The following is a 72,089-nucleotide window of genomic DNA, read 5'->3' on the forward strand; positions in this document are numbered from 1 at the left end:
AATTTTAAGTTTTACTGCTGATACTCATAGTGTATCATCTACAAATTCTTTAATTAAAATCATTTTTATCATATTAACATAATCGAATAAATTTAGATAAAATCATATGATAAAAATTAGACTAATGTATAGCGTAATCCCGGGATGGATGGTCATTTGAGTAAGATTACCAATCACTGATTCCGAAAATACATACCAGAAGTTCGAGATACAGTACACTAGTCAGTGAGAGTGGTACAAGTGTAGTGGAAGGTGTATATTGCGACCTGTTCCGAGAAACCTTCCTGATAAGAGTAAAATAAATGTTTTGTTTGTTTTGTAACTCCCTGATAGATGACCATAGTTATTTAGTGTAAATAAATGGTGTTTACACAATTTTAAAACTGAATCTGAAAATAGTCTTACATAAGTCATTTGTCCTTTTGGATGTGTCACAGAATCACGCTCAAACCGCGACGTGTTCATAAATATGTTTCTCACAGGTGTGATGACACTGTGGTCATTACACCGTGCTGTTTGGATTAGATGGGCAATGCGATAATTTTCTATTAATGCTTTTTGTTGACATGCATGTATTCTTTTTTTACTTACAAATGCGTGCTTAATAAACTTCAATAATCCCAACATATGTTAAGAATAAAAATAAATTTTTCAGATTTAACAAAAACAATATCATTTATTTCAAATTTAAAAGACTGTAGCCGTCCATCTTGGAGTTACGATATATTAGAATTCGACTGAAGAAATTAACTTTAATTTGATATTTACGATAGATCTTAAAAGTCCCCTTTTCTATCTACTAATTTAATTACAATATAATGGTTTACTTTCCATAATATTTACTAAAAAGAAAGTGAAATCAGTTAGTCTGTTATTGCTAAAGAAATATGTCTATCATTTTGTGTGGAAGGGTATACGGATCACGTTATCCCAATACATCACGTGAGATAAGACAAGAAGCATGTCGAATCTCTAACAACAATTGTCGTTGATCTCTGATATACCACATGATTTATATGTAGAATCGGGGAAGAAATCAAATTCTAACTTTTCAACTCACTTCTTTAACATAATCTATAGATAATAGACAATAACATCCTAATATTAGATCTGAAATTTAATTACTAGTATTGAATAATATACAGTACATTTTAGTTTTAAAATTATATTTAAATGAAAATTAATTAAAATTACAGTAGTGTTTGTTTATTCACTCTGCTTACGATAAATTGCGAAAACTTAAATTTTTATTTAAAAAGCATAAGAAAAAAATGTTTTAAAACAATTTAAAAATTAGCTTAAGATAACAATTTTTCTTCTGATACAGTTAGGATAACTACTTTTAACTCTGAAAAAGTAGAAATTACGTGACTTATAACTTAATGTACAGTTCTTTCAACATGTCTTTTCATCGAAAACGAAAGAAAGAAAAATCAAATTACTCAATGAGAAAAATTATGAAAGGTTAGAACGTTTTCGAATTATAAAACAATGTAATTAAAAATTCATAATTTATTTCTTTTAATCAAATATTATTACATTGAAAGAGCATTAGATAAGAACAAACACAAAAGTTCATATCTGAAATAAGAAGAAAAAGTCATCTAATTATCAGTTTTTTATTTATTTTTTTTATTTTTTTAGTTATTACCTTTTCGATCTTTTCTGTAGATAATACTTAAATATTACATAAATTTTCTTTATTTCAACATTTAGATCAATTTTTATTTCTAATATTTTTTCATATTTTATAGTTTATTCAATATAAAGGAAGTTTTCTTTTTTAAGAGAAAAAATATATATTTTGATGCCATGGAGACGAAATTTCTGTAATCCGAAAACAGAAAACATTTCAGGCTTAAAATAATACTCCATCAAATGAAGTGATTTCTACTTTATAAAGCAGAAAAATTGCAATACATCTTAGCTATAAAATCTTACAATGTTTTTCATGTTCTTATAAAAATTCCCGGTATAAATTTATATAAGTATTTCATACTAAAGTATTTTTTTCGAGTAGTAATCGATATGTAAATCATCTTCTATGAAACGAATACGGATTATAAACTGCGCTGCATTGTTCAGAAAACTTCTGAAATTCATTTTTAGAAACAAAATTGCTTAATTCTATTCATCTGAGTTTAATTTTGTCATTGAAAATGTCGTTGATGTCTCAATAACATGTAGAAGCTGTAATTACCTCAGTGATAACTGATAACAGAATTATAATGCTCATACTACCACTGTTATCTCAATCTCATCAGCATTATTCAATAAAATTGCCAGTCCACCCTCATCAAAATCTTCAAGACTTTTATCTTATTCGTTTAATAAAATTTGATAAAATTTTGATATTGTTAAGGTAAATGGTCATTTATTTTTATATGACTTAAATTAACCACACCATAATAAATAATATTAATTATTCACTTACGCTATAATTTATTCTTAAGTAATTCTAAACGAATTTATACCTGTAAAAAGTATTATATAAAGGAAGTGGTTAAACTAATTAAGTTTTCTTTAATAATTAACGTATAGTTTTAATAAGCAGACAGAAGTAATTTATTATACACTCCAGCTGAAAATAAAATTCAAGTAGCTGAAGAGAACAAGAGAGGTTACATGTAATCTCTCAAAATTAACAATTATGTGAACTATAACATTACGAAGTTTGGCATATGTTCGAGATAAACGTTGTTAATTAATAAAATCAATTAATTTGCAACGGTTTAAAAATTCAAGAAAATAAAAACTAATCATTCAAAATATTAATAAAATTCTCTTATCAGATTTGTTTGCTGTACGAAAATAAATGTTTACTGTTATCAAAATTCTGTTATAAAAAGCCAAAATTCAGAAAAAACTAACAGAAAACTTTAACTTTCTTCAAGTTAACACTTCTATTTATATTCCAATCACATTTCTACCCAGCAATTGAGATTAATGCTAAATGATAATTAGTTTATTAGTAAACATGTTAAAAAAATATAATAAAAATATAAGTAAATAACAAAATATTTTTATATTTCTAATGAAGTATCGTATAGAAAAAGTAATTAGAATTTTAATTCTTTATAACTTACATAAGAAATTGTCACAGGAACTATTACAAAACTATAATTTATGATCTTTATAACAATAACAAAATCAAAATGTAAATAGCAAATGATGTATTTACTCGCTTTGAATTGGAAACAAACTGATTAATGTATCTCTTATAAAATTTCCTGTTCCGTATGAGAATTTACTAATTTTATTATTACTTAAACTACTATCATTGTGTAATATAAATCATATTTCCATAATTAGTCTGATTGATCTCTAAGTCTGTATTCTAATCATACCAATTATGTGGATATCGACAGAAGATATACATATATCCATATCTCTACACATATACGCTGTGTATTAAATAAAAAATATACAATATTTTTATATTTCTCTACTAATGTTAAAGTTTATTATCAATATATACTTATTTCTTAAACGAGTGAGGAAGCATTAGCATAAATATTGAATTTATTTACGTGTACGAAATGCGTTTGTTATTCCTACTTCTGTCATGCTATACTGCCTAGTATATACATGCCTGCTGGAAAAAAATGATTGATTTTATGATAAATTTTAACTTGACTCTTTAACTTATAACAATTATTGTTTAAACATCTGTTGCTGTTTAAACAATAAATTCATCACTTGTAATAAATATTTAATTAAGAGCAAAATATTATATACCCTATTCCGGTTCTTTTATCTTTATTAATTAATTATAAATAATTATTTTTATTTTATATAAAACTACAGATTTTTAACACCATGTTATCATTTAAATAACGCTCTTAAAATTATATAACATTATATTATAAAATAATTATATTTATTCGTCAGATCTCGGTTAATAATTCATTAAATAATTAACGATATTACCCATAACTTGATTTTCATACTTGAATTTTTTTTGCACTATTTTGCACCTTTTTTTTGTTCGGAAAGATGCATAAAATAAATGAATCTTTCTTTAACTTGGCTTTTTGGTTCGACACATTCTCTTAAGACAAAAACTATTTAACACATAACGAACTGTAAAATCTCTACAACTGTGCACAGCTTTTGTAATTGTACTTTCCTCCGATTATTTCGAATTCGATGCGATGACATTTACATACGATCGACTTTAATATTTAACTATTTACAATAGAATTTAAGTAAATCTATTTAAAATTGACATTTTGCTTGCGTCTTTTTTTGTGTGTATATGTGTGTGTGTGTGTGCGTATGTGTCTGCAACTTTTAATTAAAATTGATCCTTTAATTCTTCTTTTTCCGATTTTCTGTTAAAAATAACGACAATAAAACGAATTAATTTGATGTTTTTACAGTTTTATTCCAATAAGAAACGATCCAATGTCGACCCACATTTGTTTTTTTTCAATAACTGAAAAAAAAATTTTCTGCTTCTTTAAAGGAATTTCCTTTCTGACTCCATTAAATTCAAGCTCAGCTTACCCGAAAATTTTCTTTAAAATATAATTTCGATAAAAATTGTAAAGGCATTTTTAGAACTGAAAATTTTATTTAAATCAGTAAAATTATTATTATTATTAATTCAATTTTGGTATGTTTAAATTTCATTATTAAAACAGTTAAATTTATTTAAAGTTTAACATATTTTTGAAAGAATAAAATTTTCTGGGACATTATTTAAATTAGCTAAATAAGTTGCAGCTTAGGGCCTCGCGTTATAAATTTATAATTTAGGGCTTCATATTTTTACATATATTATCATTTTATGGAGGGAAAAGGACTTGATATATGTTATAATTGAGGGCCCTAACAAATCTAAGTCTAATACAAAAACGTAAATGAATTGTTTAAATTCCATTTAATTAAAATTATAATTTTATTTCGGAATAAATTAAATATAAATTTAAGAAAACGAATTATAAAAGTCGTATTATATTATATTTATGATATTTTCTGAAATTTTGTTATTCATGACTATAAAAAAAATTTTTAAATCAAGATTTAAGATCTTACAAAAAGTATAACATCCATTATAACGTTGAATATATCTAGCGTGAAAAATATCTATGAAGTACAGTATAGTGAAAATAGTAAATGTTGAAAATAATCTCTACTGAAGTATGGAGTTAAAAAATATAAGACTCAAGTACAGTAGGTGAGGCACATTCCTAGGGGGCCCCAAAATTTAAAAAAATAAAAAATTTTGCCACTACAACTGTATATCATAATTTATAAATTATTCTATAACTACAATTAAATGTTATTAGTTTACGATGTCGTAAAATTATGTAGCGGAGGCCCCAATCATCTGTGTCTAGGGGACCAGAAAGTTTTAATCCGCCGCTGTATAATGCCTTAAAATAATTTCATGCATATAAAAATAAAAAATTTAAAACAAGTATTCCAATTTAATTAAAATCAATATCGAGTTGTCTTCAGTAATTTAATTAATCTAAGTTTATTAAAAACAAAGAAAAGATATATTTTATTTACGAAAAAGTAAATAATAAAATTAAGTAAACTTTATAAAAACACCTTTAATTGTTTAATTTAATTTACAATTATATTTTATAACCTTAATTATTTATTTAAATAATTAAAGTATATTTATAAATTTATAATATATACATGTAAATTTATTTGATAAATTGCAACATAGAGATAATTTTTCATCATCTTTGAATATTCGATATCTCGTTTATTTTTCTTTATATATAAAATAAAATCTTGAAATATATATACTGTATATATAAGCTATAGCTTTATTTACTAAAAAAATAGTTTTAAATTTAATTTTTAATATTTTTCAAATCTTATTTATTTTTCTTGTTTGTTTCTTAAAAATATACGTTTTATAATATTTATTTTTAAATAAACATTCTTGATTCTATAAATTATTTTGATAAAATTAGTAACTATAATTATCTTCGTTACAGTCGAGCACAATAAATTATCGTGATACGCTTGATTTCATAACTGTACTTTAAAAATGAATCATGTGAACTTACCTTTAATAAAATCGACAGCCTGTTCTAGTCCATAAGTATCTTTATCACAGTCGTCAAGCACGTAAGCTCCCAGAGTGATATTAGGTAGGAAATCTTTCTGACTATTCACCCAATCGATGGTGTAAAGCATGCACTCCAACGCCTGAATTCCTCCTTGGGGCATAATGGGGCCACACGTTAATAAATCTTCTCTCTCGTGCACCATCATCAATCCCCCTAACACTATGTCACCTTCTATCTCCGCAACTCTCTTAATAGGCCATGATATATTTAGATTATGTCTGGATTGCGTCCATTTAGTCACCACACAATTTCCCACAACACAAAAGAAAAGTAACGCGTATATGGATTCGTATGTTAAGATATTCATCCCATTTCCCGTTAACCTGAGCAGATGAAAGCATTTCTGATGCCAGCCAAACACTGTTTGATAACGCCCAGCGTACTTAGCTTTATATAGTCGATAGTCCAATAGCCTTTCTGGATTTCCACGTGATCGTTCGTGATTGGTTGACCTTGAATTTGAATGTAAGCATTATATATATGGAAGAAAAGTATACATTTTTTATTTGTGAAGATTAATGAATAACTCGATTTAATCTATATTAAGTACAGAATAATAACAAAAAAATTATTTATATTTAACTTCTAATATATTATAATCTTCGTATCAAATAATTAATAAAATTTTTTTCTTATTTCATTTTCTCCTTATTGATTTAACATAAATTCTATTTTAAAACATATTAAGACTTATACAAGAAATCTATAAAATTTATTTATTGTTAATTTAAATATCATCCATAATTATTTTCTCAGTGGTTTTTTTTTAATTTTATAATTACATTTTATTAAATAATAAATGTTTATTTTAAGAAAATTTGAGAATTTAATTTTGTTTGACATTTTAACGAAATTCCTAACTCGGAATATAAATGTTAATTATAATTTTTATCAATTTTTCCACATTAGTATAATTTTCTTGACTCTTTTCTTCTTCTTCCTCTTCTTCTTAAATTGAATTAATCGTATCATTTATAAAAATCACAAATTATCGTCTGTAATGAATTACAAACATAATTAAAAATTAATTTGCTTGTAATTTTTAATTATTAAAAAATTTTAGCTCATTATTCTAATCTCTAATTACCTAATTTTATATCCCCATAATTAAGTGAGAAATTTTTATATAATTATTTTTTATTCGATTTTAGAAAATTTTCTTAGTAAATAAAATATAATCGTTTTTTTTAAATTTAGTTTTATATGTAAAAGTGTCTCACCTTACATTATAAGACGTTGAAAAAATTCTCAAACATATTCATAAATAAGGAGAAATAAAAATGTATTGAGGCAATATAATTTTCATTCATGATAAAATTTCTTTTCGAAATAAAGTAGAAAAATATTCAAATTATTCCGTTTCATCATTATAAATATACTAAAAAGTTTACAATTCCTTAGAATTTTTCTCGTATAATATAATTAAAAATTTGTAGTAATTTTCAATAATAAAATTTACTGCGAATTTTTACAACAATATATAAAAACTAAGAACTTTTTTAAAAATACAATTTGGAATAAATGTGGTTTAAAAATGGATTATATTCGCGAATAAACAGAAAAATATGCATAAAAATGCATAATTTACTTTTTATATATATTTATATTATTCTAAATACACAAAAAAGTATTTCATATAAATACAATGAATACAATTTACGTCTTCTCAAAACATCGTTAGAATCTTCTCCAACGTATGTAATTAAGACAAATGTCGCCATCTGTTGAGAGCTAAAGAAGGATTTTATTATATTGGTTTAAATTTTTAATAAAATGCTTTTCTTGTTTTATTAAATTAATGTAATATAAGAATCATAAAATATAATCCTTTACTTTTTTAAAATAAAATTTGAGATGATGATATCTTCTAGAAACATTTTTTACACAATGCAGAAACATTGAACTAGTCTATACTGTATATTAAAGGTATCGATCTTTTCTGTAAGTAGTTCTCTCTTTCAGACGTATAGAATTGCTAAAATGTTTTTTCTAGAATTTTTTTTTACAAATATTAGAGATAAATTTCAGAATTTTATTAAATAGCAATATATAAAGAACAATTTGTAATTCAAAATAAATGACAAGACTGTTTTATTCGTGAAAATACTACTTAAAATTGCATTAAATCTTGTAAAATATTTAATATAAAATTCTGGAATACACTTTTTAAAACTTATATTATAAAATTGATAAAACTATCTTTATAATTTTCTTTTTAAAAAGATTTGAAGATTTTAAATCTGGTAAAAATACACGAATAAAAAAATTGGGTAAAATATTAAGTTTTATGCTATTCTTCTGTAAAACTTATGCAAAAGTAGCATAAGCGTTTTGCAATTATTTACATATTTTGCATTCATTACGATTATTCACTGGGTACCAGTGGCAGAGTGGATAAAACTACTACAATACTAGTAGTTTGTAGCGGTTTCCTGCCTTATCAACAGACTAACCACGTAGAATTTTTCGGGTTTTCTTCACACCTAAATAGAAGCCAGTATCCCATAGAAAGTCCTCTCGGAAGGCATCTCCCCTCACAAATTGTCCGCGTGTCGCGTTGCCGTATCCAAACAACAACAGCTCTCTACCAACGGGCTGCTACGTGGATTCTTCTGGATTTTTTTTAACTATGTAACATCTGAATAGTGGTTAATATCCCATACGAAGTTCTCCCTGAGGCATCCATTGTGTTCGTTGCTTTATCCCAATCCTCTAAATGAAAGTTTTTATCATTGAAATTGGCATTTATTACTTTCATAAAATTTTAATATACAAACTCATTTATACAATAAAACTATTTTTAAAATTCCGAAACATTACAAAATGTGATTTACGCACTTCCAAATGATGAAGCTCGTAATATATTTTTATTTTAGTATATTTAAAATTAAATTATTTAATTAATAAATCGCTATAATTTCAGTATATAAATTTCTCAAAGTAATTTTAAACATCAAATCTCTCAACTTCGTTTATTTAATGTTAAATACAAAATTTTACAATGTTATGTATGTAATAAAAAATAAAAATAAAAATTTTTAAAAATAAAAAGTAAATAAAAAATATATGAAAAAGAGAAATAAGAAAAAGGAATTGTTTCAGAGTGGATCAAAAACACGGTATTTTGTTGTTTTTTTTTTTTTGTATGAACAAAAGTATTTTGTAAAAAAATTGGCAATTAAATGGTATTTTAAAAAATATATTTCAATATTTTCAACATAAAATAATGATTTCTTTAGTAATAATTTAATAATAAAAATATACTATTAGCAAAAATATAACGTGAATTCGTTAAATATTTCTTTTCTAAGTCGGTTTAAATTTTATCAGAAATTTGAGATGTATTTTTTGCACTTTTCAGAAGAACTTTGCACTTTCTAGAATGAAACTTTATGTTAGTAAGATATATTTAATGGAGATAACCCAAATTTTATTTGTTTCTTCTGGTGTTAAATTTAATTCTGGTCCTGTTTTGAGATCCCCTTTGTCTTTTCAAGATATTTAAGTTGAGAATATGTATAAGGGTGTATGAGGCAGACCATCGACGAATGATGAGTGTACTGTACGCAATCAATAGTTTTGCAAGAAAACTATTTTGATCAAGTGGATTTGGAATTGTTCCAGAGTGAATCTCCTAATTGCTCTCAGATATTGTTCTCTGGTATTAGAGTCTGGAAAAAGTAAGTCTAAAACTTGTAATTTATATAATCTTTTTTCTTTAAAAAAAAAATATACTGTAATAGATTCGGCGCAGTTAATTATTCATTGAAATCTCTGTGTAATTTAATTGTTGATATTTTTTAAAAGCTATAAGAACGATTAATTTTTATGCGATTTGTTATAACTGATCAGAAAAGAGAAGCTGAATCGGTAAAGCAGATTCCGGAAAATTATAAAAGTTAACTAGATTTTGAAGTTGATAAAATTAATAGGATTGATGAAATAAGTCAATGGAAGATAATCTGCCAAGGAGGAATGCCTCCCGGGAGACTGTCGATGGGAAATTTGTCCTTATTTAGTTGTTAGATACGAGAAAAATAGAAAACTCCATGCAACCTCCACAACAGTGCGACCAACTAACAGTGTTCAGTGGTTTTATCCATTCGGTTACTGCTGAGTGCGATAAAATTAATAATTACTAATTTTCAAGAAATGTGGCTTTTGTAAATTTTCCGTTCGAAACTTAGAACATTATTTCTTACTTGAGAATTATTGCTTCATCTTGATTCTCTAAGGGGAATTAAATTGTTATCTAGTAGAAATAAAAAGTATAATTAATTTGAAATCGACTTCTAAAGCGATTGGGAATATGATTTTAAAATTCTTCGAAAAAGATCTTTTGAGCGCTAAATATTCTGTTAATAGAATCGCAGATTTAAGTTACCGCTTTAGAATCAGACAAAATAAATCAGAATTGAATTTATATAGTTTTCAGATATTAATAGTAATGCTAAGAAGGGTTTCTACTTACATATGTAGTCAATATTCAATGTAGATTAGAGGAGATTCTGTGTAGGAAAAACATATTTAAGTTATTGATTTAGTTGCGATGTGAAGAACGAGCTTAAGTGATTTAAATTTAAAAGATTAGAAAGATTACTGAGTCTTTGAAGCCCCAGAGAGATATTATCTAAATTTGACGATCTAAGCGGTAATTTAATCTTGTCGATTAATAATTCGTTAGAATAATCGTACCCTTTTTTACTTGTATTGTTAGGTATTAAATTAGCCTATAGTTCTAATAGGGGAGCAATTAGGCTCTCTGTTTTCATTTTTTCATTTTTCATAAAGGGGATGAAAACTCGGGACTACTCATTGGTATTGCCCGAGTGTGAAGAAGAGTAGAGGAAAGGTAGTTAAGGGAAGAGGCGAAGGAGAAAGAGTAAAGCGAGATAGGAAAGGGGATGAAAAGGGAAAGTTTCATGGGTGCCCAGCCTGTTTTATTAAGAATCAAATGAAACATACAGATATGGCTCCTGGCCATCAGATACAGACAATAATTGCAATATTTACAGTATGTACAATTGAAGACAGTTTGATTACACGTAGTTTGAAAACAATTTTAACCGAAAAAACAGAAGAACATAAATCAAATCAATATTTTGAACAAATACAGTCCTTGCCTGTCAGAATACAGACGATAAATAAACTTTTAACATTTGTTTCTAATTATTTTGTACTAGACGGCGAAAAGACGTATTTGTTATAACCTTTTCGATATATAGTTTAAGTTAATTTATTGTAATACTTTACTTTGGGTGATAACTGTAAGATTCAGATTTCATCAATGTATAATTTATGTTTTTTTTGATGGCGAGAAGCCATATTTGATTAATACATTAAATTAATGTTGTCTAATTACTATTGTATTTTCGATTAGGCTCTCTGTTACCCAAAACAAACTAAAATATCCGTGTCCCCTCTCTTGTTCCGGAGGTATGAGACGTTAGCAACATGTGATGAGTCAGTCCTGCCACCTTTCCTTCTTATACATCCTTTCTTATAGAATCCTCTTACTGACACCTGGGACACATGCCTGTTTCCCTAATTGCGCTTCTGGTTCTGATATCCAGTAAGACATATTCTGTTTCCCACGAGCTTGTACTGGTCTTATCATATTTTCCACTTTCTTCGTCACTAGATGCTCAATTATTTTCAGTTTATAAATAAACTGGAGTCATTAAATAAAACTTTTAACAATATAGTTTAATTGGGTAAATCAGTAACTTAATATATAAAGAATATCACGACAGGAATTATAAAGTTATTAACGAGAGAACTTCTCAGAACACCAGGATAATTATCAGAAGTATAAAGTTAATGTCTTTCACTAATGATAATGATTTTTATGTTTTGAACGGAAGCCTTAATATTGATCATCCTGAAAAGTTTACTTATAAGTTTCAAATCAAGGAAACTTAGTTATAGATCTGGTGTTCGCATGCCTTCCAAATTGGATTTCTGTGCTTAATTTCACATTTAGTTTAGACATATTTTCGGATCATTTTCCAATTACCATATCTTTCTTTTACAATTTGGTAAATTAAAACGCCGTTAAAGAGGTTACAAAAAAATCGTTTCTTCGCTTATATTGAGGATAGTAAGATAGTGTACATCATAAAAATTTCTTAGTAATCAAATAAACGGATCGATCTTTTCGTTAAATTTTCTTCCTTATTTTTTCACGGATAAATAACAACGTTGGCATTTATAAAAGATTTGAATAAAATTATTTGTCGGGAGGCTTCTCCTTGTAAGATGAAGACATTTCTGAAAATGAAATAAATCAGAGTAAGCTCTATTTTGGCGCAGATTGTCGTGAACTTAACCTTTCTAGCTCTAGATCAAATGAACGTGTACAGTGTATCTGATAAATGGTTGAATTATTTTAAATATCCAACAGGCTTTCCTCCATGAACAAACATGTTAATGTATTCTGTGCTAGAGATGAGTTGTTGGATGCGTCTTCTGCTGTAGATGAATTGGAACTAGCACTATCAAAATTGAAATTTGCTCCGGTTTTAGACGAGATACCTCTCAGAATTTTAAAATTTACTTCAGCCCTTTAAACTTAAATTTTTTAAATTATTTTAATGCAATATTTTTAACCGAGATAACTTTCCGAATCTTGTAACACAATAATTTATAGTATGATTTATAAAAACAGATAAGTTCTCCTATAAGTAATAATTCTTCTAATTAGCGTCCAATTAACTTTGCTCCCTACTTCTCAGAAAATGTTTGCTTAAGTGTTAAAAAAAAATATGTTATTGTGTTAGTTGGATAAGAAAAATCTTATTGTTTTCAACAATTCGCTTTTACTGTATAGTCTAGCAGAAGAAGAGGAACAATGGATACAATACACCTAATTCAATTAATGTTTTAGAAAACGAATCAAGCATTTATTGATTTTTTCTGATTAAAGTTTTTGATTCAGTCCCAGTTAGTGGATTAATTCTTATGTTGATAAAAGTTATACCGCAAATTAGGACGTTTATTACAGTTATTTCAACTTAAAATAGCTATCCGTCAGGATGTAAATCTTTATTAGGCTGTTGCCACAGAGCAGTCATTTGAGTCCACACCTTTTTTTATTTTTTACATTTCTAATTTAAAAACATATTTCTCAATGATAGCATTCAAATAGATCATTATAATAGCAGCTATTCGGCTTAAGCAGATGATATAGTTAATCTATCAACAAATAATATCAATTTACAACGAAAAATCAATTTGTTCCACAAATATTGTTTGAAAAGAAGGTTGCTATTGATAAATCTAAAATTGTTATGTTTAGGAAAATTTTTCTGTTACGTAAGAAAAGATAAATGGTTCATAGTTAATCAAAAAGTCGAACTTGCAAATAAATATAAGTACAGTACCTCTTTATTCTTATTTTGAGTCGATCATTAGAAAATCTAATTAATAGTTTAACTAATTTTTCTGGACTAAAGTTAAATAGATGTAATATATTCTTGAAGCTATTTAAAAGTTTACATTTAAATTTAATTTTGTACGCCTTTCCAATATGGAGATTAAATTTTTTATAAGTAATCGAGAGGATTCATTTAATCTTTATTTCTTATTTATTTAAATTAGATCATTCCGTTCCGGGTTACTTTATTAGACTGGAGTTCGATAATTCTCTTCTTTCTCTCTCATAATTATAAAATTATCTGTTTAAATTTGTCGTAAAGTTCATTAAAAAATAGCTGATATCCAGGAATTTGTTTGTTTTAATTACTTATCTGGAAAAGACGCTGAAGGACCTATGTCCTGATCGAACTATTTGAAACATGTTAGTAAATTAATTCTACGGGTCTCGGTCCTTTTTAATGCTAGAATATTATTATTTTATTCTATTACTTTCAAATACTGGAGGAAAATTACTCCCGGAATAAAAAGCTATAGTATGGAGCTCTCAAAATTTCATCTCTAGTACGAGACCAGTTTGTTACTCGGTGATTTTTTCTATCATTACAATAATTTTGCAACTAAAATTAAATAAAATTTACTGGATATAACCACCATATTATAATTTCAACAGAAGTGTGTATTTTATAACCAAGATAATATTTCCATAGTACTGTATATCTGATCTTACGATATTCATTTTTTAATGTAGCCTAAATTAATTTGTATGTTTGGGATCAGATAGGGTAATCTATTCAAGGTATATTAATAAAATAATAATTATTTTAAAAACTTTAACCGAGAAAACTTAATATGAAATGGAATTAGTCAAACCTGTAAATAACGTTCAATGACGGGAAAATAAAAATGGTCGCTGTTTAGAGATTATTTTGTATACATTTTTGTTTAAAACAGCTCCTAAAAAAATGGCCACTGTTTAGAGGTGGTCGTTATTATCAATAGATGTTCGACTGTATTACATTATTCTAAAACAGTAAACGATCATAAAAACAATAATTATATTCAATATAATTATATTTTTGTCAAAAATAATTAGTCATCAAACAAATTTGAAATAAAAATGATGTTGAAAAATTTATATAATTTTGTGAAAATACGGACGAGGGGATTATGCCCTTTAATCGTCAGATCTGAAGGATCCGCTCACTTTGTCACTGGATGGCTTAATCTAACAGAATTCGAGCGGTAAAATTCTTTGTGGGGTTGTGCAAATCGGTGTAGACAACAATAAAGAAGTCCAAAAATAAACTTAACAATTATTTAATAAAACAAAATAAAGAAACATACAAAGATGAATATATTCTAGGCCTAAATTTCCTATGTCTCGAGAGAGAGAGAGTTTACAATGAATTTATATTATCTCGTTGGACATTTTTCTTTCATTGGGAGATGCCGATGATAGCCGGTCCAGAGGAGATAGGAGTTGGACTCTGGGAGCAGGAGGTGTAGCATATGGAGTAACACTTGACAACTGGTCGAGGAACTCCCTATGTGGCAAGAACTGCCTCTGTATGACAACTACTTCTGTCGTAGACTGCCCCGAGTGTGTGTAAACTTGCCTTTTTATTTAAAATTTTTTCCTAATCATTATTCGAAGAAATTTATCATCTGACGGGATGATCAGTTGTGTCACCCTTCCATATGTTTGGTTAAAATCAAGATAAGGAGTGAAGAAAGGAAACTAAACATCCTCATTATCAACAAAAGTAGAGTTAATACAATTTCTGTAATAACTCAGGATATAATTCTTCATAATTGAAGTTTTCGACTATTTACAAAAATATCAAAATTTTCGAGTCTATCTTAATCCCTTTTTATACAACACCAGAAGTAACAGTTTAACATGGTTTTTTTGTTGAAGAATAACTTCTTAAACAAAGGTAAACAAGTAAAAAGAGAGGTCACAATGTTAAAAACGATCAAGTGTCAGCCTTCTGTTGTAGGTTCTGACACTTCACATTAAAAACACGAAGAATTCTTCTCACCATACTGTCCTTATCCATTTAAGAAGTTATTCGTAAAAAAAACCATGTTAAACTGTTACTTCTGGTGTTGTATAAAAAGGGATTAAGATAGACTCGAACATTTTGATATTTTTGTAAATAGTCGAAAACTTCAATTATGAAAAGTAGAGTTATTCAGCAGTTTTTCAGGATGTTGTTTTGTTGCAATCTTTTTAATGTTTTATTATATTAAAATATATAAAATGTTAATACAAAAATAAAAGATAAAATCAGCTCAATTTCTGACCATATAGAATGGGGTTTTATAAAAATTATGTAAATTAGACTGGCTATATCCAGCTTGTCAGAATTTTATTCAAATGTTTATTCAAAAATGCTTAGAAATATCTTACTATTTTTAACGGAATAAATCAATTTACTGCCTACAAAATGAAGTATAAAAGAATGCTGACTTCTGTTTTCTCTATCACTGGAAGACATACAGTATTTATTTTTGTTTGACTTTCTTCTTATTCTCAGTCGCTCAGTGCTGATTCAACAAATTAAAAACTTAGGTGATAAACAATTGGCAGTTTCTTAAAGATGCAACTAATTTAGCAATTGCAGCAATTAAATTATTTTCCCTTAAATCTGCATAACTTGAATTTTATACGTATTTTTGTTGTGATATATTACACTCGAAAATGTGTAATGCGTAAATAAATAATAATAATTGCTATTTCCAATTGTCGGATTGCTTCTTGTCCTGTCAGGAAATTTTTCTCTTTCCTTGCATGGGAACTGCGTTGTTTTCCCCTGCCTCATTGTAAGCTGTTGGTTGCTGATACACGCTCTATTTCTATCTCCTCCCTTTATCTAATCAGATCATCCCTGGTGCTTCCTTCTTGCTTTAATATATTTTCCCTTTCTAGCCTGAACTTTTGACTAAACTTTTGTCTTTATTCAATATAATATAGAAACAATATCAANTATTTAATTGAAAATTTATTTTGTGTCAATTAACAATTTATTTTATAAATGACTTTTGAGAAACTTTAAAAAGTCAAACATTTAATACAAGCAAACATATTTAAAATGTGATACTAACTGACAGTATGTCTGTCTATATTTTATATTTTTATCCAATTTCCTATAGATAAATGTATCTTTAACTAATTTCCTTTAAATTTTTAAACTGTTTATCTTCCATATTTAGTAGACGATTACTCACATTTTTGAGAATGTTTTCCCCCTCTTCCAACCCTCACCAAAATTATTATATTTAGCAATATTTCTTTTAATGGGAATAAAACTTTAAAATAATGGTTATTAACTTCAATTATCATGTTAAATATTAATTTATTTTTAATGTAATAAATGCACAGAAATTTAATAAAAATTAACAACAATGGAGACTTCCTACAGCAAGCACCGTTTGATATTGATATTGTTTCTTTATTATATTGAATAAAGACAAAAGTTTAGTCAAAAGTTCAGGCTAGAAAGGGAAAATATATTAAAGCAAGAAGGAAGCACCAGGGATGATCTGATTAAATAAAGGGAGGAGATAAAAATAGAGCGTGTATCAGCAACCAACAGCTTACAATGAGGCAGGGGAAAACAACGCAGTTTCCATACAAGGGAAGGGAAAAAATTCCTGACAGAACAAGAAGCAATCCGACAATTGGAAATAGCAATTATTATTATTTATTTACGCATTACACATTTTCGAGTGTAATATATCACAACAAAAATACGTATAAAATTCAAGTTATGCAGATTTAAGGGAAAATAATTTAAACTACCTTTATTCAACGCTATCTAGAGACATTTAGCAGTGCAAATACAACAAGATTTGATATGATGGATGATGACATTTTATGACATGCTGAACACATTTCCGTAAACAAAATTGGTATCAAAATTCACCACATTTAGCTCTGTAGCAACAAGCATTTTATTTGTACAAGACAATCGTGCCGTACAGAGACCGTAGCGATGCAGGGGATACTGCTCAATTTGATTCCCATTCTGAAAGCGTAAAGCTCAAAAGTGATGAACAGGTATGTTCAATGGCCAACTGTAATTGATCTTCTATGATGTTTTTCACATGTAGTGTGATAATGTCTTTCAAGACTGCCAAATTTGCAACGTGTCCTCGATAAATCACATTTTTAAAGTATTTCCACAAATGAAACTACTTTTCTCGTTGCTTGCAACGTCAAAAGTGACATAGTGGCTAGTTTTGATACTATTTTTTTCCGGGAATATCTTCTGCATGTCTTGAAAGGTCACGATATCAAATTTGGTCTCATTAAATATCTTTCTAGACAGCTTTGAACAGGGATTACTTTAATTACGATCATTCGATGTATAAATTGGATATATACAAAAATGTTTCCATTGACCATTTCCGACAAAACATTTAATTTTAAAAATATAATTAAACATTTTAATTTTACGATAATCATAAATTTAATTTTATGCTATCATTTTTAATCAGTTTGTGTTTATGGTAACAATGCACATATTAATTTGAATAAATCGATATTAACACTTTATATTGCACTTTTAATTAATAAAATAAATTAATTTATATTATCGTCAAACTTAATAAAATACGTGAAATTGTATTTTTTTATAATGTATTTCACAACGATAAAGAATAATTGTAAAATTAATTCATTTGCTCCAATGCATTTTCATACATCAAACAATTCTTAAATTTTTTTATTGTCATAAATTAACTACTAATTTGTCTACATGCTGATTTTAATTCGAAAATATATGTAAAAAAATCTTACATTATTTAATTTTAAAAAGCATATTTATGCAAATTTAAAATTTAATTTATACAGTACATTTATATAAAACTAGCTGTTACCCGCGACTTCGTCCGCGGAGGTTTCGCAAGCAAACTCCATTTACATTTAATATTTCAATAACCATAGTAATTGTTAGGTCTATATAACACCTACCGCTGAAGAGAATTGCCGAGAATCAAACGAACTATTTTCAATTTGATCAATTTTCTGGAGCGTTTACAATCGTTCTATAATCGAACCAATATGCAATAACAAATTCGAATTTAAAACGGTTCGAACATTTTTAAAATCGAAATAGATAAAAAGATTTATAACAATGTCTAAAATGTTATTAATTTAATACACCTAAGTACTCAATGAAGACTAAATGTAGTTGAAAACAAAAAATCGCATCTAAAATAGTAGAATAGAAGCCGTTCTTCCGGTTAAGCCTTAATGCTCTCCCTCACCCCCCGCGGGGGAATTTCTAAAAATTCCTTCTTAGTGTGCATTGCCATGACTTACCCTACTAAAATGCACATAAAAACAAAAAATCGCATCTAAAATAGTACAGTAGAAGCCGTTTTTCCGGTTAAGCTTTAATGCTCTCCCTCTCCCCCTACTTGGGAATTTCGAAAAATCCCTTCTTAGTGTGCGTTTTCATGACGAACCCTAACTGTGTACCAAATTTCTGCTCTTTAGGTCCAGCGGTTTGCTCTGGGCGATGATGAATCAGTGAGTCATTCAGTCAGTCAGTCAGGACAAACAATTTTATATATATAGATTTAATTAAAATATAATAAATAATACATATACATATACATAAATATTAAAAATACATATTAAAAAATAGCTTAAATATTAAGAAGTATATGTATGTCCTGAAACTTATGTGGGGGATCCCACTAGTAGCTGAGTGAATAAAACAATGGTCACTCTTTTCTTCTCTCTATAATACTTAATTAGTCGCGGGCTTGCGTCTGCCCAAGTAGACTTTTCCGTCTTTTCTTCAGTGTTTAATGGGGATAGTTTCTCATAGAAAGTCCATCCGGAAGGCACCTCCCTTGAAGACCGCCCATTTGTTCCGTGGCGTATCATTTCAAAGCAAAGCAAATTTGAGTTTTTTTCAAATTTTTTAAGAACAGTTCAAGAAAATTTTTCATTGGGCTACAATTTGAAAAAATTGTAGACCCATAAATTCCTACTGTCGTCCGTCTGTCTTTTCTTAATTAATCTCGAGAACGAATTAGATAGATGAAAAAGACCAGATATGGAAATATTAGGGGCAAGGCGACCCGATTAACTATATATGAACTTTCATTTTGCATCAGAAGCCACGTTATTTCAATTCAAAAATTTTTCCCCAGAAGTAGTTAGATAGATGACCTGCATGACTCTATTGCTAATGGAAAAGTACGATGTACAGGGGCAATCCACTGATAATTTGAGGTGAGGAGCATATATCTTAAATTTAAAAATTATTAAAAATTGCAGCCCGAAATTGTGACGATGTCAGAATAAATAATTGCTGGTTTCAAATTTATATTACTTTTCAAGCTGTTATATACAACAGTGAAAAAGTATGGCAATCGGTCAAAAAACAACCTCCCTAAAATATTTTTACATTTTTGGACAACACACAATGTTAACTTTTTTTCTGGGAAAGTTACGCAACTCTTTGCTGTATTTTTTAAAAATACTTATATAACCTTAATATAAAGAAATTGCTTTTAGCCTTTGGTATAAATAAATTAAATGAACACAGAAAATTCCCCATAGACAACGTTTTGGTGAGGCACGAAACCACGACCCGTTGTTCAGTGGTTTTATTCACATGTCACTGGTGGCTGTAAGAGAAGTTGTCCTAACTTCGTTGTATTTGTTCATTTTGTTTGCATTTCACTTACGCGAATTGGTAATATTATAATTGTTAAATTTAACTAAAATTTGGACTCTGTCATTTAAAATGTCATCGAAAAGGATTTAGTATGATACAGCGGTGAAATGAAAACGTAGCTTGTATGCGAAAAAGCACGAAAATAGTCCTACGAAGCATAGAGTATAGGGATTGTAAATTTACCTTTACCGGNTAAATTAAATTATTTGTTTCGATTATCCGAATTTTTCCATATCCGGACAACCTTCATCCCCAATTAGTCCGGATAATCGAGGTTCTGCTGTACTTTTTTTTTACTTTTTCCTTTTTGGGCACTATGGATTAGATCGATAGAATAAGACTTCCAAAACTCATAGGCGATTTTCCAAAGGGCGCCTCCCGGGAGGACTTTTTATGAGAAATTGTCTCCCATTTAAATGTTTGACACGTGAAGAAAACCCAGAGAACTCCAAGCGGTCTTTTGGTCAGGGCCCACCAGTGGCCAAGCGGTCTTCGTACCCTGAACACTGGGAGTTCTGTCGTGAGTTCGCGCCTCGCTCGGGCGGGCTGGCCAAGTGGAGTTTTCCGGGCTTTCTCCACGTCTGTAACGCCTAAATAGGAGCCAGTTTCCTTTAAAAAAAAACCTTCCGGAAGGCATCCTCCTAGGCAGATCGCCCAAGTGTTGCGTTGCCATATCTTAAAAAAACAAACAAACTTTTGGTCAGACACAAGCCCGCAACTTTCAGAGTTCGGCCATTATATGGTGCAGTCATAAGAGGTCCACAATGGGGTGGCCGGGTAGTGAGGAACGGGGGCGCGATATATCCGATTGTGATTAACTCCCGAAAATCACTTGGGGTTGTTAACTGCCCGGATTCGATTCCGATCCTCCAGCGCGGTGGGTTGGTTCTAATCGCCTCGGCAATCCGGCTGGCCGGTGATATTAAATTAAGGTTTACGGGATTATTATTTTTTATCGAGAGAGATCCGTAGTAAAAATTTTCTATTAAATGTTATTAAAAAATAATGATTTTATAAAGACTATGTTTGTTTTTAAGTCTATGCTATATTTTAAAATAAACAATGATTAAAATGATATTTATTATTTTAAAATCAATCATAATTTTAAAGAAATTTCTTTATGATTATATAATTTATTTTTCAATATATTTTCTTTTAATAATTAAGTTTTGACCTCAAGAAGAACGTCACTAGTTAATATTTAAAGTTTTTTTAAGTTGATTGAATTATAAATGTAGCAGATAATCCTCAAAAATTAATTAATGTTTCATTTTATATTTAAAAATTAAGGATTAATGTTAAAAATATGATTAAGATGAATGATTTCAATAAAGATTAATGATGATAATAATTACAATATTAGAACTGTTAGACTCTGTTGATGTAATAATTTTACAGTAAAAAAATATCCATTTGTTCAGAGTCGAATTCTAATAAGATTTCATCAGAAATTTACACATTTTATTAATTATTTAACAATTACTCTTTATAGTTTTTAAATTAAAACTTTAATTTAATAATCTTTTAATTTAATAAAATGTACAAATTAATTTTAAACTTTTACATAATTTAAAAGATCAGTTTTTAATGAGTATTATGAGCACGTTTAATCGTCATTACAAATTAGATACTGCTGCATGTTACATAAATTATATAACGCGCATTAAAATTTAATTTAAAGATTAAATATTAACAATCTTTAATGATCTTTAAAATAAATAATAATTCAATTAACTTATTATCGTCGTATTTGCTGTAGTAATCTTGTTTTTTCCTCCTTTTTTTATTGGCTAACTACACAAAAAAAGAATAAGCAAAAGCGTATACGTGGATGATACTGGACTGTGTGTGAATGATGGAGAGATGAATTATCTTGTAACTGCGTTTAATTACTAAAGAATTGTATTAAATTACAGCAGTTCCTCGTTATATCGCTCATTCGGATATATCGCGTTTTTGTCTCCCAAATATAGAAGCGCTTTGATCATTAATACGAGGTAGATATATCGGTTTATATCACGCCATCCGATATATCGTTTGTTCGATTTGTCTCCCTGCATGCGCGATATATAGAAGGGCAACTGTATTTTCCTTCCTTCTACTATCATACTTAATACTCCACTCCAGAGTCAAAATTTTTTAACAATGTTGAATGTAGTTTTCATACTAAAAAAAATAAAACTAAACTTTTAAAACTTTATGTATATAACGACTAAAACTACAACTCAAAAACGTGACCAATCCAACATTAATTTCAACTCTATAAAATTGATTTATTAAATTTATTTTCACTCATTTTAAACTTAATTAATTAATCGAATTTAAGAAATTTATGAAATAATTTAATTATAATCTATATATATAAAAATGAATGTATGTATGTCTGTCTGTCTGTTCGTCTGTCTGTCCTTCATGCATTACCACACCGTTTATCCGATTGTCGTGAAACTTTGAGAAGTTGTTTAATATACTCCCGCGAAGGTTTCTGGCATAGTACATTTATCCTACGATAGATAGCGCGCGTTTATTCCTAATATTGATACATATTTTATTCAGTAATGGGTTTATATATGTGTATATACCCACCACTGGCAGAATAGATAAAATCACTAAACTATTGGTAAATAGTCGCATGTTCGCGTTTAATGACGACTGGCCACATGGAGTTTTCTGACTTTTCTTCGTTTATAACATTAAATAGAAACCAGCTTCCCATTAAAAGTCCTCTCTTAGAAAGTCCACATCCCATCGAACCAACTAATCATAAATATATTACTAATAAATAAAAATATGTATACATATATAAAGCTAAACTTACAAGTAAAATCGAATTTGATTGATGAAATAAAGCAATATTACATGTGGGTTATATGTCAAGGGAGTGTTTCCCGAAAGTAATTTTCTGCGGGAAACTGGCCCGATTTTAGATGTTAAACACGTGAAGAAAATCCAGAAACTTCACGTAGCCTACCCGTTTTCAGGCGCAAACCTTCCACCAACTATTAGCATTCGGTGGTTATATCCACTCGACCACTGGTGGTGCAGACAACTGACCTTACGATTTTAAGTCATATATTATTTAATTTTCATTAATACCATCCGAACTATAATGCTTTGTTGCACGAATTCTAAATAGAGAAACTCATAAATTCTACATTGAATTAAATGAATAAAAAAATAATATAGATAAATCATGACTGCAATTTTTATTTTACTTATAGTTTCTACTTGCTTATATTTATAAGAACGAAAGAATATAAAAATATTTCATATCTTTCCTACTTTTATCGCTCTGGGGTTCTTCCATGTTCAAAACTTTTTACTCTGATTAAAAAAAATATGTATCTCTATATCCTAAGCATCAAAATGAATCATTTCGAATTTCTTACAAAATATCTGTATATTATTAAATATATTAAACTTATAAAGCAATTAAATTTGTTATTTTTCAATATATATTGAGGATTCATATAATGGATTTCGTAATGTAGAAAAACTTATTTTTTATATTCTAAATCGAAAATTCAAAAATTCATGTAAGAAAAATAAAATGTTTTAAATAATAAAATGAAACTTTTATATTTTACTAGCAATGCATTCGGTTGTAACAGATGTTGAAGTAGTAGCTGCCATTTTGTACGGAAGAAATACTGTATATTTTACTAACTTTCCACTACAAAGAATATGAAAACCGATGAACGACAGATTTAATAATATATCTTTTTCAATAGAAAATTAACATAAATAACAAAACAACCGAAATTAAATCGACAAGGAAAATAAAATTCAACAAACAAACAAAAAAATAACTTATATATGAAGCAACTCTTATTCTGAAATTATTGGAAATCACAGAATAAAAGAATTTTCTAGTTGTTGCGGTAGGTCTAATACATCAAAATTAATTATTTTTTTTTAACAAATACTTCGAGAGAAAAAACAAGAAAATCTTTAAGCTTCTATTCCTGGGCAACTTTCGTAGGGAAGAAACGTAAGTATCGGATGATATTAAATGCATATTTTAACGCAATTATTTATTATGACATCGTCACAATGCCGGGCTGTAACCTTTTACATCTCGATGCACAATTCTCTTGATTTTAGTGGTCTTGCCCCTGTATATCATACTTTTCCTGTTAACGAGAATCCTGCCGTTCTGGAGAACATTTTTCAATTGAAATAACGTAACGTCCGGTCCAAACAAAGTTTTTATATAGTTAATCGGTCTTCCGGCTCCTAAGCTTTCCATTTCTGGTCTCGACTTTTATCTATCTAACTCCATTCTCGAGATTAAGGAAGGACCGATAGACAGATAGATAGATGGATGCCAGTGGGAATTTCTAGGTCTGCAATTATATCTTTATAGCTTTTTGTTCAGATTTTCTTGAAAATTCTCTGCCATAAAGTTTTACATTTTTATTTCGCGCCTCCTGGGCCTCTTCGAAAAGTTATCCGATTTCTAATCGAGCCGAACTGATTACTTCAAATCCGGAAAAAGTTTTCTGTTGTATTGTGGGACCAGTTTATATAAAATAAAAAAATCGCTGAAATATTTAACTCGATTAACTCAAAATACAGTATATTCAAATTTTTAAAATTTTCTGCACATCTAGAGGTCACGAGGTTTAATTTGAGACCTCATTTGCCGAAATTGATCAATGAGAAGTGTGTGAACTAAATGACTTTGTTCGTTTTTAAATATATGTGAAGACATGAGTGGAAGAAAGTCAGCTTCATCCAGTCGTGTCTTCATATTAATATATTCCCTCAGAGAGCAAGAAATTTCAGATAATTTCTACATTCTTATTACTAGACAGAATGAAGGATTTAGGCATATCACAAAAAATTAATGATGGATCCGTACCGGAAGTGTAATTTAAATCCAAGAAAAGTTGCTTCCAAAAAAATATATAAAATCTTTAGTCTTGTTTAACGCGTGTAAATATTGTGAAGTATATAATAAAATGGGTAAAAGTACATATCTGTGAGCTCACAATTACACTTATTTCGATTTCTTTGAAATGACTCGAAAATTGCACGCTATGTGCAACAACTGATATGCAGTTCTAGCAATAATTGTATCAAGACTGAAACGATCCAGTCTAACCTTTAATTCGCCGAATTTATCCAGAATCCCTCCTGTCGTTGCGATAATATAATGCCCCATGGATCTGTTTGTTAATACGTATAAACGAATTTGATTAACGAACAACTTAAAATTTTGACTTATCAGCTTATTCAATTCACTTAAAAGTGAATGGAATACACTAACCAATTGAAATGAAAATGAAACTGTAAATTTATTTTAATTATTATCGCGAAACATTCAAATATTCAATAAATTTAAGTAATTCAAAGCATTTCTTTGAATCAAAATTTTAAATTCTAAATTAATTAAAAGAGAAGTTTAGTAATTGAAGTGTAATTATTTACTACTGTTGTAATATAATGTAGGATTCGTTATGACTTCATCTGTCCTATAACCAGGAATAAATACAAAATAAAGATCAGCTCGTATTAAAACTATTCGTCCCAATACCGATGTATTTGTTTTCCACCTAAAATAGAAAATGTTAAAATTTAAAAATTAGAAAATATGTAAATATATTTCTAAATTGCGATTTCAGATGCTGTAATAATGGCCATTTTTAGATTCTTCGAATATTTTTTAAATTGTCGAAATATTATTTTGACAAACATTTGTTATCCATACGAAGCTTGTTGCTTCTTCTCATTAGAGTATTTTAATAAATAGAAAACTTAATGGCCGATGAAATGTCGATGTCCATCCATAAATATTCGTATAGAAGGGAGGCCACTTCCGCGATGATGCTAAAGCAACAATAAAATGATTTCTCGTGACTTGTTGTCTAAACAGTAACACAATTGCTATCAGTTGCTGTAATCGCGGTGCTTCCATACATTGATGCATATCAAAAAGAATGTTTTGATATGCATCAATGTTTCGTCCAAATCTATGATTTCTAAGATACTGATGCATTTTTCTTCTCGCACGTTGGAAACGGTCATTATATACCACACTAGCGTATTATAGGATCTTTTTGCGCAACCTCTGTCTTTTGTATCGTGGACAAGTTATTACGTTTCATCAATTTTTCTAGCCACCCATTCTTATCTGTAAACACCACGTTTTCTTTATCGCTTTCGTCTAACTGTAAAGATCTTTCTTACTTTGTCCATCATCTCTAGCTGCTCACAGATCCAATTCAGAAACCTTTTCTTTTAATTCTTCGCTGATCTTGTGCTTCCTCCAGCCAGATTCTTTGCTTCACTCTTATTCCTCATAGCCTTAAAAGGCGGTCATTTGTTCCTCTGCTTGCGAATTCGCTTTCGAATTTCCATGGTGCTTCTCTGGAGTGTTCTTTTACGTATGCAACTGCGTTCAGTTTGAAAGCAACGCTATAAGGCTCGTCGGTTGCAGAGTTCGAAATAGAAAATACAAAAAGATGCGCTCGCTCACGAATTATTTACCGCATACCTCAGTTGCGCCGCAAGTCGTGGGAAAAACATTTTTCAAGGTTACCACAGGACAATTACCACAGTACGAACAGAAATCTCATAAACTTTGCAAGCTCAGCATAAGAATTTAACGATAGCCGGCGTCCATTTAGCAATTTAAACTAAATAGTCGGTGTTTATAGGAGATCCAACCTGGAGGATTTACACGTAAAAGCAGTAACTAGCTAGTCATTTCTGCATTAATTTTAATTGACTTATTTTTCAAATTATATTTTGATGAACATTCAAATAATTTGGAAATTATACGGACGGTTTCTGGTTTATAGTTATAATTCAAAATATTGTAAAACTCGAATGTATCTAAAGTTGAAATCAAACACATCCTAAACTCATGCTTATAAAATGATTTCTGAATATTCCCATTTTTCTATTTAATAAAATATCTATCTTTAAACGTATGCTAAAAAGAAGATTGAAAAAGTTAAATAATAATTTCTTAACAAAGGAAAACTTTTTATTCAAAGAAATTTTACATATTTCAAAATAAGTTTTTATTTCATTAAAATTCAAAGTAAAAACAACTATTGTTTATTTCATTTAATAGTAAAATGTTATATATAAATATAAGGAAACGTGACTAGAATAATTTGGAAATTAACAATAGGAATGACTAGTTTTCTTTAAATTAGTTTTTAAATTTATCACAAAAAATATAATACTGAAGTAACAAACATTTTAAACAAATTGATTCCCAGAATAATATTTTAATCCCCAAGTAAATTCGGTTCATTTTCTTTCACTTCTTCGGCTGTCAAAAGCTCGTCGTCATCATCCTCGTCTTCTAAATCGTGATAAGCACTATTTGCCGGATCGGAATAATGGAATGTGCTTTTGGATAGATCCACTTCAATTGGAAAAATATTAGTCGCTTTCATTACAGTATGGCATTCTGTATGATATTGTGCAAGAGCTGATACAAGCCTTTGTAATTGAAATACTATATCCTGAACTGAAAATTAAATGGATTAATTTCAATAATTAACTGACAATGTTGGTGCAAATAATATGTAATAAAAACTTCGCTATTCAATATTAATAAAGATTGCAAAATAATGAAAATGTATAAAATTCTAAAGTCTCTGTAAATACAAAAATTTGAGTGGTTTAAAAATATAACAAACTTATAAGCTGTAATTATTGAAAAATTCGAAATCCAATTATTAAAGTTTTCATGCAACCAAATATCATATAACAAAGTTTTTAGTATACTTGATTACTCAATATATAAAATTTTATTTATATTATTTAACTAAACTAATGCAATCAAAGTTCATAATTTATTAGTAATAAAATAAACTTGACAATATAGAAACAGAATAGTGATGAGTTTTGATACTAATTTTTTCTTTTTTTACAGAAATGTGTTTTGCATGTTTGAAAATGTTACCTACCAGATTTGGTTGTATTTAGCCTGTTAAATATCTCTCTATACAGCATTGAATAGGAGTACTTTAATTATAATCATCCAATATATTAAATATAGTAATATATTTTCAAGCAAATTATTCATATGTATTTAGTTGATCTACAATTACATGTTTCACATGATTAGCACTATATATCATTACAAATGAGCATATATTATTGCTTACTGAACATTTTTTGAGGATCTGTAAATAAAATGAACTCTTCTCAGCTAATTTAGCAATGTTAGATAAAATAGTCATGTGGTAAGATATGCATCCATAAATCTATTATAAATTATAGTAGTCTGATTTCAATTGAATCCAATCCCCATATGTCATAATTACTTATGATCTTACACAAATCAGTATCATTCTTTGTTTCTCTATAATGCTGCTAAACACACTGTGGTTTAAGTCTAGCTATGAGTGATAATGCAAATATAAATACAGGATGTCTATAATTAAAGTAGACCACTTTAGACCACTCTGGAGACAAAACATTTAGATAGGTCAATAAAATTTTGTAGGCACATTTTTCAATATAAGAAAACTATAGACAGAGTTTCAAAAATAGTTACAATTTTTGCTACTAAGTATCAGTGAAGTTTCCTTCTTAAACTCTGTCTCCTCAAGTGATTTGTTGCATTAAACACGACTCAAAATTGTTCTGGTATAGCTTCGGTGGATGCACACCTACACACTCAAGATAGTCAGTATGTACACTTTATTTACAAAATATATATAGACTATACAAATTGGAAAACACAGTAAACACAGGATACACAAAGCGTGGTGCCTCATGTTCCAGTTTGGACTTTGGGAAATTAAGTCCGTGAGGATCTCAGTCAATTGATGGATTGGCTCTACGTGCACAGTTCATCCGGTCTCAGCACTTACTCATCCGAGATATTTGGCAGAGGAGTATGCTCTCTCTCTCTAACTTCAGTGGGCTTTCCAAGCATCTAAGACTTCCATGCTACCAGTCCCGAACCCTTTCTCCACTTCTATCCTACTCACTTTCCAATTTAAGGACTTTTAGGATGGGAACTTCTGACCAATTACAGATCTTCCTTGTCCCCCTTTGTCTGCTTGGATCAGATGAGGATGAAGCTTACTTTCATGTCCACCTATCTCCGATGTGGGTGGTCACCCACTTGTTTACTGGCAAGTAATCGGACCACCCTTGAATCCAATTAGTGAGGTCAGTACCTCCTTTGTTCCCTTTCCATTTACAAGCCAATACTTTACAGTATCTAAATGGTGCTACTGTCATAGCAGCAACAAAAACTGTTCAACATGCTTTCTGTCATTCTTAGTCACATATTACAATCAAATTACCACATTAGCAATAGCCAAATGTAACACATCAAGAGTGTGAGATCTTGCAATGGTTGTCATGGTCTAATATCAAATGTAAATAGCCAAAATTCCTCCAGGGAGAGTATTGGCTGGTTGAATAGCACAATCAAATTTAGCATGTGAGTGTTTTATGGCACTCAGGGAAGTTCAGTTGCTTGAAAAACTGCTTATTTGAGAGAGGCTCTTATATAATTCTCCTGGATTCTCCTTGGATTTCACAAGCCAAGTTTAGAGATAAGAGTCTTTATCAAGTCAAGGAGGCCTGATGTTCCATGTTGGGGATAATAGAATGTCAAAAATTTGCAAGTCAAGAAACAGTTGATCCTGTTGACTGGGAGCACACTTACTTATCTATGGTTTGTGGATCAATGAGAAAGTTGCCTACAATAGACAAAGCAATATGGCAGTGATCCAACCATCTGTAGTAGTAATAGGATGAATAGAGTTTGGCATATTATGAGCTCAGAGAGAGAACAGTGATTCATAACTGATTAAGAAGTCTGATAAAGAGGGATCAAGCGAGTCCCTTTAAAAGTCCTTGGCCTTGAGATAAGGGCTTTTAAATGGATCTGGTCCCTCGACCAATCATCCCAATTAATTTTGGCTCCCACCCTCACTTCTCAATTGGTCTCTTACTTGTTTCCAAGAGTAATTCAGGACCAACTTGGACTGTGGGAAAGGTTAAAACTGATATTTGATTTGATACCAAATTCCAATCCCAATCAGAAATGTTTGCTGATTGTAGGACTTTCACACTTTAAATCAGGATTGTGTATTCACTCTCAAAAGCAAGTATTCTGAAGTATATATCACTTGAAATTCCAACAGTGAATATTTGAAACAAAATATTTTATGACCTCTGGGTTTAATTTCTAATTTCCAGTTTTTCTTGGGAAGCAAATTTCCAAGACTTCAGACCAGACTTGGGAGCTCACAGGAATAATGAGATTTGCTTTTCTTTCTATTTGCCTCTTTATTTCTGACAATATGCAACTTCACTTGTAAAACCCCCACTTTTGAAATAGCTCCATAACCAGAAGTAACAAGGTGTGAGATTGGACAAAAAATGAACAGACCAATGCATTTGAAAAGACTAACTGATCATTTTTCATTGCTATATGTGTTATATAGTATGTCTCTCACAACGGCTGCAGTATGGGGGTCTTGAACCATCTTGTATACGTTTGATGTCACTAAAACATCCTCTCTGCTGTAGTTTAGAGAAGACAAAAGTTTGCAGCATGTCTTTATAGCACTACTGTTATGTGATGTTGCTGCAATAGTGGCACCATTACAGTTCTCCAGCAGCTAAAATTTTAACTACTTTTGAAACTCTGTCAATAGTTTTCCTGTATCAAGATAAACATGCCTATTAAAATTTTATTGATCTAGCTCTGAGTTCTATCTACAGAGTGGTCTAAAGTAATATATTTTAATTATAGACACTATGTATAACTTTCATGTGTTTCTACTTCATAATAACAATGTAATATATAACTAACAACATCTAGAAAATATTTAACTGAAAGTACTAAATTTGTAACTGACAGTGTATGTAAAGATTGCATATTCAAATTTTTTCACATTCCTTTTGAAAATTTTTAAAAATTCAAATAATCAGTTTAAATTGTTTAATACTATCAATAAATAGTAATATATCTATAATTATAGAAAATTCATTTGATCATTAATTTATTAATCCAAATCAGCACTATTATATGAGTGATTTATTTTGAAAGACTTGATAAGTCCATTTTTCCTTGTTTCAAGATATTTAAATTTCAATAGATTTAAAAATATTGGTAAGCACTAATAGATAACTTTTATGTATTTTGTGATGTTAGATAATGTAAATTTATTACTCAGTAGTGTTTATTCATGTTAGTTGAAGAAACTGAACATTTTGTTATATTCAAATGGACTTGTCTCACTTTCAAAATTAATGAATTACCATAAATGTTAGTTAAACAGCTAATATTTCAGTTCAGTCAGCCTTATTTTTTAATAACCATCATATCTATTCATTTGATGAAAAATAAAATGTTAAAATTATTTATTTTTATATTATATAATTATCTATTATTAAAAAATTAAAAATTTGAAGCTGAGTAGTCTTCCTTTTCATTACATCCAATTACCAGGAACAAAAGGCAGAGGCATAGCCTCTAATAAAAGCATGTATCCATGAAGACTGTTTTTAATCCTGGTAATAAAACATGACAGAAAGGAGGATGACTTAATTTCTTCTAATTTTTAATTGTTTAAAAAAATATATCATCAGCCATTTTAATTGAAATTATCTATTTATTACTTTATATTTTCAGTTTTATCTAGGATTTAGCATTTTTAAATATTAATGATAAATAGAAGGTATACATGATAATAAATCTATCATGCCCTTATATTTTTTGATGTGTGTAAATGTCCTAGTTTTTTTTATACAAAGAAGATAATTTTAAAATATATACTTGATCACTCTCATTGTGGTGATAAATCGAGAATTTTAAATGACTTTTACACTTCTATATGTATACTACTTGAATTGAATGAGAAAAACCCAAATATTACACAATTTTTAGGTTTTCATAGTGTTGCTAGTATTGCTAAATTTTACTGAAGCTAAATTATACAGTAGAATATTTGGCTCTAGCATAATAATTTTGATCCAAGATGAACTTGCACCATTTTCACAATGAACATGTTTGCAATATCGGTAATCATCAGAACTTCTATTGTCAAAACATTAACGATTCTGAATTATTTTGAGTATAGACTGTTTACAGACAAAAAGACCATATTAAATTCTATCTACTGTTATCATAATCTTCATTTTTTCAAAAATGAGCTTGCCCCACTTTCAAAATAAATGGATCAAATAAATTAAAATTATTATTTCCAATTAATTCATATGCAGTTTGTTCTCATCATCGATATCTACTCTAGTTCAAAAATATTTAAATTTTACTTAGGAGGGATTATAATATACTCTAAAGTCAATAATTATTATTCCTAAAAATGTTACTTAGATATTAAAACTAAAGGTCTACAACCACTATAAAGTTCAGATAATAGTGACAATACATTTCAAAACTTTGTTAACTGATAACATATTTCACTGTTATTTAGTATATAGACTGATTAGAACAAACATTAACTAATTTCAAAATTAAATGATCTTCAGCTTTAGTAAAATAAAATATTAATTCAGTTTTAGCGAAGCATGAACAAATTATCATGAAAAATTGTAAAACAAGGATTACAATATTTTTAAAATTTAGCAATATGCAGAATAATAATTGTTAGAATTTATTTTAAATATTTATACAATGTCTTACCATGTTTTTGATCTAAAAGTTCTAATTTAATTAAAACATCAGAGCGAAGTTTAGCAAATCTGCTTCGGGCATCTTGTCGACATCGTAAAATTAATCTACAAATATATTAAAATATTAATAGTATATTTAATTTTAATGAAAACTTTTTAAAATAATAATAGCTTTCATTTTTAATATTTTTTATATTTTAATGATTTTGTATCTTCATTTTTTGCCACCAAAAACAGAATATCAATAATATTTTATTTAAATATTTATTCATTTAATAAAAAATAAACTTTTTAAAGAACTTTTACTCAAATATATCATATTATTTAAATTTAAATCTTATTTTTTTAAAGAGATTTTTAAAATATAAAGAGACTTTTCAGAAGTTTGACAAGTTAATTTACAAAACTTCAGAGTTTTGAAAAAAATAATGTTAATGATAAATTCAGTTTTAAACTTTTTAATTTGTTTTGTAAACAAATTTAATGCAAAAAATTTTTGCATTATAAAAAATTTAAAAATAGTTTTTAAACTAAATTTCTGTAATGATCATTCTGTTTCAATAAATTAAATAATATTTGACAAATTTGACATTTAAAAATCTTAAAATTTTCATTTTAAAATAATTTGAAAGCATTCAAATTATTCAATATCACCACCAGAGATACAAATATTAATTCTAAACATCACTTATTTTTTAAACATTTAAAAAAAAAAAACTATTAAACAAACCTAACATTCAAACTTACCATTCTCCACTACAATTCTAAGGAACTCAAATTATATAATCACTATTAAATTCAATGTTTGAATGTTTTACTAAAAATCAATTATGCAAAGATTAACAAATAAATATTCACACATACTTAAGAAAATAAAAATTATAAAATCTAGCAGCATATTTGTGTTCAGAATAAATTATTAAAAACATTTTTTTTCTCACAGACAAAATTATCATTTCCTGAAACAAAATAAAAAGCTAGGTATTCATTTTTTCAATTAATGATGGTAAATAGCTTCAAATTATTTTAAAAATTTTCTGAATTCTATCTTCAAATACTAGACTCTCTATCAAAGCAGTTGATTGTTTAAATACAATTTTTCAAACCTTACATTAAGAAAATATACATGTAAATAGTAAACGTAAATGAAACTATTCTGTTTTAAAAGAAAATGCATATGTTTAATAGTATAAAGGATGTCCAACAGAACTTGAGTTATATTTAAAAATGTTTTCTATCATATAATAAAAATTAAGCAATGATTTATTAATACTTGAAATTATAATCTGCAAAAGAAAAACTTAAACATATTTTGCTATAAAATACATTATAACATACATTATAAAAAATTATCTATTAAACCACATTCAATGTTTCAAATCATTAAAATGATGTAAACTATCGTTTCAAGATTATTCAAAGTAATTTTTTTTTTGTTAGAAGAAAAAATTTTAATATCTTTAAACAAAAAAGTTTTTAATATTTTATATAAGAAATATTTTTATGATAATAATTAAAAATATATGATTTCAAAGTAAAAATTTAAAGCATTTATTTTGATATTGCTGAAATAGACAATTAGCTCAAAGGCTAATTCTTTCTCCATGAAAGTAATTAATTTTTAAATTATTTTTATTCAAATTTTCAGATGAAAAGGAAAAAAAACTGATTTTCTTTTAATTATTATTTAGTATAATACAATTTATTTTTTTATTTTCATAATATACAGCATTCTTCTGTAATATAAATTCTTTATTTTTTGCTAAAATATTTTATTTAGAAATATAATAATGATAATATGCAATTATTATTTAACAGATATAATTTAAACTTTTAAAGAAAAACTATTTTAAATTGTTAATTATAAATATGCTTTAAACTGTTTTTTTTTTATTTTATGTTTAAAATTATTTTTTAAAATATCACTGTTATCACTAGCAAATATAAAAATTCTACTTTCACATTAAAAAAATGTTTTAATCAAATTTAATTAATATTTTATTAATAATTTTCTTGATTAAATTAAAATAATTATAATGTAATACCTATACTCATAATTGCCAGTTTCTACCCGATATAATGGTTCTTGTAATGCTTGATATGTATACTCTTCATCATCCATTTCCTTAACTTTAAGGCAATAAGACTAAAAAAAATATATATTTAATTATTTCTATTTTCCATAAATCTAACAATAAATAATAATGAAAATATAAACAAACTACTAACCAAATATTCAAATTTAGCATCTGCATATTTTTTAATGGTGAGTTTTGTATCAGGAACTGCTTTGGTAATGTAAGTTGCCAAATCAGTTAGCATCTAAATAGTGAAATTAAAATTAACTCACTCAGGAAAAAGATTCCTTTACTATAACTTTTAATATTGTCTTACTGGTCGAACAGTTCTTAACATTTTAATTCCATGTTTTTCCATATTTCTATGCGCTTTAGCAAATTTGCTAAATGCTTCGCTTGCTGATGGTTGAGGTTCTCTAACACCTATTTCAGCAAATACTTCACCAAAAGCTAAAAAAAATTAAACAAGAAAACACATAAATAATTCAATTTTAAACCAGAAAATCTAATAATTAATTCAAATTAAATCACATTAAAATTTATTGATATAAAATTAAGAAATTTCATTTATAGATATGGACAGTGAAAGAAAGCTATTTTTCAGATGAGCCAAAACATAATTTGTGAAATGGAGCAGACTCAGTAAGTACCACTAACTTTTTCCTACAAATAGTCCAGTATTGTTATTTTACTGCATTTTTGTAATACTGTTATCTGCTTAGATAAAATATTTTATTAGTTCTAGCAGTATATTACAAGGAAAGGTTTACATGGCCTCAAATGGCCTGGAAACATTCCAGGACATTTGAGTCCAGAGCAACCCCCTGCTTTAATGTGAGAATTTGCTTTATTAATGTTTTCTTTAAGGTGGGTTGACTGTACTATGAGATACATACACATACCTATATATGTTTCATTGACTTTCTTAAAAAAAAAAAAGGTACAATGACTTATATCTACAATATATCTATATATATCTACAATATATGTAGTACAATGTATCTACAATATATCTATAGTGGTGTTTAACAAAACTCCATCACTTTCATTTTTAATCTTATTCACATTTTTTAAACTATTTTATTGTTGAAAATTATTATTATTGTATATTAAAAGTTACTTACAAAAGTTTCTTATAAAAGAAGTGAATACAACTACATGCTAAAACATGGACAAAATAAGACTTAAACCCTATTGAAAATTGCTACAACTAAATGGGAACAACTGTTACAGACAAGAAGCAACACACATTGCCAATTTCAGTAAGCATTCATCTTTTAGCATAATTTGTCATTAGATTACATCAGATGTCTTATTTTGTCCATGCTTCAGCATGTAGTTGTATTCACTTCTTTTATAAGAAACTTTTGTAAGTAATTTTTAATATACAATAATAATAATTTTCAATAATAAAATAGTTTAAAAAATGTGAATAAGATTAAAAATGAAAGTGATGCAGTTTTATTAAACACCACTATAGATATATTGTAGATACATTGTACTACATATATTGTAGATATATATAGATATATTGTAGATATAAGTCATTGTACCTTTTTTTTTTTTAAGAAAGTCAATGAAACATATATAGGTATGTGTATGTATCTCATAGTACAGTCAACCCACCTTAAAGAAAACATTAATAAAGCAAATTCTCACATTAAAGCAGGGGGTTGCTCTGGACTCAAATGTCCTGGAATGTTTCCAGGCCATTTGAGGCCATGTAAACCTTTCCTTGTAATATACTGCTAGAACTAATAAAATATTTTATCTAAGCAGATAACAGTATTACAAAAATGCAGTAAAATAACAATACTGGACTATTTGTAGGAAAAAGTTAGTGGTACTTACTGAGTCTGCTCCATTTCACAAATTATGTTTTGGCTCATCTGAAAAATAGCTTTCTTTCACTGTCCATATCTATAAATGAAATTTCTTAATTTTATATCAATAAATTTTAATGTGATTTAATTTGAATTAATTATTAGATTTTCTGGTTTAAAATTGAATTATTTATGTGTTTTCTTGTTTAATTTTTTTTAGCTTTTGGTGAAGTATTTGCTGAAATAGGTGTTAGAGAACCTCAACCATCAGCAAGCGAAGCATTTAGCAAATTTGCTAAAGCGCATAGAAATATGGAAAAACATGGAATTAAAATGTTAAGAACTGTTCGACCAGTAAGACAATATTAAAAGTTATAGTAAAGGAATCTTTTTCCTGAGTGAGTTAATTTTAATTTCACTATTTAGATGCTAACTGATTTGGCAACTTACATTACCAAAGCAGTTCCTGATACAAAACTCACCATTAAAAAATATGCAGATGCTAAATTTGAATATTTGGTTAGTAGTTTGTTTATATTTTCATTATTATTTATTGTTAGATTTATGGAAAATAGAAATAATTAAATATATATTTTTTTTAGTCTTATTNATTTTCAATAATAAAATAGTTTAAAAAATGTGAATAAGATTAAAAATGAAAGTGATGCAGTTTTATTAAACACCACTATAGATATATTGTAGCTACATTGTACTACATATATTGTAGATATGAGGGTAGTCCCAGAAGTACCCGACCTAACAAAGAAGACATAAAATTTGGGAAAACATATCTTTATTTTTCAACATAGTCTCCTTTTAGGTCAATACACTTTTCCCAGCAATGCTCAATAGCTTTGATCCCCTGTTTATAGTGAGAACTGTCAAGCTTCTCAAAATAGTCATCAACCGCAGACTCTACCTTTTCATTGTTGGCAAATCTTTACCACCAAGCCATTTTTTCAAGTTTGGAAAGAGAAAATAATCCGAGAGGGCTAAATCTGGCGAATTGGGTGAGTAAGGAAGCAATTTGAACCTTAACTCACTGATCTTGTCCACCGCAATAACGAATGTGTGAACTGGTGCATTGTCTTGATAAAACAACACTACTTTTTGCCAAATGTAGCCATTTTTTCTTGATTTCATCATTCAAGCACTGCAATAAGTTCACATAATACTCGCTGTTGATTGTTTTCCTTTTTGAAGATAATCAATGAAAATTATCACATGCGCATCCCAAAAAACTGATGCCATGACCTTGCCAGCAGATGGAACTGTTTTCGCCTGCTTTGGAGCTGATTCTCCCCCTTCAGTCCATTGTTTTAACTGTTCTTTCGTCTCAGGTGTGAAGTGATGGACCCATGTTTCATCCATGGTTATGAATCAATGCAAAAACTCAGGTTTGTTGCTGCGAAACATTGCCAAACACTGGATTGAAACATCCTCATGACACTGTTTTTGTCCCATTGTGAGCAAACGTAGCACCCATCTTGCAAACAGCTTTTCATGTCCAAATTTTCAGTCAAAATGCAATGTACAGCACTTTTTGAAATGCCTACCATGTCTGCTAGCTCTTGCACTTTGAGTTGTCAGTCATCCAATACCAGTTTGTGGATTTTTTTCACCATTTCTGGCATGGTCACCTCACTTGGTTGACCACTGCAATGTTTGTCTTGGCAGCTCGTACAGCCTTGTCTATACTCTGCCAGCCAATATTTTATTGTTGTAAACGAGGGAGCAGACTCCCCCAGAGTAGAATCTAGCTCAGCTTTAATATTGGTTGGACTGAAATCTTTCAAATGAAAGTATTGTATCACATAATAATGATCAATTTTTTCCATGTTTACAAATTCACTGAGATTTTTCACTATTGATGGCCGTTTTTTTTGATTTCATCACTGCATTGTTTAGTATTTGATGAAATCAAATACTAAACAATGTAGCATCTTCAAACTTCAAACTTAAGCTTTATAAGGTTGATACTTTCGAACACAGTCATTTTCTTTCAAACAAGTACCACTACTATATGTCAAGTCGGGTACTTCTGGGACGACCCTTGTATATATAGATATATTGTAGATATAAGTCATTGTACCTTTTCTTTTAAGAAAGTCAATGAAACATATATAGGTTTATGTATGTATCTCATAGTACAGTCAACTCACCTTAAAGAAAACATCAATAAAGCAAATTCTCACATTAAAGCAGGGGGTTGCTCTGGAAAATTTAAAAATATCCCCACCATTTCACCAGTTTTAAATTTTTTTTGCCACTTCAAATTATTTACTGCCAACAGTTTTACTTTCTAATTAATGCAGCTGCTGGTGGGTGGCCTTATCAGTTTGGCATCTGGAAATCAAATCATTTAAGCTGTCACTTACAAGGGAGAGGACCAGACAGTTAGGTCTCCGATTTAAACAAAACTTGGTGACCATGTAGCTTTAAACAAAACAGTTCCTTGATCAAATATTAGGATCCACTTCTCAAGCATTTCCTAAAATTTGGTCTCTAAAAATTGAGGTTTCACTTATAAGTCTGAAAATTTCATGTGTCTGAGCGGCGATAGCTGAGTGGATAAGATGCTAGGCAGTGGAGCTACCCAATGGAAGTTTGAATCTTTGGAATTTTAGTTCAGTTTTGTTTAATTTTAAAAATTATTTAGAATTTGTTTTTGTTGTTAATTCAAAATACAATATATTATATTTTAAAGATTTTGATCATGTGTTAAGCCTTAACTTCATAAATTATACAACCTTGACCTTGACCCTGAAAAACATTAATATGAATTTTCAATAAAGTAAATTTACTGCTTCCCTAGTAATTCGTATTAATGCTAGTTGACTGTACATTGTGTGAATAAAGAACACAACAGATAAACTATTGTGTAAAATAATAACACTTAATATATCTCATTATAAATAATTATTTTCATAACTAATATATTAAAAAATAAAACTTAATGTACATTTAAAAAACAATCTACACACAATAAAACTTAATTAAAAGTATTTACTTCACCTCTATAAACTTCACACATATCATAAAACTTCTTTAACATTTGTTTAGTATGGGTTGCAAGTCCTTTGTATAAATGTTCATTTCTTTCTAATTCTTCTAATTTCTTAACTAAGTTATCTAAAAAAATAATTTAAAGTATTTGTTAATATTTTAAAACTAATTAAAACTTAGAAGAAATTCTTGATACTGTATAGGAAAAAACATAACATTCTATTTAAGATATTTCTTAAATAATTTTAAGCAATTAACATACTTAACATGCTTATATAAAAAACTTTCATTCAGTTTTATCTAATAATAAACATTATACAGAGATGACTTATTTGAGGCATAACCTCAAATAAGTTTATTTGAGACATAATCTGTTAAGATAATCTGTTATTTGAGGCTATGCCTCAAATAACAGATTATCTTTGTAAATAAAGATTTCTGTTTTTTTAGTTTGTCAATAGTGACTGGGAAACAACAGACAAAGCTTTTTGTATTTTTCAAAATATTTTTTTTATTATGTGAATTTCAGTTGGCCATTTTTTAACAAACAATATTTTATTTTCATTGAATAAAAGCTTAACATTCTGCAAATATCCATGATTAAATGATGAAAGAAAGCCTATCAGTATTAATAAAAAATAAAGTTTCATAATCATTTTAAAAACAAAAACATTTGATTCCTAGTGGTAACTACATAGTTTCTGAATCTTTACTGATAATATGAAATTTTTATTATAGTTATCATCTCAGATAGCAAATTAATACATTTTTCTGTAGGTCAGTATCTGCATTATGATTTAAAAACTATTCTGATTATTCTAAAATTTACATATAATTAAACATTTAGCCCTAAATTAATTTATATAAACAACCAAGCCCAGATTACAACTATAATAAAATGAACTTCAGTTATACAGTCTAGCTAATTACTATATTTTCACTCCCACCTACTGGTATGAAAGTTTAACTGGCTGAAGCCATGAAGGTCATGGATATAAAGTCACCTTACTCATAGTGGCAAGTGTTTGTTTATCTCTCTCATGGAAGCAAAAATCAGATGGAAATCTGGGTAATATAATTTGATAAATCACCTGCATGGTAAGCAGCATTACATGTTTGGGTCCTAATCCAAATTGATCTTTTTTTCCAAAATAGTTTAATAAATACACCAATTTTAAATTAAAAAAATAATTTAAGTTTAATTTAAGTTGATTGCCAAAAATAATGAAAATTTTGAAAATATGTTACATGAAATTTATCATAATTCACTTCAGAAATCAATGGGAGAGTCAAATACCAAAGTTTGACTTTCCTACATATCAGCAAGAAAACCACGTTGTAACAAAAATCTAAGCCCTAATTCTACAGTAACATTAAATATAAACATGCATATTCTTACCATTACACAAAATTGCTCTGCTTAAACCAAGAGCATCTGCAGTAGTAGAACTCATATTTTCAACAATGCGATGCTTAACAGTTTTCAAAACTTAAGAGAGAAAATTATTATTATAATGAGAAATCAAAATGTGTGTTAAGAAATTATATAAAATAATTTTGTCATTAATTCTAGAATTATTCATTATAGTATATTTAAAGACATAATTATATTGGATATACAGTATAATATATAAAAACTTTAGGTTATTTTTTTCTTATTTTAAGTTTGTAAAAAACTTTAAAATTAAAGCAAGTGTTGTGGCAAACTTCAAAAAGATATTGATTTTTTTCTTATTGTATCAGATTCAATAACTTTAAATCTCATTTTGGACAAATTTATTTATTTAAAAACAAAAATATTTTAAAACTAAGCAAATAAATTAATGCAAAAATAGTATCTCATATATGTGTAAAAAAAAGTAAATGCACATAGTTATAAAATAAAAACTAATTTCATCTCTTTTAGGAAACAAATTTAATTATGTATTATGAACAATAACAAATTTTCAATGTAAGTTTATGTTAATATTATATTCCTATTAATAACTTAAATATGCATCATTATGTTTTAAATCTAATATAAAATTGATTTATAAATGATAAAAACATTACATTTTTAAATTAGATAAATTTTGTTCAGTCAAAAAAGTATTTATGATTTAAACATTATAATTATAATGTTAAAACAGTTAACAAGAGATTCAAATATGGAATACAAATCTTTAAAGAAATCAATCAATTCTAAAAAATTTCAAATCTTACCAATATCCAATGATTTTCCTTGCTTTGGATCAGCATGTAATTTATTATAATTTATTGTCACTTGCTCCTGAAATTTAAAAAAGAAAATTTTATTGATAATGTTAAGCAGTTTTGAAATTTCAATTCTCATTTACATTTATACACTTATATCAATAATATTAATAAAAGTATTAACTGCTCCAACCTTCACTATCTTCAATAATCCAACCCAAGTGTTTTGCATCACTACATTTCTGTGTTCAATTTGTATAAAAACTTTTTGTATAAACAGTATTAGTTATACAGTATATACAGTGAAAACACAAACATTACACCAAGCTGTATCTTGCATCTGCTGCATAACTTAATTACTGAATGCAATTGCACTGGAGTATAGGTAATCAGTAATAAGTATTCATTAGTTTAAACACTGTCACTTTTCATCCTCCTTTACATGAAGTAATTGTAATTTGAGGATGAGAATTTTGTACACTATGCCATTAACTTTCATAGGACCTGCATGCAGATCCTCTCAGGCAGAGCCAGGACAAGAGTGAGGCCAACAAGGCACTTGTCTCACTTAAACAATGGGGGGTTTTTGTACATATGTTCTGTTGTTCCCACTGAGAAAAAGTGGACCCAATGTTTTGTCAACATTTCGTTATCCTTCCCCCCTATACCAACAGGGTTTGTACACGCAATTGTTCAAAGGCCTGTAGCTATGCTGCTGCTGTTTAGAGTTTCCATGTTTTACACTCCCTGGTTGTGGAGATCTTGTTGTACATGTCTCGTTCTGTTTGTTCCCTCCTCCAAAGCCAGGAGGTTGTTTTCTTGTTCCGTCAATCCCTCCTGTTGTTCTGTTTTTTTTTATTTTTATTTTTACATTTGTAATTGGAAGCCCGTAGCCAAGCGGCTGTGTTAGGCTTCTAAGTCTTACTCACCCCCAATTGGTGGTGTTTTGTAACACGAACTTTTTCAGTTTGTTATACACTTTCTTTTATTTTTGTTTTGTACATATGCAGTTGTAATTTTGGAGCCCATGGTCACTTGGCCATGCAGAAAGGGCCTCTACTGCCTCTGATATAGAGGTTGTTATTCTGAAATTATGTTGCTACACTCAGTAATCTAATTGTATTTTTGGTTTGTTTAATTAATGGCACTCGGTGGACATTCTGAGATCTTATGCTTCACACTTTCCTGTCATCCTTTCTTTTTCTTCAACCTTCTCACTTCTGCTATAACTCTTCATCCTTCTCTTCCAAGGCTATATAGACTTGTCAAGGCCTCCTAATCCTTTAGTAGTAGTACTGGTGGTAGTAGTTAAACAATGGGAAAAAGTACTAAATTGGTGAAAAATGACAATTAATAAATTGCAAAATAAAAAACAAGTGTATCAAGCGAGAGCATCTGATGCAAATTGTTAGTGCACTTAAAGTATTTGACAAACATTGCAGGATACATTTATCTTGCAATGTTCATCAAATACTTTAAGTGCACTAACAATTTCTGTCATAAGATTTCACTCGATACACTTGTTTCCTCATATGATTTCACCCTAGTAAACAATATGGTATGAATATGTCTAAACTCATGTACTCGCTTGGGCGCACTTGATTGTTAGTATCAAGTGAGAGTGCCCAAACGAGTACACAAGTTTGGGCAAGTTTATTGTACATTAAAGTTCATTATTTGTGCAGTGTGCTAGTATAACAGTAAGCAGAAGATATTATTTTAAATGTGTTAAACTTAAGGTAATATCTCTACTATATAAATTTGTAAAAATGTTTCATTGTATGTTACATTATATTACAACTGCAATATTATTTTCCATTTTTGTTTGTAATATAATCAAAAGTGAAAAAAATAAATATATAACTTTTTCTTTTTCAGATGAACTAATGGTGTCAAGAAAGCCCAGTGGTACTGAATATAGGAAAAGAAGAAAATTGAGAAATGAAACAAATCAATATAGTGTAATACAGTTGCAAACTTGGCTAGAAAAACAGAGTACTTCAAATACAAGCAGTTCTCTCAAGACAATACTGATTGAGGCTCAAGAAAAGATGATTGAATTTGAAGAAAACAGTACCCTTGAAGATCAAGAAAAAGGCAAATAAGTTGAAGAAGAAATTGAAATACAAGAAAGTTTGACAAAACAAGAAAAAGAAGTATTTAATTGTATTAATTTCAAAGATCCTCCTTTGTGGCCACCTACAGAGCCGGCCCTACCATAGGGCGAATGGAGCAGCCGCTCCAGGCGCTAAGTTTTAGGGGGCGCCTCAGCGGTAAAAAAATTAAAGGAAAAAATATTTTTTTTTCACTTTTCGATATTTTAATTGCAAGCGTGTGGCCAGTATGTGAATGACCTTATCTGTTGAGACGTGCGTAGGTTGAGTGCGTGGGCAAGGTTCCACCCCCGGGCACCATAATAGGATCTCGCGCCATCCTAAAACTTGCCTTGGGCCGGCACTGGCCACCTATTACACAAGTCTGCGATGAAAATATTTCCTGAAAACTAAGCATTGTTGCTGATGTATTTTTGGACGCTGATTTCAGAAAAAAATAACCAAAAAATTCCATTACATACAGTTTTTTCACAATATGAAATTTTCGGTTTTCAGTCTTTGTGTTTTTATGAATATATAATTAACATGTAATTTATTTTTGTTCACCTGCTAAAATTCATTAATATATATATATATCTTATTTATTTTTGTTATTTTATAATAAACAATTAATAAAATCAATACATGTTCGATACACATAAATAAATAAATTAATTAATTAATGAAATAGTGTAGACAATGAGGTGAAGTTCATTCATTCTGTCACTTCCACAAATTGTACAAAGTATGCTTGAAAATTTCAAAAAATTAGGATATTCCGTCAGCTTAAAAATTCATTTCCTGATGTGTCATCTGGACTATTTTCCTGAAAATCTTGGTGCTGTCAGCAAGGAACAAAACTTCTTACTTATTACTTTGTTTTACTTCCTAGAAATGTATTTACATGGTATATAAATCATTATTTTTCTAAATTTTCAAATGCAATTTTCAAAAAAACTGTTACGTGATGGACAAAAACAAATGGTATATTTGAAACTGGCATACCAAAAAACATAAAAGTCAATTGCTACTTTGTTAGGGAATCTACTTCAGAGTACGACAGAAGATTTTCAAAAGAATGATCTTTTTTTTAATTTTCCAATGGAGAGAGAGTCCATCATGACTGGCTCATTTTTTCAAAAATATCTGTCAATATTTTGTTTTCCATGTATCCTTTTTGGTAGAGGTAAAACGAATTCTGACATCTGCAATCAAAGCTGAGGATATAAAGATTGGGAAAATCTAAATCAAATTTCCAATCATGAAAATTCTGAATTTCATCATGATGCATATCTCCATTGGAAATTCTTTGGAAAAAAACTTAAACTGGTGATTTTATAGATGATTTGTTGCAATAAGCAATACAGACAGAAAAGGAAAGATGGTAAAATATTTTACATGTTGCTTTGGATGTAATTTTATTTTGTACAAAAAAAAAATTTCTCTCTTAGAGGTATGCAAAAATTTATTGGTAATTCAAATGTAGGAAATTTTCTAAAGTTGATTGAATTAATAAGCCAATATTATATGACCATCACAGAACATGTTGCTAATCATAAGAAGTGATCCGTTTCATACTTATCTAATATGATTCAAGACAAATTTCTTTTACTCTTACAAAACCATATTCAAACTGAAATTCTTTCTAGAATTAAACAATCGAAATACTTTTCCTCAGTCAAGACGAGTACAAAAACATTCTTGTTCAGTTAAAATACCCAAAGGGAAAGTAGCTGGGCATCACTCATTCAAAACATTTTGTTCTGGTTTATCTGTTTATTACATAGCAGATACAAGATACAACTTGGTGCAATGTTTGTATTTTCACCTTATATACATAAGATGAAAATATATATGTTACTGTGAATGACTGATATCTGGCGAATGTCAGCATTCACACAGTCGTTTCATGTATGTATGAAATATTTGCTAAATATCATTATTTCTCACACTGACAAATGTCGACATTCAGCATGCACTGAGGGAGAATGTTAAATAAAAATATTTTTATTACATTAAGACAAAAATGCAACATTTTAATATGTGAAAATTTACTATGTGAATAATATGTGAACTGTTGACGGAAAAAGAGCTATGACCTTGTCCTACCTTCGGCTATCCACAAAATATTTGGCAACAAACTGTCGCCTCTCTGTCAACCCGAGCCAGATCCAATAGGTGCGAGGCCCAATTGAATTTTTTTTGCAGGGCCCCTCAAACTTTAATAACAAAATTAATTAACAGTTAATTTACATATTGAAATATGTTATTATATTTTTAATAATAATATACCTAGATATTTATTTTTGTCACATGTATTATTTTTAAATATATAAATTTTGATGTGCTGCAGGGCCCCTTCAAGCAAGGGGCCTGATTGGCACAAATCGCTCCAATCGCCTAAAATCTGGCTCTGCTGTCAACATCGGCTTCTCGGGTGTCATTTCGACCTCCACCAAAGCTTATCTGTGCTTGTTGACACACACTGGTGATTGTTCGAATGTATAATAATATAACCAAATATTCGGACTTTCACCGATGTATTTTGTATGTGTCAACATTCACTGGAGAATATCGACATTCTCTAATTTCAGTCTTTCACAGTAACATATATACATACACACACACACTCATTCTGATAAAAATTAGCACACCAAAAAGGAGTTAGAGAAGGAGCACANCATTATAATTATATATCACTACTTTAACTATATTACTTTTATTTACAATTCTGCCATCATAGACTATTAATATATCATGTAGATACCAAATATATGCAACAATACTTTCTATCTCTAACAAGTACTAGTTGAAACAAAATAACAATATGAATTATTTAGATACAAAAAAATAATACAAAAACAAGGATTTGATAGTTTCAAAATATGAAAAAAATGTAATATTAAAAATATGTAAGTATTATTCTTATTATTTCTTGGATCTACAGAGCTCTTAACATGTAACTTTGAAAAAAAGTTGATAAAGACCAGAAAATCTTACAACCAAAATATTTGTCAAAATGTTGTGGTTTTGACAATTTTGATCTATTAGATTAAATACATCAATTATTGTCTTTAACATTTTTGGACTTCAATATAGTAATTAATTTTTAAAGAAACACAATAATTAAGAAATAAATAAATACAAACAAACACAACAAAACTTAATCTAACTGTAGCATACATACATCCTATCACCTTTTGGTGGTCATTTGTATTAATAAAGGGTATAAAGTGCCAACTAAATTCTGTCAAAATCTCCAATAGTCTGTTAAATAATCCAGTGGATCCTTTGACAACAATAGTTACAATGAACATTTAGTTCCAACACAAGAAAACTTAAAGAACAAATTAATAGAAGTATAGATAACTCTCACCAATATATATATATACTTTTACATTTTCATAAATGTAAAAGTATATATTGATGAGACTTTGTAGAAAATTAAAACAGTGAAAGAACAAACTTATGATATTCTCAACATAATTCAGCATTTTTTAGCACTAACTTATTTTAAATGGCTGTAATATTGATGATGATTACATAAAACTTTTAAATAAAGAGAAAGATGGTACAAAACAAAATCCAATGTGCATAGATTTTGCAGGCACCCAATTAAACATAAAAAATACATTAAAAATATTTTTTTGAATATTATAGTGGACAAGTAAGCTCTAATAAAAGGTTGACTTCATTAAGAAAAAGACAGTTTTGTTCCTGAGATGTGTAAAAGGACATAATGAATATGTTTATAGTTTTTACTATTTTTTAAATTTTTTTAGACTTCTATTTAAAAGTACCAAAACACCGGTTTATTAATATTTGCATTAAATAGTTGTAATTAAAATTAAAGATTTCATTAAAAAATTGTCTGTGTAACAAGTACCTATACTTATAAGTATTAAGTCCTTTGCATGCAATATTGTTAAAGTGTTAAGTGTCATGATGCAATGATACTTATGAAAAAAATTTTAAATTCTAGAATTATGCTATAAGATTTTAAGAAAGTTTTTCATCAAACAATTATAAATAATATGTTCTTGAACTTTTAATGGTTATTGGATACGAGGGCAGGCTGAAAAGTAATGCACACATGCTTGTAGAGCACAAACGAAATTATTTTCAGAAGCGTGCCAGGTGGCATATGGAAATAACATTCCCCACTATGTGCATGCACAGTTTGAGGTTGTTGCGTTCATTCAGTAAATTTTGAGAAGCAGAAATATGGAGACATGTTCTAGTGCTATGTCAACGCGAGTTAAACAGCGTGCTGTTATCAAATTTTTAACTGCTGAAAAAATTATGTTTAAAGGCTGTTTATGGTGATGATGCTGTTGATAGGTCTATTGTTAATTGATGGATAATAAAATTTCGTGGTTGTGAGCCTGGAAAAGCCATAATTGTTGATGAAACATGCAGCAGAAGTCCGATCACTGCCACAGACAATTACTGTTGCACCTTGTTGCAATGTTTAATTCTTCTCAGTACATACAGACTCTAAAACACCTCTGATGTTGAGTTTGTCATGTTAGAGGCAGCCTGATACCAATAATCTTGCAACATGACAACGCTCGTCCACACACCTTGAGCGCAACTGGAGAGGCTCTGTGAAACCTGAAGTTTGAACCGATTCCACACCCTCCTTATTCCCCCAATTTTGCACCTTGTGAATTTTATTTGTTTCATCTACTTAAGAGAGACCACAAGGGTAATCATTATACCTCAGATGATGAGGTGAAGGCAGCTGTCAAGTCCTGGATTCGAGAAAAGTTGAAAGAATTTTTCAGTGACAGAATGAAAAAACTTGTTACACATTGGGAGAAATGTATTAGTCATTATTAAGGATATGTTGAAAAATAAATATATGATTTTGAAGCTTGAGAATTGTACTTTAATGTACTTTTTGCCGGATCTTGCTATTTGTTTTTGTTCATGTTCTGCAAGCATGTGTGCATTACTTTTCAGCCTGCCCTGGTATAATTAATACATCTTAAAGTTAGACATTTTTTAGTTATTTAACATGTCCTCTTAAAATCAGAGTCAATAAAAACAGGATTTCCACTAGCTGTAGATGCATCCCAAAGTGATTACCACTTTTGGGACTCACCTACAGTTAATGGAAATTCTACTGTATGTATGAGATATGTGTGTCACTGATTATGAAAATGGTCTAAATCAAAAATGGGAAAATATTGAACTTATTTCACAAGCTTCTTGTAAAATTTTACAATTACATAAAAAAAACCTATTTTGCAAGAGTAAATATATTTGTGCTTTCTTTTTCATTATCAAAAAATATATTTTGGGTTTTGAATTTATAAAAATTAAAAATATAACTCCAAATAAAAAATGATTTAGGCCATTTTCATAATCACCAGTACATTTGTGAATAGTAGATAAAGTAGATAAAGCTGAAAAATATATTCAATAATGTTTATAAATTTTACAATTGAAAGGCTCAAGAAATACAAGTTTTTAAATATTTGTTTATCTTTTAATTGGCAATAGTTAAAAATTGATTAAAAATACCTTAACTGCTTGTATCATTTTTGCAACTTCAACTTTAGTTTTGCCTTTCACAGATGTTGAATTAACACCAACAATTTCATCTCCAGATTGAAGGGTACCATCTCTGGAAGCTGGTGTATTATCAAATACTTGAACAACATATAAACATGGGCAATAAGGTGCTCCACCACCAATACTAATACCTATCAAATTACTGTCATCTTTCTTAATTGTCACATTTCCTGAGGTAATAGTCATACCCCTAAAATATAAAACATTAAAAGTACAATTATGATAAAGTTAATATAATAAAATTAAGTTTTTCATTAAAAAATTTACAAAATTATTTTAAAAATTTTCAGTACCTGTTAATTATTTAATCATCATTTTGTTTTAAACATTTACTGAAAATTTGTAAAATATTCAAAAAAGTTCATTTGTTCCATCACATTTGAAAATACAGTAGAGCGTCAATTTTCCGAAAGTCAATCATCCGAAAGAATTCCAGTCGGCAAATTTAAATTTTCGCCAGTGCTGTGGCACTGTAATCTTCGGCTATGTCTTGGGCTACTCAAATATTTTACGTTTTTGATACTAAATTAACATCTGAAGTATAATTTTTTATTGTTTAACGATACAATAATCTTTGTTAGGCTTAACATCGACGAAAATTCAACGCGAAGCGACATGCAACTGAGAAAAATTTCAACATCGGATACGTTAAACTATTTTTTCGTACATAAATCGGTTATCCGAAATATCAGTTATACGAACAACCCCAGTCCCCAATTGATTCGGAAAATCGACGCTCTACTGTATTAACATTATGTTGAGTTTTTAACTATGTTTGAAGAGATTGAACTGAATTAAGCTCAAAAAACATTTAATATATTTAAATAAGAAGAAATTTTTAATCAATTAATGATTTTATACAAAAGTAAAGGTATGTGGTCAAAAATAAACAAAGTTCAATATTTAAAGCTAATAATAATTTTGTTCATTCTTTGAAGAGTTTATTTTTTGTTATATAATTCTTAAAACATATTTATTTGTGTATTTTTTTTCTATATATCAATTAAGTTTATAAGAAAATAAATACAGTCGCAAAGACCATATTGTCAACTGTATTACTTATAATTTTTAAAACATCTCTCTAATTTTAATTCCAAGTACTTAATATACTTGGATAAACTTTAATAACTAATTTAAAATTCAAGTTTTTAAATTCAAAAACTAACTGCTTCAGTAAATCACTCAATAAACTACATACAACCTTGTACAGCAGCAAAATTGTTAGCTTTTCCAAATTGTTTGATATCTGAATAACAAATCTGATGATAATTAAAAATGACCAAAAATGTTACTTTAATAAACATTTTAGCTGTTGTACAATAACAAATTTTATTATGTGATGATAATATTCTTACAATTACTACTAGAAAATTATCTTCTTATAATTATCAATTTCTTTAACAATTCAAATTATATTTTTTATAATTTCAAAAATATATTAGGAAATTTTCTTAGTTTGATTTTGGATTCAATACTTTTCCTTCTCATCTAGAATGATATATTATCATATGTAGGATCAGCAAGGTTTACAACTTGTTTACCTCTTTTTGATGGAATTTATTTCTGAGCAAATGTATGCTACTTACCAAAATATTCTAGGCATGTCACTCAATATAAAATAAATTCTCCAAATAATCAAAAAAATAGTACAAGTTTAAGTTCATAATAACAAAATTAAACTAGTATTGACAAGAAACAGCTTTTCCCAAGCTAAAAATTTTGCAATTTTTAATTAAATCAGTACTGATATAATTAAAAATTGCAACATTTCACCTTAGAAATTTTTACAATAATCAGTGTGCATTTACTAATGCAAAAATAATATATGTAAATTATTTATAAAATATGTGTACAGTAAAATGCAAATTATATGTATTATATTTATAGTATTAAACATTCTTTTATGTTGAAATATACTTCTATTTTAAATAAAGTTTTGGAAGTAACTGGTAAACAGTTGTATCATAAACTTTGAAATTAGAAAAGAAAGAAATGTTGATCTACAGCAAAGTATATTTTAATTTCATAAAAGAAAAATGCAAAAATAAATTTGTTACACAACTTTCTCTTTAAAATTAAATACAGTTTTAATAATAATTTTAAATAATTGGCTTTATAATACAGTTTCTAACTGGTGACATAAATAACAAATTTCTTTTTTAAAGTAAAATTGCAGATCAATATTTGATTCATAATTTATGTTTATTTTAAAAAACTTTCATTTAATATATAATATCAAGCACTTCATTTGATTTTATTTTTATTTTATATATTAATTAATTAAAATGTACAATTATTTAAAATTTTCATAGCTGCAATGTAAAAAAAGATGTCACTTTATTATTTCTAACAATCACAAGAAAATTAAATTTGCTTTGCTTAGTCATAACAAATTTAATAGATAACATACCAAAATTAATAATCAAAATCTAAATTTAACTTTATATAACTTTTAAGATAAATGAGACTTAATATCAACTAGTTTTATAAAAAATTACAAAAAGTATTGAAAAATAAACAAATATAAATTGCACTATTACAATTCATTATATATAATTGATAAAATTATTATAATGAATTAACCGGCATAATAAAAGCAAACTTAAAAAGTTAAAATTTAAGCAAAACATAATAAGTAAAAGATAAAAATAAACAAACATACATGCGATCTTCAAACAATTCCGATTGTGCATACATATCATCCAAGTCTATAGTGGATAATAAATGATACTGATATCTTGGATCACCAAACATTTTCAATGTGTGTCTCTACTAAGCATTTAAAATAGCACGGAATTACTGCATATAAAAATTAATAAACAAACAAACTGAATTAAAGAAATATTTAATAAAATAAAAATAAAATTACTTAGAAATGATAACAAATATCTCAAATAAATAAATAAATAAAAAAGTGAGAACTTATAAATAATAATATAATCTAATTAGCTAACAAACAATCATTTGTTAAGAAATTAGATTTAAAAATAAATATATTATTCTAAACTGTTTGAAATGTTTTTATTAGGATATTTTTTATTTAATATTATATATAATATTAATTGATATAACAAGTCTCATATTGGTCCCTTGATACTAATATACAAATCCTTTATAAACTTTATATTATGTAATTTTTTGAGAAAGTGCTAATATATTATTTGTTATTTTTTCTATGAGTGAAAATCTTCATATTTATCTTTACACCACACACACAAAATAGAATCAAAAATAAATGCAGAATGAATTACAATTTTATTCTGAGAGCAGATACAATAAATTACAATACATTTCCTTCAAAATGATGATATCACACACATTTGCCAATAGTCATGCCATAACCAGGAACAGTCCTGGAAACCACTAATGAGACAAAGGAGAGGTAGTGAAACATACAGCCCATTGCTAGAATTTATCAAGAAAATTCCTTGGCACATACATGCATTCTATGGACTTTATGTATTCAAATAGATATATGAGGTTTGTTTGTTTTTCTAATTAAAGCACTAGATTTGTCAGTCTTCACCACAATAATGTCATTTCTTGTTAACCAACTCTTTCTTACCTTCATATTAGTACAAATTATATGGCTTTGGTACTGAACATGATGTTTGCATATCTTCATCATAGTTCTTCATCTATAGCAGTGGTTCTTAACCTTTTTATACTCGCAGCCCACCAAATATTTCATAATTTTTTTGTGACCCCCATTTTTTAAATAATTTATTGGTTTCATTGCTTCATTGGAGAGAACTACAATGAAATTTCTTGAACTTCTATGCTTACGAACCCATATTTGATATAATCACGATCGTATTTTCTAATTTTAATGTTACTTAATTTTATACCTTCAGTTTTAGGACTTGTGTTTATTCCCTTACATTTTTCACTGTATCATCATCGGAACTTTCACTAGTATTTTCTTTTTGAAGATCCTGATCCACGATTACTTACATTATAAACATTTTCTAATGTTCCTTTCTGTTTTTTGCTCATTTTTATGGGTTAATTATAAATAAATAAAACTAAACACACAATATAAGAAAGAAATGCACTATTATTCGATCCAAAGTCGATACTAAAACTAAACTAAAACTAAAACACCCACAACTTGTAAAGATTTTACATATCTTTTGCAAAAACATTTAAATTTTCAAAGCCTACTATTTTTCCTAATTATTTTTAAAATTCCAAGCATTAATAGTTTCTTAAAATTACTTTGGAATAAAAGTAGTAAATACTGCAGTGTAAATAGCATATTTACATTTATTTCTTCTGTACTAACAAAGTTGTATATAGGAAGAAATAAATAAATAAATAAAAAACTAAATACAAAAAATTTATCTTTCTTATTTCACTTTTCAATACAATATTCAGTTATACATGAATTTTCTTTTTATTATATTCTGAAGGAAATTTTGCATAATTTGGAGGCCCCTGGCAAACTTCTTATGGACCCCCAGGAGGCCGCAGCCCCCCTGTTAAGAAACACTGATCTATAGATCTATAGCGCCCACAGACTATGAAAAAAAAAGGGGCACAAGCTATAAGAAAAGGCATCATACATTATGTAAGGAGCTTCAAACTTTATGATTCAATGTCGGATCAGTGCTCCACAAGATGGTGCCAGTTGAATTGGGGGTTACTTGACCTTGAAAAGAAGGAATGGGGTTTTGGTCAACATATGATGAAGTTTCATGGGTCAATGGACAAATATTGTTCATTAGTTTCTTTTATATTTGCAGAGTAGGCTAGAAGTCATGAATTTTCTGTTGTTTATGATCCTCTTGGGGATTATGAAAAAGGCAACTGAGATAAAAGGTGGGCACATGTCCCAATGTACAGGCATCACTGTATAGAAATCTTTGTACTCTGTTACATTCTCCATATCTAGTAAAACTCACTCTGGCCTAATATTTGGTAGTGGAGGTACATACATTGGACCAAATTTCATAGTTTCTATGGCATACTCTGTGGGAAATATGCCCCAACAAACAATATTGCCACCTATGCTATTGAATTTAGTTTTCTTCTGCTTCCAAAATATCCAATGAAGCTTTCTTATGTATTGTTTTCTCAAATTATCTGCTATTCATGTCTTGGCTGATGTCAGCCAAAGTATGCAGGTTCTATTGATATGTGAATAAGCTATCTCTAGGCAAATAAGTTCACATGTAAAGGCAAATTATAATATATAAACATCCCAAAGCCCCATATTTTAGTAATATGCCAAACAATTGCCACATTAAATCAAGCTACTGTACTGCTATTATTTAGAATTTAATTAAAAATAATTTGATACTAGAGTAAGGAAGAGTTGCAGGTTTGAGTCCCACTCCAAGTCATACTTTTCTTGCAAAATATTCAAAATTATTTCATTATAATTATTAAATTTCATAAGAGATTGCACTTAACACCTATCTCTAGTATCAAATTATTTGGAATTTCATTAAAAATAATAGTGGTAAAGTAGTCCGATTTAATCCAGCAATCGTTTGGCATATTAAGGACAAATTTTTAAAACCTGACATTCACAAACACACTTTAAACAACCTTTAAAGTCCAGTAACAAAAGTTTTTTATTAAAAACTTTTGAAAAATGTTTTTCACCTTGACCAAGGTCTGTCTCAGGTCTTTAATGAAATTCCAAATTTTTCAAAATATTATTTTTAAAAATTGGAATTTATATGTGTGTTAGCTTTATTTATGTATGCATTAAATTTTAATTAAAATGAAAGTTTCTTCTCCAGTTCTTTTGTTTTACTCACTACTCTATTTATCAATACTTAGATTGTAAAAATTAATTAACTACAGTAGAGCGTCGTTTATCCAAATCAATTAGGGACTGGGGTTGTTCGGATAACTTATTTTTCAGATAACCAATTATGTACGAAAAAATATATTAATTTATCCCATGTTGAAATTTTTCTCCGTTGCATGTCGCTTTGCGTTGAAGTTTCGTCTATGTTAAGCCTAACAAACACTATTGTATCATTAAAAATTATTTTTTTATTTTGTACAAACAAAATAAATATATTGAAAAATATAAAAACAATAAAAAATTATACTTCAGAAGTTAATTTAGTATCAAAAACGTAAAATATTTAAGTAGCCGAAGACATAGCCAAAGCTGCGCGACAGCACTGGCGAAAATTTAAATTTGGCGACTGGAATTCCTTTGGATAACCGACGTTTCGGATAAACGATGCTCTACTGTACTTTAATTATAAAATAAATAATGTATTTTTTTTAAAACCCCACCCTTTTCCAAATTCTACATACAGGTCAAACAGGCCTGATAACAAAAAATTATTTCAACAATTTGTTATCATCCATCCTGATGAAAATATAATTTAAAATTTTTTCTGAACAATCAAAGCACCAAGTTAAATACATAGCCAAATGATCACCTTAAATACTTGGGCTATAAATCTGCTATTTTTAAATAATTAGTAATAAGTAATTTGCTACTAGAGGTAGCCATTTAGGTGCCATTTCTTATCTAAATTAATAATTATATGTTAAGATGAATAGTTAATTTATCATCATTTCTGTAAAGAAAAAGATTGATGATAAAATTGATTCACATATTTAACTTATCACTTGTCAGTCCACTATAAATTTCTTTTTATAATAAATGTTAAAAATCATATTCCCATTTGCAAATAATATTCAGCTATAATAAAAATATGAGAATAATGAAAATCTTGTTTGCTATTTATATTAATACTTACTTTCAGAGATTTCAATTATTCTCATATTTTTATTATAACTGAATATTGTTTGCAAATGGGAATATGATTTTTAACATTTATTATAAAAAGAAATTTATAGTGGACTGGCAAATAAGTTAAATAAGAGGCGTGTCCGGAAAGTAAGTACCGTTTTATTTTACCGCCACCGCAGAGGTAGTATCGCAGTTCAGCACCTGTGCACACGTGTCTCTGGTTGATTGTCAGTCCAGTGACGCCATTAGAACCAGATTGTGATGTTTTTCCATGTGTTAATGAGCATTCAAAATGTTTAAGACGATTGCCGATCCCACCGACTGTGAAGTGCGTTCTGTAATACGGTTTTTGAACGCAAAGAATGTTAAACCAGTTGAAATTCATCGTCAACTTGTAGAGATTTATGGTGAAAATGCAATGAGTGATGGAATTGTGAGAAAGTGGGTTCAACAATTCAATGCTGGATGTACCAATGTTCATGACGAAGCACGGAGTGGCCGGCCTTCTGCTGTCAATGATGATTTGGTTGCAAAAGTGAATGAGAAAATTCTTGAAAACAGACGATTCACAATAAGATTGCTTTGTGATGAGTTTCCACAAATTTCAAAAATTGTTTTGCATGAGATTGTCACAAATCAATGTTCAGCAGTGGTTGTCTTCACTGGCGACATCTTTCTTTGAAGAGGGTATAGACAAGTTGGTTTCCCAATATGACAAATGTCTGAACAATAGTGGTAACTAAGTAGAAAAATAGTTTCCAACATGCTCTTTCATGTAAAAATAAATTTTGTTTTGAAAAAAGATTTTTTATGCGAGTTTTTCCAAAACGGTACTTACTTTCCGGACATGCCTCGTATGTCAATCAATTTTATCATCATCAACCCTTTTCCTTACAGAAATTATAAAAATAAATTAACTATCCATCTTAATGTGATGATTTGATACTTTGATTGTTCAGAAAAATTTTAAATTATGATTTAAAATATGAAACCTGAATAAGTTAACAAATTTGTTAATTTGTTTTTGCACAACTAAAATATTTTAGAATAAACAGTATATTTATACATATTAATCTATTTTCAAACTAAATACTAAAGTCAAAACCTAAATCTCCACTTAAATTTAAAATATTTTTATAATGATTTCTACACAAATTATCTTAAACTTCTCAAAAATGTAAACTTATCCATTAGTACAGTGGATCCCAACTGGTAAGCTATAAAGTGGCAAATTAGTGATTAAGCTGGGTAGGCTTAAACCTAGGAGTACAGAAGGAAAGAGGTCAAAAAAAAAAAGCTGAAAACTAATGGTTCAATTGCTATTTTATTTAACATAACTTAATGACATTTTATTATAAAGGTAACTCCCGTATAACATGGCACTTCTATAGCATGGATTCACTCTAACACGGTTCGAGAATTGGTACCATCCCCGTATAACACAGTACTGTTATAGCACGGATTCACTCTGACACGGTTCGAGAAATGGGTAAAACCCTCGTACAACATGAAATGTAATAAATTTTTACATACTTAAGTACTAATAGTTCATGAAAATAATAATTTTCGTGAACTGTTAGTACTTCAGTATGTAAATTTTCTTTTCTCGCCTTTTGTTCATACACATTGTCCTTCTCGAAACTTGTTTCAATTTTGCCAGATGTTTTTCCCTTATTCCATAAGTGCTTAGCACCATATGAGGAAATTAATAAAGATCTTTTAACTAGAAGCACGCAATCTAAAATTACATACTTTTTGCAAAAGGTAAAGCATGAATCTGAAGATAATGCAGAAAAATGCTCAGAGGATAAGGATAACTTGCCAAAAAGAAAACGCTCTCAGTTAATAGTGCTTTTAGTGATGACGAAGAAAACATTGTTTAATTTATATTAATATGTATCACTTTAAAAAATTTTAATAAAGATATTTATCTTAATTATGAAAATATAGCATGTTTTTTTTAATTTTTGGAACCTAACCCTCCTTTTCGTACTAGTTCTTTGTTTCGTATAACACGGATTCGCATAACACGGCAATTTTTTGGAACGTAACTATCATGTTATACGGGGGTTACCTGTATTCAAGAAAGAATGAGACAGGGGCAAGATCAGATATCTATCTACTCAACCTCAGGTGGTAGTTAATCTACTGTGTGTCGTGAAACCATTCTTAGTGTGCCATACGACAAAAAAATGACAAATTTTAAAATATGTAAAAGCAATAAAATGTAATTCTACAAGTTATCAACTATATTTCAGAAGTTTGTTCTAATAAATTATCATAAAAAAGTATTAAAGAGAGCTTCATGATTGACCTGTTGGCTGGTCCCGTAATATTTAATAAGTGCCCCACAAACTTTGCATTATTGTTTAATGGTACCATAATTGTTGGAAATCAATGCATTAGTCTGATCAAAATTATAGCAATGTAAATTTATTTATACAATCTGTAAAACGGAATTTTGCTTTATATTTTAAAAAACGAATATTTACATGAGCAAAGATAGAAAACTTATATAAACTCGAATGACGTTAATAACTCATAATCAATTTACTAGAACAACATTGCTTATGTCCTCATAATTATCAAACGCTTGTTACAAAAACCCTTTTCAATTACTTGTTTATTTTTTAATAAACAATTGATTTTTAATGAGCAAAATTACAACGGTGTAGCTACGTTTGTTAATGATGAAAAGCGTTTAATATAATCTGATAGTATATTTAAAAATCTAATTTTCATCTTATGTGTATCTGATCTTGTTGATTAACACCCATAAAGTTTACTTAGAAGCTGTAATAATCACAATATAAATTAAATGGCAACATATGCTCGATTCATAACAGAACCCACCACCTGTCCACATTGCAACGTACATCTTGTCTTCCTCCAAGAAGCATCCATCTTCAAACTCGAGCATCGTTATTTACTATTTTGGTGTTTATCTTTCACAATTTTAACAAATAACTCGAGAACTTTAACAACACTCCAATTACATTCTCCCACTTCCTCTAGTTACAAAATTCAACAAAAGTGTTGCCAGTTCATAACCTACTTGATATTTTAAAAATTAGCCAAAAAACAATTTTTCTGATCTTTCACTAGTTTGTTCAATTATAATACTTAATTAATTAATTAATTGATTAATTAACCATTATATCGTCCGGATAGACAAAGTGATAAAAGTTCAGTCTACCATTCTGGGAACCTGGGTCGATTTTGTATTGGATCCTCATAAGTTTTCATAAGCAGTTTGAACCGAGAGAAAATTTTTATTTCAAAATTCAGTTATTAGGACAAAATTTGGCGCCGCTATCTACCTAATTTATATATTACGTACGTTTTCTAACGATTTTATAGTATAAAAGAAGTCGCAAAACATGTCGAGTCCATTCCTCCTCATCTAGTTGCTCTGGGTTTGATCAAATTCGTAGAAAAAAAAAAAGTCATTCTTAATACCTACAGGTCAAAACGAATTAATAAAATTCAAGCTGTATGCTTTTCTCATAGCGTAAAACAACATTAAACTTCTTCAAGTGATCAGCCTTCACTTTGATTTCCTCATAAAGCAAATTAGACTGTTTTGTTTTCGATACAGTGCTTCCTTACAGCATATATCGGCATGAGCGTAGCCAGGAAGGGGCATGGGTGGGCACGGCCCCCCCAGTTAACCTGGTGCCCTCCCCAGAAAATCACAGCCGAAAAAGGGTTGAGCCAATTTGCAAAAAGAAATAAAACGTTGAAGCTAATTCAATTTTGTGTCAGGTTGGCCTCTACTAGGCCCCCCATAACAAAACTCTGGCTACGCCCATGTATATCGCGTGGTAAAATATTAACCTATCTCCTTGGAAATCCGTATTTGAACCTGATCCAGACTGCTCCCATAATTTATTGTGATTATTAAAGGGTCGAAGTATTGTTCTTTAGTCTGGTCGATTTCATTGCAAATTTAGCCTCCTTTAATGGGCATACTGTGTTAGCCATGCAGCCTACGATGTGCTAGTGACTCGCGTTAAGCAATAATTAATCCCTCAAAAAAACGTTTGGATGAATTTTAGCATTGTAAAGTGCCCTAGTAAGTTGTAAAGTATTATAAGTCTGTTCCAAAAAAAAGACAGCTACATATTAATTGACTGATTAATTGATTTATTGACACGAGGTGTCAAAATCTAAAGTGACCGTACGAACAGCATTAGATTGGCAATCAAATTCCATTTTCCCTTTTGTTCAGCGCTGAAAAGAATCCGAGAAACAGTCCAGCATTCAAAATTCGATTTATTATTAAATTTTACTTATAAACCTTTCAGAATTTTATTAAGATATTTTAATTTGTATATACCTGTAAATAATATTGATATTATGACTAAATATATTACTTTATGACTATAAGTATAATATTTTTCCCCTTAATTTGACATCGTTGGTATTATTTCTTCAAGTTGTGTTCTCTGTTTTGAGCATAGACGTTTTCAATTGTTGTCATTCGATACTCATTATTTATATTGGCTGAGTTATTTTAAATGTAAGAATCAAGTAGCTGTTACCCGCGACTTCGCCCCCGGAGGTTTTGCAAGCAAACCCTATTTATATTCAGTATTTCAACAACCATAGTAATCGTTATATAACACCTACCGCTGAGAATCAAACGATTTGTTTTCAATTTGATCAATTTTCTAGAACGTTTACAATCGTTCTATAATCGAACCAATATGCAATAACAAATTCGAATTTAAAACGGTTCGAACACTTGGTTAAAAAATCGAAATAGGCCTATATAAAAATATTTATAACAATGTCTGAAATGTTATCAATTTAATACATCTAAGTATTCGACGAAGACTAAACGTAGTTGAAAAGAAACAAATTGCATCTAAAATAGTATAGTATAAGCCGTTCTTCAGTTTAAGCCTTAATCCTCTCCCTTTCCCCCCGCGGGAAAATTTCGAAAAATCCCTTGTTAGTGTGCGTTTTCATGACGTACCCTAACTGTGTACCAAATTTCACCTCTTTAGGTTCAGCGGTTTGCTCTGGGCGATGATGAATCAGTCATTCAGTCAGTCAGACATCAGGACAAATAATTTTATATATTTAGATAATACAAGAGTGTAAAAAAAATAATTTATTAACAAAAATTAAAAAAAAAATTTAAAAAAAAAATTAAAAAAAAATTTAAATTTACATAACTAGCAAAACTGGTATTTTTACAATAAAATCCAGAATTAATCTTAATATTCAATGCCAAGTCTTCATAAAACTTAAGAAAATATTTCTGCCGATATGCATAAATTTCGGCCTTTAATTATTAATACTGTGTTATGTGACAAGGGCCATCAAAAACTTGCTATGGCCCACGATAGAGAGGAAATAGAATGGAACCACTGTTTTTTGAACAAATCAAACACGTAGAAAATTTTTCTTTATTAATTAACAAATAGCAATCTTAAAACTTTTATTTTTTAGTAAAAATAACATTCATTTATAGGTGCAAAAACCACTGTGGGTCTGTAAATTGTCTCCGATATAAAGATTTCAATTGCTTTCTTAACCAGAAAATTAAACTGAATTAATATTCTAAATAAATTCGGATTAAAGCTAAAACCAATGGTCTTAGGCAGCCAAGTATAATATTAGTAAGATGCAGAATTTTAAAATTAATATTACAGATTTCTAACGTACAAATAACAGGTGGTAAACAGCGCAGATATGATAAGGTACAGTACGGTATATGTAAAATACAGCTATAAATTAACTTGTCTGCGATAACAGAACTACATAATTGGCTGAGTTTATTGTACAATTTATAGACCTATGTTTAAATAAATAATCAAAAATTTTAAAAATAAATTTCGTTTGATCTACTAATTGATAGATTTACGAGAGAAAATTGGTAAATATTTTCTAACTAGGCTATCATTATTATTTATTTGTTTTTATATTATTGTTAGTGTCACTACTATTTTTCTCTATAGTTAAGTTTGTGTTTTCCTTTTGGTTAACCTTTTTTTGTTATCCAGTTCCAAAGAACATCGACAGATTTTCTTTCCGATTTATACAAAATAATTGTATAAAACAATTAAACCCGCGTTTTTTTATCTCTTTCCGCTCGCTCTGAATACACTAAAAGTGTATTTTTAAACGTGAGAGCCCAAATGAATGTGAGAGCACATGTCATATTTCATCATGCAAAATAGCGATTGTTGAGCAGATGGATAAGCTCAGCACAGACGAAGCACGGGCTGTATTAAGTATTGTATTGGCGGAAATAGATTTTATCTCCAGTAATTGGCAAATTAATGTTAAGTTAGTTACGATGGAAGAGTTCAGAATCGAACGCAGTAGTTCGGTTTTTAGTGGCTGAAGAGAATAGGAGTGCCGACATCTATAGGGGAGGGTGGGGATGAAAGGGACAAAATTCATATTTTTATTTTTCACTGAAAAAGTTCACTTCTAATCAGTTTTATTTTTAGTGCAAAAGATTCATTAAACCTTTACTTTATTCTGACCATATTGTGAATTCATCCTATTATATTGGTACAGTAGTTGAACATTTTCATATTTTTAAAGACCTCTCCAGGTGTCCCTTTCATTCCCACGTCTGGGTTGAAAGGGACACCCTCGGGGATGAAAAGGACTACTTGCATTTTAATGTAAAACTTAGAATTAGTTATCTCAATGTTTTCAAATTTCATTATAACTGAAAAGTGATAGACTAGAGACTAAAATTTTTAAAAATTACAGTTTTAATAATATGAATTTTGTGACATCACAATTATTTTAAACAGTTAAAGATTATCAATATTTTTAAAACAAAGAATATCAAATCTTTTCAAACAATAACTAAAGAATATCACAATCAGTAGGCTATCACATAATTAAACTGTCTTTCTTTGGTCAATAGAATGTTTTTCGCAATTTATCCCAGCTGATATGAGGTGAAATCGGTGGGAAATGTAATGTTTGCTTGCTCTTGCCGTTCCTCCTGCTTGGGATGGATGGGGTAGTTTTAAAACTATATTTTCCATGATGACATCACTGATATCATCCTCCTCAGGAAATATAAACTTGAAACATCCCAATATTTATTCATAAACTTGACTTTCAAGTCTTCATCACTCAGTTTCTTCAAAACTTTTCCCACAAAGTAAACAACAGAAGTTTTTTTGCAAATCTGACTAAAATGAAATCATTGGGCTGAACATGTTTGACAGTGTTTTTGATATCAGATCCCTCACTCGATGTTGCATCAGACGTTGAGGAAGAGCTGCTTTGAGATCTTTCATCTTCACTTTCAGTTTCTTCTGGAATATGTTGCAACAGCTGCTTTTTAGATTTTGTCCTCATTGATGATGCTTGCATTAAATACAATGTTAATTCTGTCTCCATTTCTGTAGTAAAAACTTTCCTGTTACCCACATGCAGTGAATACACTACATTGTCTTTTTTATATTTTGAAGCGAGTTTAGCCAAATGCAATTTTGCATTTCCTTGGGCACTGGCTGTAGCCCTGATTGATGCTTCTTTTTTCAACAACTTCAATTATTGCCCCTTGAATCACTTCTGGCGTCTCACGTTCTTTCTGTTTTTTTTTTTTTTATATACTTTCGAGGCAATTTTTTTCTATTAAAAAAATTTAGCATTAGAAACATGCAAAAAATGTCAATATGGGGTTGAAAGGGACATGTCCCATTCATTCCCTATTTTACTGTCCCTTTCAACCCCCAGGCCTCAAACAACCAAAACTACAACTTAACTTTCTGACAGTGAAATATAATTTAAAACTGATTAAATAAACATATTTTAGAGGTTTCAAAGTAATTATCCTGATTTAAGTACATTATCCAATGACTATGTTTGAGATTTTACCCCTAAATGTAAGAAATGAAAAAAACTTACTTTTGCATGCGTTTTCTGCTCATCCAGGCATTCCAAACACTGGTGCTAATGTATTGGACCCTACAAATGTGTGAAAACTATGGACTATTAGTGTCATCTATCCGTGAAATAGCGAAGCTCCATAAGTAATTTAACAGCAAGTTATAGAGGCTGTCCCTTTCATCCCTTGTCCCTTTCATCTCCACCCTCCCCTATACAAATAAAGCATGTTTATGGCGAATAGTAGTGAATAATTGTCGCAAGAGTTACAGAGGTCACAAGGCAATTCAGGATAAACCGAGACTGAGTCAGACACACATCGTAATCTCCGCTGCGGAAAACATAATCAGAAGTGACAAACGAGTTACAACTCTCACATTTCTCGACCTCTCAAGAAAGCTTTGTGAGAAAAAGGTTCATGTTGGACAATGAGGTGTAGGATAGAGTTGAAGAATTTTTTTTACCAACAGCCACCAGAATTCTATATGAGGGGCATCGATCTGCTTGTGAGACGTTAAACAAATATAATGATATTTCTTTTAAATTTGCAATAAATGTTTGCCGATTCTGACGTGTGTTCACTTAGACAACCTTTATAATTAGCCAACATGGCTGCACCCAGGTTCATAATGAGACGACCGGGTGGTGAGGGAAGGGACCCGTCATATCCGAACGAACCACCTCGAAAAATTCTTTGTGTTTTTTCTAGCCGTCCGGATTCGATCCTAGGTCCTTACCAGAGCGATAGACGGTAACTTAAATCACTTGGCCATCCGGTCACTACAAAATACGTTATACTTTCATAGCCTACAGTTCTCAACATATGCACAAACTCGGAGTTGTAATTTCTGAAAGAAAACAAAAGTTTTTTTACTCGTTCGAAAGAAAAAGAAAACTCTAAAAATTTCTTTAGTATGATAGATGGCTACGGCCTGCAATGAGAGCGGCCGAATGGTGAGAGACGGGGTCCGCCACATCTGGACAGATCACTTTTTTGAAAAATTCCTGGAGTTTTTGACCGTTCGGATTTGATCCCAGACCCTTTAGAGAGGTGGACTGATCTCTTAACCATATGCCATCAGGCCGTCAAAACTTTTTTAATCTATAAAAGTCTGCTTAAACAAAAATTTTACATGGGAAAAGAGGATATGTTCGGGTAAAAGAAAACGTACAGTAACTAGCAAAATCGTAAATAAATTTATAAATATATTTAAAAATTTATAAGATAAAGTAGTAGAACAGAGATAACACTATTGTTTTTTTATTTTTTAATCTTGGATTTGACGATGGAGTTTGGCCGAGTGCCACTTCAAAGGACTTTCAATGGAAAATGATCCACATTTGGTTTTACACATAAGAAGAAAACCCAAAACCCCTACTTGGCTAACTCATTGGTTAGGAGCGAACTCTCGACCAACTGCCAGTGTCCAGTGTTTTTTCCAATCGGCCACTGATGAGCATTTTTAAACAATGAAACATTATTAGCTTTTGTCTATCTACATTTATAATAAGACAATTTCTATTAATAGCGAGGTTGAGGCCGAAGTTTTAAACGCAAAAACATGTACGTCGGACGTTCAGCGCCGAATTCCTGTAAGCCTGGGAGTTTGACAATGGTGTTTGGATTGTCAGTGGAATCATGCTCGACATTCCAAACACCATTGTCAAACATCTAGGCTTACAGGAAAGCGGCGCTGACTGTCCGACGTACACGTTTTCGCGTTTAAAACTTCAGCTTCAACTTCGCTAATATTATAAATACAAATGAAACCAATTTTTCGAACTGATTGATATTGACAGCCGGATGATCTAAGCAGCTAAGTAGAATTTGGAAAAACAGCTGAGCTCAGCTATTTGGAAATATAGAGCTGAGCTGAAGTCTTGACAGGTGACCTACGAGTTGAACTGTGAATTTCGACCGAAGTTGAGAGCTAAGCTAAGCAGAGCTGCAATGTGTTGCAGCAAAGCCATTTTTGAAATTATGAAAGATAAAAGATAATAGTTAAAAAAACCCCAGATGGTTTTTCTTTGACTCTTAGTCGCTTTGTGGATACTAAGAGAGCATCTTTTAGAAAGCTCATTATAGGTTCAGCCAGGCCCACGACGGGGCGGCTGGCATATCCGGACAGACCACCCCCTGTCCGGAGTTGAACCCAGTTCCCCAAGAAAGGTAGGATGCTACCTTAACCGCTCGGCCATCCGGCCGTCTGTAATGGTTTTAACTAAATAAGTTTCAAAATAAAAAGCTATGTCAATGGTTCGTATAATAAAGGGGAAATGATAAATTTATTTAGTTTTGAAATGCAAAATTAGAGAAATTTGGAGATATTTTTTAAAAATAATAATATATTTACTTTTCTATTTTCACGTGCATTTTTGCATTACAGAAACTGCAAATACTAGCTCAGAGCAAACATTTTTATAAATTAAAATTAGATCAAAAGAAGAGAAAACCATACTCACAAACTTTATAAATTATGTAAAGTAAACCAAAAGCATTTTCAAGAGATAATAAGAAGGTTCCTAAATGAAGGAAGTGTGGTGTTAGCCGACTGGATGAATTTGTCAGGATCATCACGCGATCACGTCTATCGTGTGGGAGTGGAAAAACTCTCTGAGACAGGCTTTCCATCTTTTAACCCGTTTAATAAAATTAAACATTTCTCTTACAATAATTCTTATGATAAGGCATAACACCTCTCAAAGGGAGAGAAACAAGTCCGCACAAAAAGTACAAATGTTCCCTCTGTCGTTTTTCCTTTTCCGGTGATGGATGCGTGAAGAGTGACTGTCCCGGGGCGTACAGCACGGCTTCGAGAGATGTCTTCCTGCGAACAGGTGGATTTTGGCGAATCTGGATGACTCTGGAGAGCGAAGAACAATCCTTGGACGTCGAAAAATTTTTCGTTAGTGAACTGCAGGATTTCAAACTTCCAGGAGAGGAGCACTACGGACCAAGAACGTTACGTCCTTGAATTGCGCGTATTTATCAGTTTTTCACACAAAGTCGCCTTTTCATCGGTCTCTCATCGTCACCTGGTAACAGTTTAAAACCTGTTGGAGGGCGTGGGAGAGGTCAATGCCGCGATTAAACCGGACTCCTCTCTAATCACGTTCTCCCCCCGACTTTGGTCTTTTCAACACCATTCTTCCTTTGTTTTAATATTTTACAAAAAAAAAAAAAAAAAAATTGTTTAATTAAGACCTTTAATTTCTCTCTTTCGTGTTGTAAAAGGAGATTTTTAAGATCTTGTTAATATCCCCTTCGGACGTCCAAGTCGACCCCGTTCGGGTCCTTACAGAAGTAATGTGTACAAACTAAATTTAATTATTTTTATAGAGAACTAGCTTACCCGTCGCGCATTGCTGCGATCTCAGAAGAAACGAAATTCAAGCAAACTCGTTATAANACAGAGATAACACTATTGTTTTTTTATTTTTTAATCTTGGATTTGACGATGGAGTTTGGCCGAGTGCCACTTCAAAGGACTTTCAATGGAAAATGATCCACATTTGGTTTTACACATAAGAAGAAAACCCAAAACCCCTACTTGGCTAACTCATTGGTTAGGAGCGAACTCTCGACCAACTGCCAGTGTCCAGTGTTTTTTCCAATCGGCCACTGATGAGCATTTTTAAACAATGAAACATTATTAGCTTTTGTCTATCTACATTTATAATAAGACAATTTCTATTAATAGCGAGGTTGAGGCCGAAGTTTTAAACGCAAAAACATGTACGTCGGACGTTCAGCGCCGAATTCCTGTAAGCCTGGGAGTTTGACAATGGTGTTTGGATTGTCAGTGGAATCATGCTCGACATTCCAAACACCATTGTCAAACATCTAGGCTTACAGGAAAGCGGCGCTGACTGTCCGACGTACACGTTTTCGCGTTTAAAACTTCAGCTTCAACTTCGCTAATATTATAAATACAAATGAAACCAATTTTTCGAACTGATTGATATTGACAGCCGGATGATCTAAGCAGCTAAGTAGAATTTGGAAAAACAGCTGAGCTCAGCTATTTGGAAATATAGAGCTGAGCTGAAGTCTTGACAGGTGACCTACGAGTTGAACTGTGAATTTCGACCGAAGTTGAGAGCTAAGCTAAGCAGAGCTGCAATGTGTTGCAGCAAAGCCATTTTTGAAATTATGAAAGATAAAAGATAATAGTTAAAAAAAACCCAGATGGTTTTTCTTTGACTCTTAGTCGCTTTGTGGATACTAAGAGAGCATCTTTTAGAAAGCTCATTATAGGTTCAGCCAGGCCCACGACGGGGCGGCTGGCATATCCGGACAGACCACCCCCTGTCCGGAGTTGAACCCAGTTCCCCAAGAAAGGTAGGATGCTACCTTAACCGCTCGGCCATCCGGCCGTCTGTAATGGTTTTAACTAAATAAGTTTCAAAATAAAAAGCTATGTCAATGGTTCGTATAATAAAGGGGAAATGATAAATTTATTTAGTTTTGAAATGCAAAATTAGAGAAATTTGGAGATATTTTTTAAAAATAATAATATATTTACTTTTCTATTTTCACGTGCATTTTTGCATTACAGAAACTGCAAATACTAGCTCAGAGCAAACATTTTTATAAATTAAAATTAGATCAAAAGAAGAGAAAACCATACTCACAAACTTTATAAATTATGTAAACCAAAAGCATTTTCAAGAGATAATAAGAAGGTTCCTAAATGAAGGAAGTGTGGTGTTAGCCGACTGGATGAATTTGTCAGGATCATCACGCGATCACGTCTATCGTGTGGGAGTGGAAAAACTCTCTGAGACAGGCTTTCCATCTTTTAACCCGTTTAATAAAATTAAACATTTCTCTTACAATAATTCTTATGATAAGGCATAACACCTCTCAAAGGGAGAGAAACAAGTCCGCACAAAAAGTACAAATGTTCCCTCTGTCGTTTTTCCTTTTCCGGTGATGGATGCGTGAAGAGTGACTGTCCAGGGCGTACAGCACGGCTTCGAGAGATGTCTTCCTGCGAACAGGTGGATTTTGGCGAATCTGGATGACTCTGGAGAGCGAAGAACAATCCTTGGACGTCGAAAAATTTTTCGTTAGTGAACTGCAGGATTTCAAACTTCCAGGAGAGGAGCACTACGGACCAAGAACGTTACGTCCTTGAATTGCGCGTATTTATCAGTTTTTCACACAAAGTCGCCTTTTCATCGGTCTCTCATCGTCACCTGGTGACAGTTTAAAACCTGTTGGAGGGCGTGGGAGAGGTCAATGCCGCGATTAAACCGGACTCCTCTCTAATCACGTTCTCCCCCCGACTTTGGTCTTTTCAACACCATTCTTCCTTTGTTTTAATATTTTACAAAAAAAAAACTAAAAAANCTACCTGAACCGATTTTTTAAGGCATGTCACGAATGAAAAACTAAAAATTACAGATCTACACTAACAACTAGTAGTATCTTAATGGCTGCCAAGGCATACGCCCTCGTGTGGCAGAATTCAAGGCAAGGTCTTTAAACATAAGGTCGGGACACCAATGTTCTCCATGGAGCCGCCATTTTGGATCCGCAGTTCCAAGGTAACGGTATAGATTTCATGCAATCTACGTGCTGTAAACTGCACGTTCCTTCGAGTTCGAGCCCAGAATTCCTTTTATAATTTCAAATAGAGTAATTTTTCATTTAGAAGTTACTCTTGACACATAACCTACTTAGTTAAAGCCTATAATTTCAAAATAAAAAGCTATGCCAATGGTTCATACAATAAAGTACGAAAATAAATTTATCTATTTATCTGTGGTTTGTGTAAAAGGATTTAATGATAGACTCGAAAATATTAATATATTTTTGTAAATAGTCTAACTTCAAGAATTAAAATTTATCTAGTTTTGAAATGCAAAATTAGAGAAGAAATTAGGAGATATTTGTTAAAATAAGAATATATTTTTGTATATTCACATGCACTTTTACATTATACAAATTGCAAACAGCAGCTCATATTAAACATTTTTATGAATTAAAATTAGATAAAGAGAAAAGAAAACCATTCTCACAAACTTTAAATGTTATGTAAAGTTAACCTTCAAAAGTGTTTGCAAGAAATAATAATTTCCTTCATTTAGGTACTTTTTTATGCATATAAACTAAATTTATTTATTTTATAGAGAATTAAATAAATATATTTATAAAAATTTATTAAACAGTAGACAATAATAACAAATATCAACTCCATTTATTGTTTATTTTATAATATAATGATCATTAAGAAACATAATTATTCATTAGAATAATGCAATTTGTACTACGTTACATTATTCTCAATTATTATGAAATAAATGACTGAAAGTTTTAATTTCAATTACTGTATTTTATTTTAAATTTTAAAGAGTGTTTTTAGTCCACAAAAAAACACATAACAACATTTATTCTACCACTAGAGGGATGAGCAAGTTAAAAAATTTGGAAAAGGACTTGATAGTTGGTGAGAAGATTCTTAAGTTTTTAATGTTAAAAACGTCAGATCCTACAATAAAAGGCTGGCGTTTGATCATTTTTAATTGTGAATTTTTACCTTTTATTATTTGTCTTTTAAAGAAGTTTTTATCTTCTAACCAATGTAACTGTGTCTTCTGTGGTTTGTGTAAAAGGATTTAATGATAGACTCGAAAATATTAATATATTTTATATTTTATAGCTTAGAGCCACAACAAATCCAAGTGCAGCATTGTCATTACTACATACAATTTGAAGATCTTCAGTTTAATAACACTTGATTTAAAACNGTTTTAAGAGCCGCCGCAAACTACAGGATGCGGGAGCTAGCGTACGCTCGCTCGCGCTCCTAAGCCCCGCCTTTTTTCCCATGATGCTATGAGCCTTTTTTGCTAGGTAAGCTACGCGAGCTAGAAGCAGCCGCAAACTACACAACGTTTGCTCGCGTAACGTAGTCCACATGACGTTGTTCTGTGGATTCCACAGATGTAAATTGGCTATAGAACAAGATTTTATTATAACCTATACTTGTAATCAGTCAGTTTTCGTTCCGAACTTTGAAACAGCATGGAAAGAACATGTTTACTAGTTAAGCCTAACTAGGCTTCATTTCATTTCATTTCACCACAGAGGAGTAGTATAGCACTCAGCTTTGTCACTCCGGAAGAAACAGGAAGGAAGAGTCGGTCTTATAGAAGACGACCAATCCGAGGAAGACAGAAGAGAGGTTACGAAGTAACCAAAGCCGGTCTTATAAGAGACGACNAATGTAACTGTGTCTTCTGTGGTTTGTGTAAAAGGATTTAATGATAGACTCGAAAATATTAATATATTTTTGTAAATAGTCTAACTTCAAGAATTGAAATATTGAAGAATGTCCTGAGTTAACGTTGAACATTTATTCTGTTTAATAAGTTATATAATGTTCATGGCCCACATCCTAAAGCGGGGGGCCCCAGACCAGGATCATTGGTGAGTCTTGATCCTGGTCTGGGGGCTCATGAGGATCCATTTGTAATATTACATATAATAAATGATTACTTGCTTAGAAAACAAGTAATCATTCTAAGCAAGTAAATCATTTATTATATGTAATATTGTATTATAAATCTCACAGCAGAAATCTTCACAATAATTAATAAATATTAATAATAATTTAATTAATATATTTATAAATAAGATGTTGTTAAAAAATAAATGATTAGTGAATATTTATTATGAGAATATCATGTGGTTCTTGTGATAAATATATTTTTTAAATCTGAAACAGCAATGTTTAATGTCCCAAAAACATTTGTTAAACCAAAACTGCACTTATTTGGAGGTAATTCTCTTTCTCTTGGAGTTTTTCTTCTTAATTGCAAACAGGGTGGAGGATTTGGAACATCAAAAAGGTTCGGAATTGCATTCCATTTCAATAATTTTCTTCCATCCGCTCTTTTAAG

General features: G+C 29.6%; 2 protein-coding genes across 9 annotated transcripts; both read right to left on the minus strand.

The window, feature by feature from the left end:
* Nucleotides 1-4,453: 4,453 nt before the first annotated feature.
* LOC111637762 lies at nucleotides 4,454-11,715 on the minus strand. The gene is made up of 4 exons (XM_023383324.1): nucleotides 11,616-11,715; nucleotides 10,301-10,328; nucleotides 6,036-6,550; nucleotides 4,454-4,565 (listed from the first exon to the last, which is right to left on the minus strand). The coding sequence occupies exons 1-4, from the start codon at nucleotides 11,713-11,715 to the stop codon at nucleotides 4,501-4,503; spliced, it is 708 nt and encodes a 235-aa protein (XP_023239092.1). The 3' UTR covers nucleotides 4,454-4,500.
* Nucleotides 11,716-27,299: 15,584 nt separating this feature from the next.
* Nucleotides 27,300-59,336, minus strand: LOC111637763 (PRKCA-binding protein-like). Of its 8 annotated transcripts, none has more exons than XM_023383326.1 (11): nucleotides 59,183-59,336; nucleotides 52,242-52,348; nucleotides 49,529-49,769; nucleotides 41,916-41,982; nucleotides 41,113-41,202; nucleotides 39,723-39,839; nucleotides 35,201-35,334; nucleotides 35,036-35,128; nucleotides 34,852-34,952; nucleotides 32,817-32,911; nucleotides 27,300-27,665 (listed from the first exon to the last, which is right to left on the minus strand). In XM_023383326.1, exons 1-11 carry the CDS (start codon nucleotides 59,204-59,206, stop codon nucleotides 27,421-27,423), a joined length of 1,314 nt encoding a protein of 437 aa, XP_023239094.1. In that variant the 5' UTR covers nucleotides 59,207-59,336; the 3' UTR covers nucleotides 27,300-27,420. The 8 variants fall into 8 exon arrangements, with proteins under 8 accessions (XP_023239094.1, XP_023239093.1, XP_023239096.1 ...); XM_023383325.1 differs by having other exon boundaries at nucleotides 59,160-59,336; XM_023383328.1 differs by having other exon boundaries at nucleotides 52,242-52,378; nucleotides 59,183-59,319.
* Between the last annotated feature and the right edge of the window lie 12,753 nt (nucleotides 59,337-72,089).

This window comes from Centruroides sculpturatus, unplaced genomic scaffold (genome assembly GCF_000671375.1).
Source record: "Centruroides sculpturatus isolate CEXI.00-Female unplaced genomic scaffold, Cexi_2.0 scaffold1003, whole genome shotgun sequence".
Taxonomy (NCBI): Eukaryota; Metazoa; Arthropoda; class Arachnida; order Scorpiones; family Buthidae; genus Centruroides; species Centruroides sculpturatus.

Coding starts and splice junctions, on each gene's coding strand:
- LOC111637762 (XM_023383324.1), bottom strand. CDS start 11,715: ATGATAAGACCAGTACAAGCTCGTGGGAAACAGAATATGTCTTACTGG. Junction 10,329..11,615: donor GGCATGTGTCCCAGGTGTCA/GTAAGAGGATTC, acceptor AATTCCCCTTAG/AGAATCAAGATGAAGCAATA. Junction 4,566..6,035: donor GGCTGTCGATTTTATTAAAG/GTAAGTTCACAT, acceptor TAAAATTTTCAG/TTCTAAAAATGCCTTTACAA.
- LOC111637763 (XM_023383325.1), bottom strand. CDS start 59,210: ATGGATGCTTCTTGGAGGAAGACAAGATGTACGTTGCAATGTGGACAG. Junction 35,129..35,200: donor TGTTAAGAACTGTTCGACCA/GTAAGACAATAT, acceptor TTCACTATTTAG/ATGCTAACTGATTTGGCAAC. Junction 34,953..35,035: donor ATGCTAAATTTGAATATTTG/GTTAGTAGTTTG, acceptor TATTTTTTTTAG/TCTTATTGCCTTAAAGTTAA.